This window comes from Epinephelus moara, chromosome 10 (assembly GCF_006386435.1).
Source record: "Epinephelus moara isolate mb chromosome 10, YSFRI_EMoa_1.0, whole genome shotgun sequence".
NCBI lineage: Eukaryota > Metazoa > Chordata > Actinopteri > Perciformes > Serranidae > Epinephelus > Epinephelus moara.
In genome coordinates this window covers 10104891-10176979 of record NC_065515.1, presented here as the reverse complement: position 1 = coordinate 10176979, position 72089 = coordinate 10104891, and the positions used below count along the sequence as shown (strand labels likewise).

Sequence of the window (72089 nt, the reverse complement as noted above, 5' to 3'; positions counted from 1 at the left end):
AATGGTTTATTCATTTAAAAACACACTGTGCTCGTTTAGCACACTATTTCATGTACTTTTTATCTGCTGGAGGGTCGCGTAGGGGAGCGTAGCGCGACAAAAATAGAAGAGCCGCGTAAAATAGAGAGTTGTCGCGCAACAGACGGGGGTTGACGCGCCGCTCCCGTTGCCGGTGGAGCCGCTGATTAACAGGGGGGCGAGCTGCTACGGGACTCGCGCTGCAGACGTGTCGCGCCGCTGACGTGCCCGGTGGAGCCCGGCCGTACACTGTCTCGGACTCGGGACGGGTCGTCTTCGGTCAGGAAAATGCGGCCCGAGCCGTGCTCTAGTGTGCTTACCTGTGTGTGTGCACTTTGTCTGTGTGTGTGTGTGTGTGTGTGTGCGCGCATCGGGGTGAAACTCCGCCGTGCGCAATACAGAGGACAGAGAAGAATTGTGAACGGCGGTGCGCCGCTGCTAGTTGCATATAGGGGAAACACTGCTCTTTTTGGTATGAGTTCTTCTGGGTCATGGTGTACAGTTGCTTTGCTTTCAGGACTCTCTCCGGCAGCCATTCTCGCCTCTAAACTTTTCTATGCTCTCACTCTCACCCGCTCAAGCGTGCCTGTGGTGTGCAGTGGTGAAATGGGTCCCCGCTGAAACACTTTCCCGCCGCACACGTTCCGGACATTGTTTGGGCTATTCACGGATATTGCGGTATAAGAAAAATTCATATCATAACGAAAATAAATACCGGTTTTTGGTACAAACCGGTATACCGCCCAGCCCTAGTAAAACCTGTCTGTTTAGATCAGCATGATCAAGCATGGTGTCCACTGTTACTGCTGCCGTTTTCTGTGACTTTTACATATTTTAGCTGTTACTTCAATATACACAACATGAGTCATTTTAGTTGCTCATTTTTAGTCAAAATGTACTGACTTCTATTATATAAGCTGCTGCATGTGTCCAGTTGCATTTCATCCACAAGCACAATGCCTGCATTGGCATAAAACAGGCTTCTAATAAGAATTTACCTTCCTAATTATGCTGCAGTTATGTCACAGCTTTATGGGGCTTTATGCCCTATGGTGTTTTCCAAATGTATAAACCAAGAACTCACCCTGGACTATAAACTCTATATTAAAAGTTTCCGCATAGTCACAAAGACAATTCACAACAATTGCAAATGCAGATAATTAGTCTGCGATTGCTAGAAATTAGGCCATTATGAAAACTGCAGCCACCCCCGCTGACAACTTCACTCCATGATTAACTGTTAATAATGCTGCCTTCCTGCAAAAGCACGGCTCCAACTGACTATGTTGCATCCACAGCAAGCCCAAATAACAGCACAAAGTGACAAAAGAAACCACCAAGGCTTAGAGAATTCACATACTGTATCTTCTCCTTTATCCACGCCACAACATGCCTTTTGTTATCATTTTAACTAAGTCATCCCAATTCAACAGAGGCATCAAACCAAACCAGTGTAACAGAGGTAATCATCCAGAGCTCAGATGAATTTAAAGCAACATCTCCACCTATTTATTAAGGGTCTGTCGGTTGCTCCTTTTGTACATTTGTAACATGTCCTCCATTTCTCTTTTAGGCCATATTTGCCCATTGCTTCACACACTCAAAGATTAAAATGCAACAAGAACACAACAAATGTAAAAGACAGTAGCACTTACCTCCTTTGTCGAGAGGTGCTCTTTCCCCAGCTTGCCAAAGCTCAAAGAGAAGACTGGCTGCACCTATGAAAATAAAAATCAATTAGTATATATGTTGTTTTTACAAATATAATCTTAAGTCTATGTGACAACACAGTTTAGTACAAATGTACAGTATTAAAAAGGGGCTACCCACCCCTATGACAACAAACCAAACTAGGGATGCATGAAATGCCATTACGTCAATGGTATCGGCCATGTTGGCTATAAAATGAACCAGCTCAACATATCGAATTATCAAATGAGTGGTTACATAGCGGCATATCGGATATTAGCAAAAAAATCCATTGTCATGCATCCCTAGACCAAATCCACCCAAACCTCAAACTCAGTTAACACTGGTGAGATCAAACAGCACCCCACTCAATGAAGTTATCAATCAGGCCCTCTATTTTAAGAGGGACAGAACAAAAAAGGTCAACCTTTGTACAGTTCTAGAAATAAATGTGGGTCTTATATTTAAAATGAGAAGAAGACCTAATATTTAGAGCCCATGTTCACGTTTGTTAGACAATGACCTTAGTAGTTATGACAGGAGCAAACGAGGAAGTCATGTGACGCAGTATAAAGAGCAATAGTTTGTGTAGGGACAAGGTCAGAATGGACGGATGGGTCAAACCCAGAAGGCCGCTGTTTGTGTCCTGTGTGAAAGTCCTGTTACTTATGTTAACTCACATACGAAAGTTAACTTAAACAACATACATAACTTACTACACATAAGTAACGTAAGTTAACATACATAACGTACTTACTTCCATACGTACCACACAACAAACACTTATTTTCACCCAAACCATCTTTCCACTCTTTTCCTTAAACCCAGCAAAGTAACTGCAACCATTTCACAACAGTCATATCGTTTTGGGGCATGTTGATCAAGAACATGAAAAACGAAAATGAGGTTGTCTGACATGGCATCACACTATACTATGTTCAGTTTTTCCCAGCAAGCATATATATTTTTTTAGTGATTTTGAGCCGTTTTTCAGCGGCAAAAAGCTGGTCAGAGTATTTGGATCGAGTTTGAACATAAGTTTTGAGGCAATGAAATTCTGTGTGACGCTGCTTGGTCCACTGAGATGGTATATGGCTCTGTCAACTTTAAATGCTCTGAGTAAGTAACCAGATGCTATCTTGCAAAATCCATCTTGTTCGTTAATGAAAACAAATTAAGATAATGCTGCTTCCTTTATGTGATGTATTTCCTATTAAAGAAGGATATTGGGTCAGAGTAAACTGAGAAATAGACCTTTCTGTTAAAGAGTAAGATCCTTTTTGTTTAACCAGAAAGAGTCCTGAAATCACTATCGCCAAACCCACCAGACTCCATTGAAATAAACAGTAATTTTAGAGTGTATAGAGTCAGCTAATTTTAACATCCAACTGGATGAATTAAGGGTTAATTTTAACCAAACCAGAATTGGTGACTGCTGTAACAGTAGAAAGATGAACCAAGATGGGTTCTGTCAGTTTTACTTTGTTTTTTGTCGACTCTGAATGACGTATGTCTTGGCGATGGTGATTTTGAGGCTGTTTCTAGTTAAACAAAAAGGATCTTACTTCTTCAACAAAAAGGTCTATCTCTGTTGTTGTTAGACACTCAGAATGACAATCTCAGTGCGAACATGCCCCCAGTGGCTACATTGCTTACATCTGGCTTAATACTTAATGAACGTTCCCATTAGTCAAAAACATGGGAAAATAGGGTCCAGGCTACTTTTCCATTGACATGCAATAGGGTCATTAATTTCACTCAATATACTTAAAAAAACAGTGGTTCCAACTGGTCCAGCCATGGGGTCCAAATTTCTCCTTAATCCTTGGGTCAAGGTCCACAGAGTTTAACAGTTTAATACATTCAGCGTCATACTTGTGTTGGGCCATGTTGTGGAGCTAGTTCGCTGTCTCTGTTAATGTTTAGTCGCTCAGTCTACAGTAGGAGACAGCAATCCAAAATAAAAGCTCTGTGCCGCAAATTCACTTTACTTCAAAATAAAGTGTGTTTGTTACAAACTTGACACAATCGAGTCACTTGCGATCCATTCCGAATGGACCCGCGGCCCTCTTTTGTACCTGGACCCACCAGTTGGGAACCACTTCTTCAAACATTTAAATATAGAATATAATACTGTAATGGTCATTAGAAACAGGCAATACTTGTATTTTTTTCCACTTTGTTTTGCTCTAATGTGGGTAAATTAATCCTTAACACAAAGATAATCTACAGAAGAGTTGCAACGGTTAAAATGAAATCTGCCAGTAAAGCTGACATGATGTTATTACATTTCATGCTGTGCGTAGCTCAGTAGCCTCAAGATATAAACTGCAACTGTAAGTGAGATTATTTATTTTACAGCAAAATAGCGGGGGAAAAAATCCAACGATAATATAAAAATATATAAATATATATTAAATTTATATATAAAAATATATTATATATTAAGATGTAATCACATAAAACACAAGAGTTAAATGTCGTGGATGACGACATTTATGTTTGGTGTATTAATAACAGATGGTGGATTGTAATCTTTTTATGTTCTGTTTTATTGACTGTGTTTATGCTCTGTACAGGGTGTCTTGTGAATGTTGTAGGGAGGGCCTCTGGTCATTGCATGCCAGCCTTTTTCGATGTAATGCAAGACCTTCCTGAAACTCTTGAGAGCTGACAGTGCTTGACGTGAGCTGTGTTAATTACAGTAATGGCACGCATTCTCATTAAGTCATTGTTTACGTATCCCGGGGCCTTATGGAGCCTGAGTGGTGCTCTGGTCTGCTCGAGTACCGCCGCCTCGCTGGTCTGTGTGGCTATGGCCTCGTTAACACAGACAGCTGTTCCTCCCAGCCACAGCCATGGCTAACATGACGAGTGGCGCCGGACATGCCGCTGAACACACCCACTGCGGGAGCAACTGTCAGAAATAGAAGTATCCCACAAGGCAGGAAAACGTCAATGAGTAATCAGCGAGAAAGTGCTCCTCGGGTTATGTTTTTCAGGCCCAGCCCCCAACCCCTCCATGAACCAGCCGCTCCCCTTCACAAGACTGTTCATGAGGCTGTCTCATGGCCCCGTCCTATCCCTTTAATTTGGTGAAGGTGCAGTTGGTGTATAATTCCACCAGTAACCTGTGGTGAGAAAAGCCGTGTGCATGAGATAAACAGTGTCACAGGAGTCCAGTAAGATTTCTCAGACAGGGCACGCAGCCAAAAGGCAAGGGTAGCAGTGATGCTGCAGGAGGCAAAAGAAGTAACCTCTAAATACAGCGCCCGTGTTTATTAAACTAATAAAAATTCAAGTTTGGACTTAAAGTAATGCTTCACCGCCCAAATGATCATTTGTATATAAAGGACTTACTGTGTTATGTAAACTTTGGAAAGAAAACTTTTTTTGCATGCCTCTACACTCAACAAAGGATCCAAAAAAGGCAAGTAAACAGGGACTGCATTTAACAACAGCAAAAATATATTAAAACATGTTTCCAAACTCTCAAATAACTTATGCAGTATAATCCAAGTCTCATTTATCCAGTTGTATGCTGAGAATGTCCTCAACATGTATTTTCACTAAAACCATAACATTTAAAACACTTGATGCTTAAAGTTTTTTATAGTTTTTTAACAGTAATGTTTTACCAAAAATGCATGTGTTTGGAAAGTACTGAAGATACGACTGGATAAATAAGTTGTGTTAGAGTTTGCAAACCAATGTTTTAATTCGGAACGTCAGTTTCAGTTAATTTTGCTTTCGACAGCCTGACATCCATTTAAGCGTAACTAACCAGTTCATTTTTAAGGAATAAAAAAAAAAAAAAAAACTCAACATTATCTGATATAAAAGAGGCATTTCTTCTTTTTAGTCCAGCCCTACATTTAGTGACTCAGTGAGCTTCAGCACTGCATTTCAAAGAACCATCCATTTAGAGGTGGTAAAATTGTAATGTTTTGTCTTTAATTTTATTTTCTGTGGGCTTTACTAACAGACAGCTGGCTAGCCACGTCAACACGTGGCAAAATAGCACCCACGACCCATACCTCAGTCTCCACTGGTTAGCTAGTGTTAGCCTTGTCAGCTTTGCACTGCACATCACCCAGGTCAGGTATGAGCTAACATCAGCCAGCCTGCCACTCATTTGCTTACCACTGGTGCCATCCTGGTGAATGGCGTTACCTCCGATCACCCCCCCCAGGTAGGCACAGTGAGTAAGTAGCTTTATTTTGAGCCACTAAACCTCTTTAGCATTGTTAACTATGTTAGCACCACCAGCCATACTGACACTGCTTACAGCACTAACAGAGCTAACAGAAGTTATTAATGCTTACAGGGGTTTGCAGCTCAAAACCAAGCTGCCTACTTACTGGGGGGAGACCGGGAGAGTAGGCCCAGTGTTCCCACAGCAATGCTGTTGGGTCGGGACGGCATTAATTGCTAAATGAGTGGCAACGCAAGCTAACGTTAGCTCCCACCAATGGTGTGCAGTGCACCACACTGAAGAGTATAAAAATTAGACCAACATGCATAACTGGTCAAAAATATTCTAGGCAGTTAACCAATGACATCTCTTGTTGAAATATAGCTTTGCTGTTGTTAAACGCGGACTTCTATGACTTTAATTCATCAAGAGTTTTGTCAGTTCCTCTTCTTGAATTAAAACAGGGTGAGTAACTGACATACAGAATGATCATTTAAGTGGTGGTGGTAAAATATTCCTTAAAAGCTTTCATTTTTACACCTACACTTAAACGTATGAATAAAATCACATCTTTTGACTTAAATGTTTAAATGTAGGAGAGCTCCAAAGGTCTCTCAAGGTAGCTAAGTGTAGATCCTAGATGACTACAGTACAGAAACAGAGGCAACTACACACCTGCTGAGATATGTCACAGCGTGACAGTACAAGATATCACTGTTATGAATAATATGAAGCTGAACAGGGTAGTTTTAGCATACCAGACATGAATAAAGCTGGCACTGATTGTGTCTGGCATTACTTTAAATTAATCCTTTCTGTCTGCACTTCTCTTGGTACTAAATTCCTCAGCTGGGTTAATAAATATATATGATTGTTGTTCATTTGATATAATAAATGGTAGAGGAGGTGCCAAAGGAAACTTATTATGCTCATTTTCAGGTTCATACTTGTATTCTGGGTTTCTACTAGAACATGTTTATGCTTTATGTTTTACAAACACTTTATTTTCCTCATATTGTCTCTACTGGAACACCTGTATTAACCCTTTGTCTGAAGCACTCCGTTTTACCACCTCTTTAACACCCCTCCCAAAAAAGCCCAGTCTGCTCTGACTGGTCAGCGTTTCCAAGTCTTCCAGATTACGGCATCTTTACACTAATGCTGCAGCCTGGGAATGACTGTAGTGGAGTATTGCAGTATGTCCTACCATGAAAATTCACCAATAAAAGCGTCTAAACCAAAATCTTGACAGCCGGCCTGTTCCAGCAGGAATATGATCGAAAATCGGGGGTGACATCGGCAACCAAGATTACATGTTTCCCTGACGTTAGCATGTAGCTACATGGAGCAGGGTATGTAATGTAAATACAAAGAAAACGATCACATGGGAACATCGGCTTGTCTCAAATGAGGAAAAATACTGTTGGAAACAGAGTAATCTGAACGCTCTGAAGCCAGACGTTTTTGCTAACAAAGATTACATCATTACTTAAAACTTTGGCCACATCTAATGTGAACATCCGACATACTGTAACATTTTATATATATATATATGACAGAAACTAAGGAAAAGCATCATAGATCTCTCATTGTGGATTTCGCACAAATTAAACAACTTCTCAAAATACTTAAATTGCATGTTTTGCTAATTTTGTTTTGCACAGAATGAGCAACATGGCACAAGAATGGCAAATTCTTGGTGAAAACAAACCTACTTTAGAGTTTCTCTTTTGCAATTTTAGTTCAGTTTTAGCAGCTCTTGTACTTATCTTACTTATACTGTTACTCCAGTAGACACTGGTTTTGCTTTATGCTCCTTAAATACTTGTTATCTTGTATATTTTGAATATTTTGACTGATACTAAATACTTTACTGTTTTAAAAACTGGGCCCAGTGTGTGGCCCTGACCCGGGGAACCCACTGGCTGTTCTGGTTGTTACTGGTTTGTGAATGTTAATTGTTGTTACTGTAATTGAAGCATTCTCTGGCACAAGAATTTCCTTTGGGATAAATAAAGTTCTGTTGAACTGAACTGAACTAAATTAAAAGTTAATCTTACACTTAGCTGTAAGCACAAGTCAATCGTGAAGTAAATGTGTCCTAATCTGCACACTCAGAAAATAACTTCTGACTCCTACATTGGTTCTTTACAGCACTTTTGAGTATGATTATTACAAGTTTGACAAATACAGGCCCTGGTCTTTAATTTTCAAGTCCTCTAGTGGGTGAACATTAGGGCAGCAACTAACGATTATGTCACTTCTTGACTACTCAGATAATCGTTTGGTTTATAAAATTTGAAACAATAGTCACTTTCCTTAAGGTCAACATGACATTTTCCACTGACTGATGATTTGTTTTGTCCAACCAACAAAACTAAAATTATTACATAAAATTATTAATTACGTGATAGCATAAGACAATTATTCAAATAACAAAACAGTTGCAGATTAATTTTCTTTCAGTTGCCTGATAAATTCTGCACATGGCTCTGATGATGCCGGTCTGTACGTGGCGTGGACAGCTGGTCAGTCCAAATCGTTCTGGCCCTGCAGCGTGTAAAGAGCTGCCACAAGCCGAGGTTTCTGATAGTCCTGTTTCCTCATTATGGGATCAATCAGCATCAAATCATAATCTACACCTGACAGTTTTCCCACAACCTAAAATAGCAAAGCAGTATCAAAAAGGAGTTTGTAGAAATTGATTAATGCTTTCTAAATTGTATTGCGATATTTAAATTTCCAACTTATCATGTCAGAGGAAAGATGGCAGCGATGGCTCCAAGAAACGGGGATTGAAATGTCTAATAAGGGAACACTGCCTTTCCTCTGAATGTGTGAACTATAAAAGCTTTAATTTCCCTATCATCACTAGGATCTAATACCAATCTGTATTCTTTATTCAGGCCGTCTGTGTTGCTGCCAGACAAAGCCTTTGAAAAGCCAATTCCTGGGAATTAAAGAAAAGAGATTAAAATATCATTAGGTGCGACATAATTGAATGTCAATTTTGAATAAACTTGACTTCAATTCCTGGTCATTAAAGTGAATGTGGTCCGCCTTTTTCCAATCATAGTTTTGAGCCCACAGATGAGAGAGAGGTACGAACTTCAAAATCATTAAATTGATGGGAGTATGTTTGGCCTTGGCGTGCCAGACTGCTTTGATTCTGGCTCAGAGCAGAGGGATGAGCAGCTGGAGGAGAGATCAAATTGAAACAAAGCTTCGGAAAATTGAAGGAAACATGAGCATAATAATATTTAATAATTAAATTCTCGCAAACAATGGCAACCGAATGAAGTAATCTGCAAAAGTGTGCAACATCATTTGCATAATTGACACAGTCCCCCCATCTCCCTCCTGCAAATGAATGATGAAGACAATAAAAGATGTTGCTAAAATTGGGAACAATAACAGCAAAATTTCATCAAGGCCCCCATGCTCTGATTAATCTGCGCTTGCAAATCAGTGCAGGGGAAAGAGAGGGAGAAAGAACCAGAGAAAGGGGGGGGTGAGTTTGGAGGGGGAGGCAGGTGATTAACAACAGCAGGGATTGCCGCCGTGGACAACGTGCCCTGTTTTGCTCAGCTCGAGGGGCACCATACGAACCCTTCCACACAGCTGCTGCAGGCGCTGGCTAGCTGGATCATCCCCTGAAAGCTGAATGAGTGCAATCATTTGTATTGTCATTAACCCCTAGTGCACTGTCTCCATGCCTCAGCATTTATAAACCCATAATTGCACTCCTCAATCCCAAAAATTGCATGTTGATACAGACTTCAAAAAGTTCCATGACATGAAAAACAGCAGCTGATATATTAAGTATGATATCACTTTATGTAACATTCCTAAATGTTTCTAATCTTTCTCAGCTAATTATTTGCTATCTGAGTACACTGTCATTTTTAATTATTCAGTACGAAGGAGCTGTATTAAATAAAACCATAATACAATGAGACCTATTTTATATTCAGGATTTCTAATTAACGGTTTCTCTTTATACATATTTTCTATCTCTCTGATCATTTAGATAGTAACTTTCATCATCATCTTTTGATGTTTACAAAATACAAAAAGCGGGCATCATCTAGATTTATGCTGCAAATTCGGCTCCTAATAACATTTGCATTTACTAGTCAATTAACTTGATTAAATTCGTATTACAAGTCTGATTCAACTTTGGTTGCAAGAGACAGTTATTGCTTGGTGAATTAAATAGCAGCATAGCGAAATGACGCAACAGAGAAAGCTGGGGGAGGGGGCTATGTCAGGTTTCATTATGCTGTAAACAAACCAGGACAACAGAAATGACACATTACAAGCCATACAAAACATGTAAGGCATGTCTGTCTGAAGAAAAGGGTCTTTCCTCTCGGGCAGATAAGTCTGTCGTTTCCATGTTTTCACCATTTATTTTTTCCAAATGATGACAATTTACATTCTCATCATCAGTGAGTGTCTCGTGTCCTCTGCAGACTTTCGCACATGCCCTACTGAAAACATATGTTTTCACTACACTCCTCCCAAATATCACCCCTGACTCTGTATTCCCTAAAGCAACCACTATCTTGTAAATTCAGTGCAATTAGTAGCCTTAACATACCCAGAGACACTCATTTGGTTTTAACCTCCTCTGTCCAATTAACAAAATGTAGGTTGGAAAATAAATGGCAGACGCCTAAGCAAATTAATTATGTGTCCACCAAGCTGTTAGCCCGTGTGCACAGAGCAGGGGCTGGCAATAAGAGCTGGGCACACACCGCCATATGGCCTGTGTGGGAGCGGACATCATTTGGGGGGGGATGCAGTGGTACACCCCTTAAATTCTCACAGATATTTATGTCTCGCTCACAATAGATTTATAACATGTTGTGAAATGCTGCAGAACGAGTCTAATATGTTTGTTAGATTGTTTATGATGATTAGTTCTTGATTCTGATCCATCTGTCAGCCGTTTTTACTTAATATTGTTAATTTAATTCTCCTGTGACATGGTTTTAATGCGGCTCGAAACAACTGACTTAGAGAGCGACTCCTTTGTTACAGCAAGAATTATTAAAGGAGTAGTCCCATATTCACACATACAGTTTAGTTAACTAGTCACACAGAGTACTACCAGCCTGTGGAATCAGCTGTATGTCCTCTGTGGCTAGAAAATTAATGTGATATCATCAGGGTTGTCTCAGCTTAGGCCTGAGACCTTGCATTTTTTTTAGGGTTCCCCACTCATGGACAAAATTGCAAAACTTTTTCAGCACTTTTCAAGGACCTGTAATTTGCTATTATGTTACATTACTTGAAAGGTTATCCCTGGAAGATTACTGTCACAATTTCATCCCAACTTCAACAAAATTCCGTGACTTTTCCAAAACTTTCAACAATCTTTACTATTTCCGTGACTTTTCCAGGCCTGGATAATGTGTTTGTGGAATTCCATGACTTCTCCAGGTTTTCAATAACCGTGGGAACTCTGCCTATGGCTCGCTCTGTCGGCTGATTGGTCCACAAAATTTCTTCACCCTTTGGCATTTGCCCATTTGCACATTAGCAGGAATGTAGCCCAACATGGACGCGAAAGCAGTGGTCTGTTTACTTAAATGTGAAAGTGTGATAAATAAAAAACGTCCCTAAAAATCAATGAATAATTGAGATAAATAACTGTGATCTCAATATTGGTCAAAATAATCCCGATGATCATTTTGGCCATAATCCTGTAGCCCTTATGTGAAGGTTCAGTTTGTGGTCATGCCATGTGGCTAAAAGGGGGCGTGGCAATGGGGTGGTCACAGCTATTTGATATTGGGACGTGTCAACTTTAAGCCTGCATCACAAACTGGAGTTGTGAAGTATTGAAAGGAGTGGGAAGTTAGGAGGCATGGAGGGTCTAACAAAAGACACCAAGAGAATATCTTTACTGTCATGACGTTTGGTTTGCAACTTCTATTACATGAACTATTGAGACGCATTATGGGAAAGGCAGGATACAGAATTTTTGGAGCTTTGCCCATACTAAAGAATTATAAATCAGGATGTCTTGGCCTCTGCTGCTTTGATTCTTTTTAAATCTGTCTCTTGAGAGTCCCTCAACAAGAAGGAGCAAATGCATCAAATGACTATGACTGAAAAAGGTGACGTAACAAAACAAAGACCTTCCTGTGCACAGTCGACATCAGACATTTGGAGCTGTGTAGAAAAGTTTGGTGAGAGAGCAGGAGGCAGGGCACCATGCTCAGCTATGTTCTACCACAGACTATGACCAACATGGCCACCTAGAGGCCACACAACATAACACAAACATCTGGTCTCATTTTAAGGGCAACAACAACCTAAATCCGCCTTCCTAACAGGATCGTGCCATTAGATTATTGGCACAATAATCATAATTAACATAAATTATGATGGTATTATGCAGACAGACATCTAATCCACGGGGATCTGCTAACTGCACACTACATATGTCTGATAACAGCAGCCTACACAATAATCCTGCAACTGCAGTTGTTGGGTTCCCAGCACTGGTTTTCACACTACATTACAGCTATGTAGCATTATACATTTATGTTGCTGGATATTCCTACACATGAAAAATTCACTCAACATGGCACAGAGTGTATGTGCTAATGCTCAACACTGCTATTTACAACAGAAACTGAGCAAAGGTTATATCAGTAAATACAGAGTGTGTGACTAAGACAGTAAAAAGGGAGAATGTGATAAAATTAAACATAAGCAGGTTAAGCCTCACTAAACACTGTTTAGAAATAGAAGCACCCTCACATTTGTCATTTAATAATAGGAAAACACTATTAAAATACAGAGTGAGGAGTGTTTTGCGTGGATGCAAAGGATGTGATATTAAAGATGAGCTTTAAATATTAGCTGCGAGGTGTAATAGGGGAAGCTATTTTGTTTTAAGATTTTGGACGATATTCTGAACTCAAGAAGGTCCATGCAGCGTCATGGTACTTGGACAAATGATGCCTGTGCCACGTCTTTATGTGCACTGAAATCTGGCACAATAAATACCCAACTCAAAGCTATTTCCAGCTGTTGCAGTCAACAGAAGTATTCCTGCTCTTAAGCTGGTGAAGGGAGCACTATCTGATGATGTTTTTTTAATTGTAGCCTTGGAGTTAATAGTTAACGTTCCAAGCTACTTGGCATGGAATTGTGCTGTTGGTGGGGACGAAGGTGCTCTGCTCTGTTAGAACAACAGGGGGAAACTGAGGCGGGGTGTTGGTGTTCGCCCCCTCCAACCCCATACATTAACATCCACGCACCATGACCATGTGAACCTCTGAATTTATGTGGGCCAATGATGTCATGGAAACCAGACGCCAGGTTCATGCAGGTTTATGCATAACCACAGAAATGAGTTACACCTGTGTGCTCGGACAAAAGATTCATTTCCTTTGCATATACATTTCTGCAACAGAGTCCGTACTGTTTGGCCGCACAGCCTCATGGTTACAGAGTGACAACAGCTAGCTTGTCGAGTAATCTGATCCCCTGGTCTGTGGTGCTTTAGCCAATTAGAAACAATGAGGTTACTTCTGATAACATGTTGAGGGGGTTTACTTTGATGTGAGTCTGGCGAAGTAAGACTTTAAACTGGTGAGACCTACTCTAATGTTTGCAACAGATATGCATGTGTTTCTTTAATTCTTGAGAACTGGAACAAAACTTTTTTTTTTTTTGGTTTTCGATTTTTACTCTTCAATCATGCTGGAAAATATATTTGAAAAGATCAAAGTCTTGATTATTAAACCTTGTAACAGGCCAACCTCGCAGTGATTTATTTTTTTATTTTTTTTGACTAGCAAACATAATGGATGTCAAAGATAAGATCTAACAGAGTTGCCAAAAGGTTATATATTTATATATTTCACAACAGTTGTAGCAAGGAGACATTTTACTTTTCAAGTTGCTAAGAGTTCACTTCAAGCACATCAAAATACTAATTTTTAAACCATAATTATTATTTAGTTTGGATTTAGAGCTACAGAGTTGACCTACTATGGTTGAGACACATCTGATAGCAATATTATTTATTGAATTTATCATAATACAGAAAGCTTACAAGTACTTGAGCAACATTCTGCCTTTTTGGCAACCAGAAAGTGAGACAGGAGTCCTTGTGATACAGCTAACTCCTTTTATGCCTGATTAAATTATGTTTTTGTTGAAATCTGATGGAGTCTAAAAACAAAGATGATTAAAACAGTACATTTTAATACCGATGTTATCAGTATGTACTGTTAGTTTTAGATTTGGAAGGCTTTTAACACATTTTTAATTGTTTGAAGTTGTGAATTGTTGTCTGAGACAAGGCTGTTTTCTGACACAGGGCAAGTTTAGAAGTTAAAAAATGAACGCAGATTAAAATATTTTATAAATCATATTCATTTCATGTATATGAATCATTTAAATATGTTTCACACCAGAAATGGAAGAGTTATAATTTTTTAGGTTTTTTTTTTCATAGGACATGATTTATCCCAGTTTTTAAGAATGGATGATTTCCTTTTTTTCCCAACTTCATACCATTGTTTTGTTTTTATGATTTTATATTGTTGACCTCATTGTTCTAATTGATTGAGCCATGTTTACCGATAATATTTCGAGTACTTCACTCATTTCTAAACAATGCTTTCTGAGACTTTTCACATGTTAGTAGTTTTTCAGTACCATTTAGAGACTTTTTTTTTTTATAAGTAATTAAAGAAAATATGTATATATGTGGTTATTAGAATGAGTTAGGTTAAGCTACATTTTGCTAACAGGTAAGTGCAAGTATAAAGTATTAGATTAAGTGGTAGGTTTAAGATTTGTAACATCGTGGAATTTCACGTGGAAGAGCTTGACTCATTTTGTCAGGAAGAAATTAATAGATGGATAAATTACATTAGATCACATATTTGTGGCAATTAAAACCTCACAAATTCAAATTTAAGACTGTTTAATGACCTTTAAAGCCCAATATTTATAAAACCTGAATTTAAGACATTTGAAGACCTGTAGACACCCTGTATGAGTTAACTCACCAGCCTGTTCCTTTGATACACTATGTGCTCGTGGTTTAGATATGATCTAAATATACAGTCTACATGTATGGTAGGTATTATGAGTATTGCAGGTATGAATAAGCAATGGGAATAGCTCATTTGTTGGCACATGCTGTGATCATGTTCCAAAGTCCTGTTACCTCTGCAACCCTGACAGATTACTGCACCCAACCATTACAGCACGTCACAACGGTCACAACGCAGTCTGCCTGTAAGTACAGTACTTTAGGGTCAGTTGTTTCTGTTACAAGGCGGCTCACGTTAGTGTGCATAAATTAACAAGTAGTAAAATCTCTATTGAGTTTTTGCATCATTTTAAACTTGTTGTATTTTCAGTATGTTTTTGTTCTTCCACTGTTAACGTCACCATGCCTGACTCCTCTATAGTTTCACTGTACGGAAGCAGCAGCCATGTTGGAGTAAGGCATGCTGTTCATGTAAATGCTACAACATTAAAATGTATAATCATTAAATACAAAGTGAGTTGGCTTTTGTTTTTCTTTCACATGTTGTAAAACTGGAAGACAAATCCTCCATTAAATGTGTACTGCCATGTTTTGTTATAGTCTAATGTACTTTGTCTCCCTCAAGTGGTCTGAAGGAGAAAACAACACATCACAGCTTTTCTCAGTGAGTGTGGACCTAAAAACAAAGAACTTTCAAATGTTACATACGTGAACAGACCCTTTAAAGTAGATATATTTTAAGGTAATAGCAGGCAAAGCACAGGCGTAATTACATTAATGACATTTCATTTAGGATAGTCAGTCAGTTCAAGGTCCCTGGTACTGTTCAAGCCAAATAGAGGGCAGACAGCATTAATCTTATTAATTACACCAGTTTATTTTCAGCTTTGACATGTAAGAATGTCTGCTGTGAATTAAAATAAAAAATATGCTCGTATACGGTTAAGTAAAACCATGATAGTTATTCAAACTGCAATTGTACAATTTTAGAGTGAAGAAATGAAAGGAGCACCATGCAAAACTTTAACCAGGGCCTCAGACCTTAATTAGCTTGTTGGGGCTCTAGCTTGTTCACAATCATTGTTAGGAAAGGCCAGGTGATGCACATTTCAAAGCTTTATAAATACTCCAACTCCTGAAACCTTGTCCCAACAATCAGCAACCATGGGCTTCTCTAAACAGCTGCCAAGCACTCTGAAATTTAAATAACTGATGCCCACAAAGCAGGAGAAGACTATAAGAAGATGGCAAAGTGTTTTCAGATAGCTGTTTCCTCAGTTCATAATGACATTAAGAAATGGCAGTTAACAGAAACTGTGAAGGTCAAGCTGTGGCCTGAGAGAGCTTCTTGTAGGATTGTTAGAAAGGCAAATCAAAATCACTGTTTGACTGCAAAAGACCTGGAGGAAGACCTATCAGACTCTGGAGTGGTGGTGCACTGTTTCAACTGTGCAGCCATTTTGGCAACCACAAAATTCAGCGTCAGAAGTTTGCAAAGGAACATCTGAACAAGCCTGATGCTTTCTGGAAACAAGTCCTGCTGTGGACTGATTTAGGTAAAATAGAACTTTTTGAACACAATGACCTAAGGTATGTTTAGAGATAATAGGGTGCAGAATTTCATCAAAAGAGCGCCTGCCCAACTGTTAAAATATATATATATAATATTTTTTTTTTTAAAAATCAGATTATCTTGTACTCTTTATGTATATTGCTTTGTTTTTAATGTAAAATATAGGCTATATGATATAAGGTTAGATTGACTTAAGAATAGAACTTAGCAACGACAGTTATTTAGGCTACATGCAGACTTTAACCTAAATTACCTCTACAGCAAAGATGGAAACACTATATTGAGATTATATAGCCTATCGCCCTGACAAAGATTATACTAAAAAGTAGCCTACTGACGTTGTTACTCTATTGACAGTTGGTCACAGTTTAGCCCACCTGTTGTCTTTGCTGTACCTGTAGTTACAGTCTGAAGTTACCGCGTTTTCACGGTTGGTTGAACTTTCTGAACAGTAGCACAATTTACCATTTGAAGATGGCGACTGACCCGAGACAACGCTCCTTCTATCAACTAACATTCTGCATCGACTGTATATAAGCTAACGTTGACGTTAGCTTGCTAGCTTAAACATGCTAGCTTACCTGGTGAACTTAGCTGGTTAGTGAACACGGGAACCCTCGCCAGGACCTTCGGACATTTTGTGGAAGTTAAATTATCGTTATGCAACAGCCTCTTCAGGGTTGCGAGTGTCACACACGATGTCAAAGTGTTTATAGGTCGCAGCTTGTTGCTGTCCGCCCCGAACTTTGGTGTAACTCCGTGAAGAGCGCAGGAAACAGCGTTCCGTACTGGAACCGCCAACCGCTGATTGTAGTCAAGTGCTCACTTACGTCACTAACCCATCACGCCAAAATTAAAAGAAATAAATTTAAAAAAAAATAAAACTTTTTTTTTTTTTGAATCTGAGGTTTACAACCCTCTTTCCATCTTTTCTTAATTAAATTTAACTCAGTTAAGGTTTTAAGAATATAACAAAAAATATACATATTTGATTAAACTACTGAAATGTACGGAAGACGAGAACGGCCATGTATTATTCTTTTTTTTAATAACGAATTAATAAGTCGTTATCACGAGATAACTGCACAAAAAAAAAGAATAATACATGGCCGTTCTCGTCTTCCGTAAAAATGTAGGGAAGCGCATTCACTTGACAAATAAAAAAAGCCCTGTTTTTCTGAGTAATTTTTTCTGTTTTTCTGAGTAATTTCTTTCTTTTTCTGTTTTTCGGTGTATTTTTTTCTGTTTTTTCGGAGTAATTTATTTATTTTTCTGTTTTTTGGTGTAATTTTTTTTGTTTTTCGGAGTAATTTATTTATTTTTCTGTTTTTTGGTGTAATTTTTTCTGTTTTTCTGAGTAATTTTTTCCCTGTTTTTCGTGGTAATTTTTATGTTTTTCAGGGTATTTTTTTTGTTTTTGTGGTAATTTTTTTTCTGTCTTTCATGGTAATCTCTTTTCCTGAATGAGGAGACGAGATACTTGGAAAATCTCGCGATAAGCTCCCACCTGGCACCTGCAAGTGACTCCTGCATCCATGGTGACTCCTGCTCATGGATGTATTTTGCATCCCTGCTCCTGCTCCTCCACAATTTCAACTACGGGATCAATAAGGGTAAGGCACGTAATTTGTTACACACAGGGTATGATAATCTAGCTATGTTTTCGACTGCATCCTTCTAGTGTAGGCCTATCGCACTGCATCCTTCTAGTGTAGGCCTATCGCTCAATGTAACAGGTTAGGTTAGTAACAGGTTGTAACGACGTTACAAAAAAAAATTGCCACGAAAAACGAAAAAAAATACTCAGAAAAACAGAAAAAATTACACCGAAAAACAGAAAAATAAATAAATTACTCTGAAAAAACAGAAAAAAATACTCAGAAAACAGGGCTTTTTTTATTTGTCAAGTGAATGCAATACACCATAGAAATGGACAGTTTCTTTTTTTGTTTTTTGCTAATGTCCATTCTCACTCAAATATATATGCATTGATGTTATAATCATTTAATTTTCAGCTTTTGTAGAATGGCACTCATCTTTTACTGTACTTTGTTTTCAGCTCTCCTGTTTTGTTGTGTTCTGGTTTTATACCTGACTTTTTTATTTGTTTGTGTTTTGTTTTTTGCACATTGTATTGTTGAATACAGTATTTCTTAAAAAGTCTATGGCAAAAAAAAAAAAAAAAGTAATTATTTCAATCGTTTGATACCAATACCTAATTTTGATTCTTTCAATTTTAACCTCTATATTAAATATCTCATAATAGCCATTTTATCATGACTTATAAATGTTGTACAATATTATTTACCCATATTGTCCAGCTGTATCTAATGTGCACCATTAATCCGTAGTCTGTGGAATATGCCCAGTGTTAGGAAGGTTACTATTGCAATGTTGTCAGTTAGATAAAAAGTTACCCTGTTAGTATGTCATAAGTAATGTAATCATTTATATGTGACTTATTACATTTGACTACTTTTCTAATGCACTGGGCAATAAAGCTGAAAAATATCCAGAAATCTGCTCTGCCAAAAAAAACAACAACAAAAAAAAACATTCCTGCACAGCAAAAAGATGCAAAGGAACAGAATGTTTTATTTAACATATAAACATTGTAGGAAAAAGAATCTAATCAGATGCCACCCCTTTTGTAAACACTAATATTGTCAATAATGGCTGTAATTACATTTTGTCTTAGTAACTAACTGATTACAGTTACTGTATCTTGTAATTTAATTAAATGTAAAGTTAATAGATGGAGGTTGTTTTTTGTTTTTTTACTACTGGAAAGGCAAGCTTATAAAGTTCCAGCATAACATCTTATATAAATCATATGTAGAATTTGCAGGGTGTCCACAGGTATCAGATTTAATGCTTTAGAGATCATTTTTAACCAAATTTAAGACAGATTTTTGTTTCTTAATCAAGCATTGCAAGCAAGTTTAAAGGTAAGTTGTACATATGTGGTCCCGTGCAGAAGTAGGTTACATGTACATGTAGGAATATGGTTATCGGTGTGAGTTAGGTTTATCTGCATTTTGCCAACAGGTCAGTGCAATTATAAAATAAAAAGAGAGTTTTAGGCTGAGTGAAAGGTTTAAATTAATAACACCATCAATGTGGACTGTTACACAAAGAGCTCAACTCATTTTGACAAAAATACAAAAAGATGGATAAATGAAATTGAAGCAAGTGTTTGTGGCAATTACAACCTCACAAATTCGAATTTAGGCCTTATATTTATACAATTAAAGACATTTTAAGACGTCCTTCTTCAGGACCTGCTAATACTCTGATTTAATGCTTTCTGTGATTAATCTTTTTTGAGGTAATGGCATTAATTTAAGAATTCAAACACATCATGTTGCACTTAGTGAGAGAAAAAAGGTGTTGACAGCATAATATGGAAACTGACAAGTTCAGTCAGTATATTTATTAATTGCATTTAGTTTTTGTAAAGTAATTTCTTGACACACAAGTTTCACTTGTGATCCTTTTTTTTTACCACAAAGGTTTTTCAGAGAGAAATGGAAAACAAATATGAACATGAGCAAAGCCGAAGCAGCAGACACCATCTAACTTTTTTATTTTGTAATCAGTGTGTCTGTCTAGACATCAGAATGACTCAAAGCACCATAAACTCCATAAAGCACTGATTTTACAAAACATGACACCACAACCAGTTTTCACACAGTTCAACCCAGGACTGAGTCTGGGTTTCTGTTTTATTGAAAACTAAAGATGGCATAGTAACAGCAGAAAGGTTCAGTCAACCTTGCGTTCCTATCTCACACGTTAAAATCCTTTGCAAATATTAACTTACAAAATACTGAATAATCTATACAGTATAAAAATAGGAATGAGTAAGGCGTTGTAAAGATTCACTATGGGATAAAAATGACACTTCACACTTAAAGAGATTTATAAGAACTGTTCATTTCAGCTATCTGACTTAGTGATTCTCTCCCTTGAAACAGGTCACAGGTCAAAGTATGGACAGGCATTTTGCTATTAAATGGAAGTTTATTTTCCGGTGTGCAATTTCACAGATCCCATTTCCTCAGTTTGACCAGAGTTGTTTCTCCTCCCTGACTTTTCAGACATTGCATCAAATTAAACCTTCCTCCAGTTTTTCAGGATGGTCCCGGCTGCATCCAGAGTGCTGTCTTGCTGTTAAGACAATTAAAGGTTATTAAAATATTTGTTTTTCGCCAGAAAAAAAGAGAAAAGTTCACCTTCGCCAACATTAATCTTTACGAGATCATTTTGTTGTGCTTTTGGTTTGCAACAGACCGTTTTGGATTTACCTTAATGAAGCAAAGGCGAATGTATTTCTCAAACTGCTTCGTGGACTCGTCTCCAACAAACGCTGTGACTGGAATGGCTGCCAGTTTCTGTACAAAATATTATTATGAAGAGCAGCGATTAAAAACAATGTCTGAACGTGATATGCTGTATGTTGTCGGGAGCTAAATCAAATGAACTCAATTACCTTTTCTTTAATCATCCACTTCACAAACTTGTAGTCGTACGCTTCGTCATCGCCCATGTGTGACAGGTCCTGATCTACAGTGAACACAGAGCATAGAGAAATATTCAGCAGACAGTCCCACTGCTGATCCACCACAGAGCTGGTAAAATACTGGGATTTATGAAGTTTCATATACTGTACCATAAGGCAATGTAAAAAACACTTCTGGTAGTAACTATTATAAATAGTAAAGATTTACTTCTCACCTCTTGAATGCATGTATTTATTCAACGCACATAACTGTACATATTTCTAGCGTTCACTCTTACTCTATTCCTGTTTTATTCTATTGTTACATACACCGATCAGCCAAAGCATTCAAAACACTGACAGGTGAAGTGAGTAACTTTGTTTATTTTGTTCCAATGCATTGTTCTCCTGGGAAATCTTTGGTTCTGGCATTCATGTAGATACCACCTGACATGTTCCACCCACTCAAACACTGTTGCAGACCAAGTACCCCCCCTCATGGCAACAGTACTCCCCAATGGCAGTGGCCCCCCCAGCACTACAAAAATTGTTTAGAAATGTCCTGTGGAGCGTGACAAAAGCTCAAGGTGTCGACCTGGCTTCTAAATTTCCCAGGTCCCAATCTGTTCAAGGATTCTTGTGATGTGCTGGTACCCCAGATGTACCCCTAATCCAAGGTGGGGCCTCCTTGGATGGGACTTGGCTCTGATCTGTCGAGGCATGGACACAGGATCTCTGGGAGTGTCCTGCGGTGTCTGGCACCAGTGTGTTGGCGGCAGATCCATTTAGTCCAGTGGGTTGTGAGGTGGGTTAATGGCACGTGCCACAGATGCTCATTCAGATTGGGATGTGGGGAATTTGGAGGCCAGGTTGACACTTTGAGGTCTTTGTTACATTCCTTGGGCCATTCCTGAGCCATGTTTGCAGTGTGGCATGGTGCATTATCCTGCTGGGGGGCCACAGGACGACCATATGATGTTACACCGCTATTAAAAAACCCCAATGCTCTTTCACTTCAAAATTGCTGCAAATAGATGTTTAAGTGAAATGTCCTGAACTTTTGGATTCAAAGCAAAAACCTTTCTTCATAATGGCAGTGACTTATTTTGCATAAATTGATCTACTATGCTTTAAATATATCTGGTAGCTCTCCCCTCACAATCCCTCCCTCTGTGAGCTTAATCATCTACTAAGTACATTCTGTAAAGCACATAACATCGATATGACAACAAAAATTGTTACTGAAACTAAAGAACAGAATGATCAACCAAGCTGGATTTGTCCACACTTTGTGCAAGTTACAGTGTAACTGTGCAAGGTATGTCAGTGTCAATGTTCAGTAACTCACTAAGAGATGTGACGTCCACGAGCATGAAGTAGCCTCCCTCTGGGATGACAGGAGTCATTCCAGCCTCCTGCAGGATGCCAGCCAGCCGGTCTCTCTTGCCCTCCAGTTCTTCTGCCAGTGAGGAGAAGTAGCACTCTGGCTGATCCATCATCTCAAAGTTCCGCAGCAAACCTTGAGCCACAGCCTCCTTGAGAGAAACAGACGGCTACAAGCTTCAGACTAAAAATACAATTAAATGATCCTTTGCTTTCTTTGATGGATTTTAAAGAACATATTTAAGAGCTGTGCAGACTTGCCTGTAAAGGAGTGGGGCAGGTGTACAGAGTGTTCTGCATGACGGTCTGAAGATGCTTTATCAAGTGCTCAGGTCCTATAGACCAACCAAGCTGACAGACACAAATTTCAACGACATGATGTGCAGGAACTGATTGTTAAATATTATACATTTTGTTTTGAATCCACAGATGTCTTACCTTCCATCCAGTAACACTAAAAGTTTTTCCTGCGCTGCCAATGGTGATTGTTCTATCCCACATCCCAGGCAGAGTGGCTACAGAGATGGAAAACTACGTTAAAAAACTTCACAACATTGAAACTGAGAAAAAGGTTTGAATAATATTTTGTTTCTTTATACGATAAGTTTGGTATTTTTTTAATCTGGACCCTATTTTCCTGTGTTTGTGTCTAGATGACTGATGGAAACAAAACTGAAATCTGTCCAGTGCTGAGCGAGAGGGGAGCACACCACAGCGGTGACACCAGGGCCACTGAAAGTGCTTGTTTTGCCACTGACAGGCTCAGATTGCTATGATGAGTGTCTGACAACTTATAGAAAGGAAACCTACAGAAATAGTGTTACTGTGTGCTTTACACTGGCCATGAACAGTTGGTGAGTCGACATGCATACACAAATACACAGTGACGGGGCTGACGCTTAGCATCACATGGCTAACGTTACCTTACAGTTATTAACAGGTTTATTGACGGGAGCTGTTTCCGTTAACGTCAGCTTCAGGAAGTTTGCTGATGTTATCTGTTAATTAATGTTTTTCACTGTTGGCCAATTTACATTCCAAATCTTACATTTGATTTCTTTCTGTGAGTGCTCTATAGGGTTGGGTCGGTGGCCTGTGTCTGCCTCTTCGCCAAGCGCACAGCGAGCAGGAGAGAGAGGGGGGTGGGGGTGGGGCGGGGACTGAGCTAGGGGATGCGAGTGCGTANGAGCCAGATGAAGGAGGCAACCCTTGTTTGCACTGATTGAGTGAGCTAAACCTGCAAATTTATTTGTAAGGAATAAAAGAAACAACGTGTTACTGTCACTCTGTTGTCCTAAGGTCGTTTTTTATTTTAAATGAGTCAATTGCGCCCCCAAGTGGGGAAAATCTGGTATTACCGACTTGATGCAGTTTTTCACAAAAACCTGACCGTTTTTTTTTCTCATACCGACCCAACCCTAGTGCTCCATAGTAATTTAAAGCGAGTACTCGAAATGCTATATCGAAGGCAACTGGACTTGCTTGCGTTTCTTGAAGACGTTTCGCCTCTCATCCAAGAAGCTTCTTCAGTTCTAAATGACTGGTATGAAGTTGCAGGCTATAAACTCTGTGTGGGTGGGAACCCTTGCAGAGTCATAGGGGTCATGTGAGCTCTTAGTTTAAGAGTCGTTAAGGTCACAATGTGAGTCATTGACCCACCTGGCCACCGGGTTCCACCTGACCCTAACGACTCACACGGTGGCCAATACAATTACCATGACCTGGATGACTGAGAATCTTCACCAACATGCTAAAATTATTCTTGTGTAGTCTGGTGTGTTTGCTAATAGTGATTTGGAGCCTGTTTAAAAATACCAAAGTCACCCTTATCAAGTTCCTGAGACCCTTACGGAAGGGTTGCTGCATGTCTTAGAGGTTTCCATTCCTGCAGCAGTGTGTTAAGAACAGCTTCTACTACATATGAGGTGGACGACAGTTATTGGCTCCTCTATACATTTTTGTCAAACTATTGCGCTGAGCTGAAAACGTACCAATCTTTATATGCTGGTGTCCCCTGTAGATGAGCCATTCGTAAACCTCGTCACTGAAGCACAGAGTGTCGTGCTTAATGCAGAGATCAGCGATCATCTGCAGCTCCTCTCTGGTGAAAACCTGCAGGAAGATGACAGGAAGTACTGAAAGCACAAGCGTTTACGACTCTCAGACAGAACGAGTGATGGCTGTGACGTATACGAACCTTCCCAATAGGGTTGTTGGGGGTGTTGATGATGATGGCCTTTGTCTTAGAGTTGAATTTACTGGCAAGCTCATCTGGGTCCAGAAACCAGTCTGCACTTGTGATTGTCTTCTTTCCAGATTTCTAAAACATTGCAGAAGGCAGAGGCTCCTGAAATCTACAAACGTCCTCAAGACGTGCGGTAGGTATATGTGGAACAATATACGTCAAACATCAGGAGGTTTAACTCACAAGGCGTAACGGTATCAACACAGGCTTGGCCCCTGCCATTCGCACCATAGGTACATAACAATCAAAGAAAGGTTCTATAATGATGACCTGGAGGAAGAAACATTACACAATCAACACTGGAGCATGAGTGTATATATGAATGTCTATACATATAAACACCTCTGTGAGAAAGAAAATGTTCTTACCTCATCTCCCTCTTCCACCAGTCCTTGCATGGTACTGAATAAGGAACCGTAACCTCCCACTGTGACCAGGATTTCTTTAAAGGGGTCAATCTGGCGCCCGCAGACCTTCCCATAAACCTGAGAGAGGGCCTTCACTAAAGACGGATGACCCTTTCAAATCAACAGAAGACATGAGACATGAAATATTTTCTCAATAGTTAATAGCAGTATTGTAAAATGTCATGATAGCTTAATTTTACTTGGCTTATACTGTAGCACATCTCAGCCAATTATCAACGCCCAAAACCACACCTATCAAACTCTTTCACTTCACACTTTCCTTTTACAAATGGTTGTAAAAAATGTTAATAACCAGGTTCCAAAAACCATTAGCTTCATGACATAGCGGAGCATGAGTGAGTGGATACAGGTCATTTAACAGTCTTACAAAGCCTCTGGTGTACTGGTTCATCCTGTCCACCGCTGCAGCCTCAGCTAGAGCCTCCTTGACATAAGAAGGTGGAGGGATGTCTGGGTAGCCTTGGCCCAGGTTCACAATGGATGGGTCCGCTGCCACTGAGGTAAAGGCCACCCTGGATCAACAGTGAAACAAGACTTTACTGGGCAGACGAGAGGTCACAAAATATTTTGGACTAAAACGAAAGAAGTCACCTAAACATTTCTCCCTGGTTTGATATCACTGGGCTGTCTTTGCAACAGACATGGTGTCAACTGTCGAGTGGTACTGTGTAAATCTGTCTGAGATCTGTCTGGCTTTCATGTAACACCCGTACGGTGTAAAATGGGAACCTGATCAGACGTCTCCTCTCTCGCTGTGCCACACAAAGAGATTAATGTTTTGTTCTTTCACCTACCACACATTCTTGTCCAGCCCCTCGATTCTTTTGGAGTGTGTGTGCCGCGACATCATTATATGCTGCAACAACAAACCAAGATACATTACACCTAAATTAAAATCTCAAGTGTCCATTTACATTTTTAAACCTCTTACCTGCCCATCTCAGCAGCTGTGTGGTCGCAGTGAACTAATCATCGACCACTCACACTGTTACAGTGCTTTCACACACAGCAGGACTTTGGTCAGTGGTTTTGTAACTGTTGAGGCTGCGTCGGTCAGTGCATAACCTGAATACATTATCTAGTCAATTAATCAACGAAACAATGTCCTCACTGCGTTGGTGTTGATATATTGAGTTTTTTAAGAGCTCTTATGCATCCCATCGCTCCACATAAGCACCTAGGACATTTAAACAGTGGACAATTCATGGTACGTCCTACCAATTAGTTTGTCACCAACCAAATATTACGCAGAGTAGCTAAATTCAAAGTTACTGATATGTGTGAGGAAGTATAAACTTATGAAATCCCGCCCCTTCTCCATAAGTCACTGAGTGAAATAAACAGACAGCTTCCTTATATAGCTAAACCTAGACCTTATGCCTGGTTCACACTACATGACATTTCTGCCCGTTCTGACAGTCACTATGTCAGATTAGGCGATTGTGGAGTCATAAAACCGTGCCGTGACTTGGCCGACAGACATGACACACTACACGATGGTCCACACCAAATATCTGCGGTTGTCTTTCACGTCGTGTGTGATGTCATCAGGTTATTTTTGTCCTATTTTTATTATTATTACCATTATTTCAGTCCCTGTCAGTTCATGACCCAGCCGAAATGTTGTTGTAGTAACGTAAAAAGTGCCACCAGATGTCAGGAGATACATATGAAGTACTGTACGCAAACATGCAAGTCACTGAATCCTCCACAACAAGTTCCTGCAAATGTTTCACAATAAAAGCCTATTTAGAAAATGAAGGGATTCTCTCAACCGGAGTTATAATGGGCCTTTTATGTGAAACAGATTCAGGAAGTGTTGAGTTTCAAATGACGGCGCGATGCATTAACTTTATAAAGCCAACAGGAGCGGATAAAAAGTAAAATGTAAAAATACAGAGGGATTAAAAAATAACGGCTCGTTTATAATGTAGTCTGTTTTGAATGAAGCTGGGAGCCTCTGACGTTGTGGTGAGTAAAAGCCCCGCCACTATTTTTTAATTTTCTAACTTTATGTCCGTCTCCATTATGAAGAAATATCATTGTTTGCTAGCTTGATGCTGATGGAAGTACTCACTGGGTTGATAAAGTGCCTCTGCTGTTTCACTCTGTGTGGTAACATCCCTAGAGGAAATATAAAAAACCCTGAGGTTTTGTTGTCATATAGTTTTCTACGGCAGCAGTTCGTTCTGTGTTTCTACTGATTAAAGTGACGGCTGTGACGGGAGAAGTCATGAACATCAAACATGCCAGACTTTCTGTTGGTACGTCATGAGGCGTCCCAGACGTGGCGTCGGTTGGCGCCTATTATGACACACTAAACAAGATGAAACGATGGATTATCACGTACAACACTCATTGTCGTTCACAATCCGAGCCAACACTGTACGTCGCTGCGTCGGGCTAGAATCGGACTGATATCGTGTAGTGTGAAACAGGCATTTTCTGAATATACAATTTTTTAGGGCTGGGTATCTCCACTGCTTTCCTGAATCGATTCAAGTTCAATTCACAAGGTTCTGATTTGATTCGATTTCTGATTTTGATATCGATTTGATTGGGGATATTTTAGATACAATACGCATTTTTGCTAGAGTGTGAGAGATTCACAGAGAATTAATACAGTACATTTTTTAAAAAGAAATTATTTTTAAAAAGAATAAATTCGGAAAAAGTATTAAAACTGAATATTTTATATCTACATGTTGTTTCTAGAGCAGCAAGAGCAATGTTAAAACAGCAAAGTCACAATATAAACTCACTATCTCACTGGAAACAAATTTAAAATGTCAAAACAATACATTGCATATCACCTGTGATGTCAGATGAAAGCAGAGTGAAATCTGAAGGAGCGTAACAATGTTTATGACTGATACTATTTGAGGTTGGTTTAGATTTATGTATTGCTTTGCAGAGCGTCAGAAATGGCACTTGCATGTTGATTAAAGCTCCAGTGTGTCCGGTTTAGAGGGATATGTTGGTACAAACTGAATATAATACAATAAGTATGTTTTCTTTAGCGTATAAAAACCTGAAATAAGAATTGTTGAATTTATGTTACCTTATAATAAACTGTTTATATCTAAATAGGAAGCGGGTCTTCGTTTATGGAGATCGCCATGTTTCTACAGTAGCCCAGAACGGACAAACCAAACACTATCTCCAGATGAGGACATTCGCGTTTTCGTGTCAGCTACTGTAAGAAGCCCAACTGCAATGTGCAGCGCCGGAGTTACACTGATTTGTAATGTGAAACTGCTTCATTCATTGTTTCTAGTGACTTAAATGAGCAGGGGTCTCATTTATAAAACAATGCGTAGGATCCATACTAAATTTCCCAGCTCCAAAATGTTCATAAGCATGAGTGAATCAAGTCAATCAAATCAAGCTCTATCAAGTCTATTTTTATACATCACAACCTTTGCGTGAGAAGTGAAATATAGACATACCACTTTTCTAGTCTTGGTGACCACTCAGAGCGCCTCACACTACAGCCACTATTCACCTGCTTCACACACACAATCATACACTGGTGGCAGAGGCTACCACACACTGTGCCAGATAATTCAAGCCAACTCCATTTGGAGCAATTTGGGGTTCAGTGTCTTGCCCAAGGACACTTCAACACGCAGACTGAACCAACAATCTTCTGACTGGTAGACGATCGCTCTGCCTCCTGAGCCGCAGCCGCTGCCCCAAAAACTGTGTATGTTTTGTTTCGTTTGTATTTTGTGAGGAAATATTAAAAGAGAACTATGAGGAATTTCTCTCAACTCTCAAAAATATAATAGTCTAAAAAGTCTTTGAACCTGTTCTGCAGCTCCACTAAAGCAAATATTAGTGTCTAAAATAAAACATTGCTGACATGTGTTTTAAAAGAAAGTTTTAAATCGGACTCACCTGTGAAGCAGAAAACCTCCTCCTGCAGTTTATGTTCACTGAGTGACATGCAAACCTGGAACAAGTCAGGACTCGCTGTGCTATGCTCATGCTGCACAAAAAGAGAGAGAGACGATGAAAATGAAAATCTATTTGCAGGTGTTTTTGACATTTCTAACTGAACCTCCTTTAGGACACCAGCTACAAAAACCAGCACAGATCTTTTCAACATACATGTGAAGAAAAATACCTCTAGACTTAAAATAACAATTGCCTGAAGATAAGACCCGCCATGATCTTAAGACGTTAGGAGGCTAACAAGTAAAATAAAATAAACATGACATTTTTTCTTTGTCAGTGAAACTGGTAATGACTTTTAAGGCCTATGTTTATAAAAATGGAATCCAAGACAGTTTAAGACTTCATTAGGACCTGCAGACCCCCTGGAGTAAAGACAGACAGACAGACTGATTTTTAAAAATTTAATTTTCCTCTTAAATTATATCCCTCCTCTCTCACAAAACATTTTTTGTATATCGCTGGGAAGCACATTATTTCTTGCTTTGTACATTATTTGTATTGTTTTAAATTTAGCCAAGTCCAAGAATTTCAAAGCATGTGACTTTAAAAACATAATTTTTTTTTTTTTACTAATTTGTCATATTGTCAAGAATATCGATATCGCAAAAATACCCTGAAATATCGTGATATTATTTTAAAACCATTTCGTCCACCCCTTGTAGACAGCGCAGGTGTATGTATGTAAGGTGATTAAATTAATTTTACTTATATAATAATTACAATTATAATATTATACTTTTATAATAACGTGATTTACTCAATGTAAGGTGATTAAATTAATTGTACTTATATAATAATTATCATTATAATATTATACTTTTATAATAAGGGGATTTACTCAATGTAAGGTGATTAAATTTAAGTGCAAGGTCAGTCCAGGAATAATGAATACTTTTCTACGGTTAATATAAATGCAATTTAATTAAATATATGCACAGCTACCAATGACAAAGATTGTTTTTTATTTTATTTTTTTTTGTTGAAGGTGCTTAATTTGAAACCTGGAGCGACATCACTTTTCTTGTGCTTTTTCTGTGTGTCTTCCGCATTTCTTTCAAAAACATGGGGGGAAAAGGTAATGGGCAATTTAGTAAGGAATGTTCCACAAATTGCAAAAAAAAACCCAATAGATTTAGAAAAAAAAATTAAAATATAGGGGGAAAAGAAAGAAGCTAGATATTTACAGTTATCATTATTATATATTTAAAATTATGTTACAGAATTAGAATTTTTAAGCTCTTTTTCCAGGTCATTTCCTTTTTTTAAAAAACTAATTATAATTTTTTATAATTTTTCAAAACTTTTTTTTTTTTTAAAAATGTTGTTTTTAATTTTAGTTTTTACTTTTTTTTGCAATTTTTTTTGGGTCATGTCTTCTTTCGTTGCTCATTGCCGTCTTCCCATGTTTTTCAAAAACACCAAGCCAAGTTGCAAAGGGTTAAAAGTAAAAAAAAACACAACTGTGTTAATGCTTGAAAATATAAACTATAAATATGATTAAAAGCTGACTGGGTATTTGTTCTGTTGTTCGAACAAAACTATCTAAAGAGGTCACCTTGTGCTCATGATGACCCTCTCTTTAAGGTTTATTTAACCCTGTACAACAACAGGTGGCGCCAGTGAGCTGCACATAAATCAGTCCTGACAGCTTCACACACACATGAAGAAGCTCTGAAACACAATCACATCAACCTTTCACTACTGATTTTACAAACACACAACACACTGCCAGAGACGTTTTTCAGCCCGTTAGTTGCCCTAAAGCAGGTTTTAGTTGCCCTAAGGCAGGTTTTAGTTGCCCTCACTGGAACATGCATGTTGTTAGTGAGCCATGTGCTAACGTTAGCTGAATACCGTTATATACTTGTGTTAGCATCTGAAGCTAACAGCGGCTAGCAACACTGCGTTATGGCTGCCTGAGCCGTTAGCTTTCTCTTTCATTGAATCACAGTGATGACGTTAGCTGCCATCACCATCAGTCCTTCTGTTAGAGACACGTACCATGTACTGAGAGCAGTTAAGGCACCACAGGTCAGCGAACACCACTTACTTGTCGCTAAGTTTCACAGTGTTATTACCCAACAGAGGTCCGGTGACGAGCTGCGGACAGGAGGAGGAGACCACGTCACTGCTGGAGAAAGTGATGCTGCCTTCATTGCCGTCGGAAATTGGCAAAGTCCACATGTAGGCTGCGGGCAATGGACCCTGAACTGCTGGAGCAATCATGCCTGAAGTTTCAGGGAAATAGAGCAGGGCTGAAATGTGTCTCTCAAATTAGTCTTAAGTCAACAAGCAGGGGCGTAGCGCCAAATACTGGGCCCTAAGCATGAGCTGTCTCTCTGGGCCACCCTTCCTATCTTGAGCCATGTCTCACTTACGCACCTATTGTTTTTTTTGTTGTTGTTGTTGTTGTTTTTTTAACAAAGTTAGTTTGCTTTCTGTCTTTTCTTTTTTGGAACAGAGATCTCCCTTTCTTGGGGAAAGACACAACAGTTGGTCCTCTGCACTTTTGGTATAGTACCTTTGGAACCAAAACTAAGGGTACATTCACACCAGGACAGTCCGGGGGACTCGGTTCGATTGGGTAGGGAATGCCGAAAAATTTCACACCTTCATTTCGTTCGGTTCACTTTCACACTGCACTTTTTAAAGCGGACCAAATCGACTGGACAACGTCACGCAGTTACAGCAGCTGCTCGTTATCGACTGGACAACGTCACGCAGTTACAGCAGCTGCTCGTTTGGGGGCGCTATTGCCCGAAACGACCACTGACCAGGAAGAAAAAAAGCATGAGGAAGAAGAAAACCTGGCTCATCGATTGGCCAGAACCGAAAACGGAAATCCATCCCCTTCAGCCGACTTGGTCACCACAAAAACATCAAGCACCAAAATGCACTGCCCTCTTTGGTTCACTTCCTCTCTTTGGTTCGCTGGATAGTCTTTTTACATTTCCCACAGTAAGCGAACCGCACCAGGGTTCACTTGCAAGTGAACCAAGACCCCCAGTTCATTTGGTCCGCACCAGGGTTCGAATGAGCGTTCACACCACTCCAAACGAACCGAACTATCCGTGGAAGCGGACCAGGGTTCATTTAGAGTGGACCAAATAGCACCAGTGTGAATGTGTCCTAACCCTTCAGACATGGTGCTGAGACCCTAGGTCCATTTTGTGTTTTCCACCACAAAGAGTACTGGGTGGATACAGGCCCTTACTTGGCTTTAACTACATCTAGAGACAAACGTAGTGCAAGGGTGAACTGAACCACTTTGTGCCTTCAAGGGTCATTCCAGTCTTTCTGAGGGGCACACATTGGGGCTCTGGGGAATCTATCCCACTTTTTCCCCCACTTAAATGCCCCTGGTAACAAGGGACACTTAAGCTACAAAAATAAGACCCAATAACATATTTTAAATACTACAATTCATCATAGACTACATAGAAATACATACTGCAGCTGATTGTACTGAAAAATGATAAGTTTAACACCTCATATCCATACATGAAATAACAATATCAAACATAACAAATAAAACATTAAAAAAAAAAAGAAACAATACAGACATCAACCTGTACGAGGGAGATGAAAACATGTTTGTTTGTTTTTTTACAGAGAGAACATACTGGAGAAACATCAGCTTTAAATTTATGTAATAATTTATTACAAGGGCAGTGTAATGTATTTTCTACATAGTAACCCCGAAGGCAGCATCGTCCTGGGCTGTCCATCTGTGAAGTGATGAACACTTCAGGAACCCTCCACAAAGCTCTGTGATTTTACAAATCATAAATCATCTTTTTGATTACTTGTTTAGTGGGGGCATTTTTAGCCTTTAATGGATAGGACAGACAAGTGTGAAAGGGGGAGAGAGAGAGGGAGTGACATGCAGTGAAGGGCCACAGGCTGGAGTTGAACCCGGGCTGCTACGGCAACAGCCTTGTACATGGGGCGCCTGCTCTACCACTAAGCCACCGACGCCCCAAACAGCTCATTCTTAAGTAAGAAAAACACAATGGTTCTTATTGTCAGGTGATTATATCCTAAAGAAAACATACTTATTATATAATATTACATTTCTGCCAATATGTCCCCCTAAATCAAACACACTGGACCTTTAAAAGACCATATGATTAAAATATAAAATACAATGCATGGCTTAAGTTTAAACCAGGGATACTCAACTTGCGTTGCCCGGGGTTAGGACACTGAATATTCAGGGCTTAATGTAGACCTCTATCATCACTGTGAGTTACAAAAAGCTTGGTGGGCCACCTGGCACCCTATAACAGGTCATATTCGACCCACAGGCTTTCAGTCTTATACCATACACCCATCAACCAAAACATTAAAACCACTGGCGGGTGAAGTGAATAAGATTGATCGTCTTGTTACAGTGCAATGTTCTGCTGGGAAACCTTTGGTCCTGGCATTCATGTTGATGCTACTTGACGCGCTCCAGTAAACCCCCTCATGGCAACAGCACTTGTCGATGGCAGTGCCTCCAGCAGGACAACTCACTGTGCCACACCACAAAAGCTGCTCAGGAATGACCCCAGGAATGGGACAAAGAGCTCAAGGTGTTGACTTTGCCTCCAAATACCCCAGATCCCAATCTGATCTGACATTTGAGGGACATGCTGGTACACTAGAGGAACCGCGATCCACCATGGGTGCTCCTTGGACTGGACTTGGCTCTGACCTGGAGGGTGTCAATTGGTGTCTGGCACCAGGGCGTTGGCGTCAGATCTTTTGAGTCCTGTATGATGTGAGGTGGGGTACCAGCACGTCCCACAGATATTTGATTGGATTGGGATCTGGCGAATTTGGAGGCCTGGTCGACACCTTGAATAGAATATTGTCCCCTAGGGGAAATTTGTCGCGGACTCGAGTGCATACACCAGCTGCCTTGCAGACAATAAATATACACAAAACAGCAAAGACACAGGAAATGGCAAACACACACACTCATAAGACACAAACCAGACAAAATGTGAAAAACAGACAGGACACCAAGTTATTGCACAATCCCCAATATTTCCCAGCCTTCAGGAGCAATTTAACAGTTTGATGGAATTAGGAATGAATGAGTGTTTGAAACAGTTTGCATTTGGGAAGTCTGTACCTTCTGCCACAAGGCAAGAGCTCATACTCAGGATGAAGGGTGAGCTCTTTGTCGTGTTCCTAAGGCTATTCCTGAGCAGTTTTTGTGGTGTGGCATGGTGCACTGTCCTGCTGGGGGGCCGCTGCCACTGGGGGGGTTCTGGTCTGCAATGGTGTTCGGGTGGGTGGAGCATGTCAGGTGGCAACCACATGAATACCAGTACCAAAGGTTTCCCCACAGATCATTGCACTGGAACAAGATGATCAAAGTTAAGCACTTCACCTGTCAGTGGTTTGAATGTTTTGGTCGATCAGTGTTTATTTATTTGTAGTTTTAGTTATTTTCTTTGATTTGCATTTAAATTGTTAAATATGAATTGACTGATTAAAGATCAAATGTACTTTTTGATCAATTTAGTCACATGAGACAGAATTATCTAAAAGAGATTACATGTGTGCGATAATGTGCATTTAACATATAAACTTACTGAGCACATTTTGCTGATGATACCTGTGAATTTATACACAGGTAGGATTTTTAGGACTTTTACTGCTTGTAGGTTACATTGTTTTAAGAGCCCAGAATGTGAGTACTTCCTCCAGCACTGAATGGCCTAAATAAAACTGAGATAAAATACTTTTATTCAAAGACAAGTGAGAACAGATATCTAATAAGCATGCAGGCGGATGGTGGTGTTATTGTGAGTATTATTAGCAGAGGAGAGCTGCAGCTTTGGCCCCTGTCCCCTCTCAGCTGTCTCATAAACAGCATCGATCACAAACCCTAAAGTCTCAGCTCGGTCTCCTCTCCAGTCCACGCCCCTCCGCCTGACACTACATGCCTGCATGGTCCGAACGGCCGAGGATCCAGGAAGGTTGGCGGACCGCGCACATCATGATCCGGGACCTGATCGCATGAAAGCCGAACATCCTCATCTCCAGCTCTCACCTAAAGGAAGGTAAACCACCACCACAGCCACCAACACTGTGATAATGTAGGTTTGATACACAGCATACTGGTGCGACGTCTACATCGCGTCATCTGCGGTCGGCGGCGCGTCTCGCCAACTAGTTTCCACTGAGATCACCGTTACTTTACCTGCTGTAGACAAACAGTCACTGTGACCAGGCGCTAGTTTGTGTACATGAGCCTCAAAGCCGCGTTCAAGCCGCCTTAAATCTATTCTAACGGGAAGCTCCTAACCGGATGACTTAATGATGCTTTGTGCTGATCTCAGGTTGAACCACAGCTCCTCTCTCTGTATTTGCACTTTTCCACAAGCTTCCGTTTCAACATAAAGTCTATAAAAGTGTGTCTCATTAATATCACACAAGATATGCTTTCTGCAATGCGGGTAGTTTTTTTTCTTCCTCATGTCCTTAACGAGACAGGAGTTTTTGTGTGCCTGGGGCTGGGTGTGTTCCAAACATGTCTGTTTTTGGATATCTGGGATTCGGACAAATTTCCTGTCAGGAAGGGACAAGGATATGGCCTGGTCAGCCCAACTCAATGGCTGACTCATCCAGGGGGAAGACAGGATTTTTCCTAATGCAAACTACAGACTTCACACACAGAACCCAGGAGCTATTTTTATTTCATGATTCCACCCTATTATTAAAAAATTTAAAGGGCTGGACACTTCTCACTTACCACTGTTGGTATCTTGCCATGTGAGTATATTTGATTTTATAAGCATAACTTTTATTCATACTCAAACCTTAAAGGGACACATTTCCACATGATTCACTTTACGCAAGAACAATACTGATGATGTCGTCCTGCGTCATGCACTCTTGGCTTTTTCAACAGAAAGCCTGCATCATACACTGGAGGTGAAAGGTCTGAACATGGGTGTACAAAGAGAAGAGAGAACTGCATACAGTGTGTTGGTGAAGATTCTCAGTCATCCAGGTCATGGTAATCTTAAGCCCCGTTTCCACTGAGCAATACAGTTCAGTTCGGTACACTTTTTTCAGTTTCCACTGTGAAAAGTTGTGGATGGTACCAATGGAACCGTTCCGTACCGTCCCCATTTTTGGTCCCCCCTCTGTTGGGGTACCTAGTACACAGATCTGGTACTAAAAGATGGAGCTGTTAACACTGCAGTCCGTTGATTGGTCAGTAGAGGACAGTCACTCTGCTCAGGGCTGAGTTGTGGCTGGTTTTGAGGCTCATGTAACCACTGTTTATACTGTGGAGAGTTTTATTAGACTGTTACTATAAAAATAAAGGGTGTTTTGCTGCCTCTCACAGCAGCTGGAGTCAGAGAAAAGAATAATTTAATTCACTGGGCCGACTGCTGGTGACTTTTAAGGTGGAACGTTTACTTGTAATGTTACTCAATTGACTTTTAAGGTGGAACGTTTACTTGTAATGTTACTCAATGTATGAACTGATGACATGAACCAATCAACACACCTTAAATTTCCATATGACAACTCTGACCATCACTTTAGTTTTAATATGATATACACTTTTACTAATGAGTGGATCTTCAAGTGTTCATATATATATTTTAATTTCAACCAGGACGGCACATATTCTTATCCTCACTCTGAGAAAAAAAAGTGTAGCAGAGCGTCGTTCCTGTGGGCTACAGCAACACTAAACCCCTGAGCTTGCCTGAGAAGGACTAAATGCACAAACCCACTATTTTTGAATATCACATGGAGAGAGACTCTCACTGCAGCCTGTTCTATTTTGTCCTGAAAATGTCACCGTGCAGCCTCGTTCAGTGGATGATAAACGAGGTGCAGACTTCCATCTGTGTCACCGCTGACGGGGAAATACAGCGAGTGCTGGACGGTACCATGTCTGAAGGGTTATTTTTGGTTCCAAAGGTACCATACCGAAAGTGGTTGGTGGAAACCGGACTTAAGTGCTATATCGTAGGCAATTGGGGTCTCGTTTATAAACCTTGAGCACGTACAAAACATGGCCTGAAAGAGGCGTACGCCACTTCCCCCAGCTGTGATCTATAAAAACAGACTTGATGGGAGAAACTTTGACCCATGCTTACGAACATTTTGGAGACTGTATACTGGCGACGCAGATGGTGAAGTGGAAGTCTGATTGAATACATTTTTCCTTACGTTCATTTTTGTTATGGATCCTATGCACTGTTTTATAAATGAGACCCCACTGAAGAAGCCTCTTGGATGAGAAGTGAAAGGTCTTCAAGAAACTCAAGCAAGTCCAGTTGCCTACGATATAGCACTAAAGATTGCGTTCAGTGTTGGAGGCGGGGCTTCAAAGCCAAGTGCTCCTCATGGGGCCGGGGTTTGAAAGACTTGGGCATGTAGGAGGGAAAGAGGGTCTAACAAAAGACGCTATAGAACTACATTATGGGAAACGTAGGATCCAGTGTTTTTGGGACTTTAGAAGTCAGAATTTCTCTGCCTCTGCTGCTTCATTTTTGACCATTCTTTTGATTATGTGAGTCTTGTGAGCTCACCATCTTTAGGAAGGTGCAATGTTTAATTGCCAGAGTATGTCTTTAATACAGTAAATTAGTTTGTGGTGCGCCCAGCATTGAAAAATGACATCTAAAAAAGCAATAACCATGATCAGTATCAACTGCCCTGCAGCTGGATAACCCAATAGAACACCAGTGGTGGAAGGAGTAATCAGATCTTTTATCAAAGTGAAAAGCTGTAATACCATGTACCATGTAATGTCCTGCTCTTAACAGTCCTTTAAGTCCAATCAAAATATACTCTGAGTATCAACAGTAAAACTATGTATATATATATAAATTTGTAGGCTGGGTTTATCGCCATTGTTAGGTTGCAGTTTGTGCTGCTCTCATCCCTTCCTGTCACTCCCTGAACAAAAATATACAAGTTTTTAACTAAAGTAGGTCATCAGTATGCAAGATAAGCAGTCTGTCATTCAGCAATACAATCTGTGTGAGGACTCCAGAGCATTGACAGAAAATCAATCCACAGTTCAAAAGCCCCCAATAAAAGTTTATCTTTTGTTTTGTGTGTAAAATCGTAATCTTCAAAGTAATAATTTTTTAATTCAAATAATTTTAATGGACTGAGAAGCCCAATTTTACAATGTTGTGGAGTAGAAGTATAAAATAGTGAGCATAAAGCTCTCACAAAATTAATAAATAAAACATACATTATTATGTAGCAGATACCTAAAAACTTCAACAACTAGGAGGGGCGTGGACTCAACAACACGAAAGTTAACGTGTGGGAAGGTGTAGGCAAAGAAAACACTTTGTTATAGTTAAGAAAAGATCATGTTTTAGATAGATAGATAGATAGATAGATAGATAGATAGATAGATAGATAGATAACCCTAACCCTAACATATTTATGGTTTGCATAAATGTACAATGCCAACATTTATTTCTGGCTGAAATACAGAATGCTCAAGTGCAGCAAATTTGTACTTAAGTACAGTACTTTGTAAAAGTACTTCCTTAACGTACAGTTATGTAATTAACGTAAAGTTATGGAGGTTAGGTTTAGGAAAAGAAACATGGTGAGGACGTTGCTTAAAATGACTCAAAGTTTACATGCTACCTAACACACAATTCCAGTGCAAAGTCCCAGGCGAAAGTTTGTTTTTTGATGTTTCGTTCTGAACGTACCATTACGTAATTTAAGCTAAGTTAAGGAGGTTAGGTTTATGGAAAGAAATCTGGTGGGAATGTACCTTAAAATGACTCAACGTTCACAAGCATCCGAACATGCAACTGCAGGGGAAAGTCCCTGGCACAATTTCGTTTTTTGACATTTCGTCCTTAACGTACCATTACGTAATTAACGTTAAGTTATGGAGGTTAGATTTAGGAAAAGAAATATGGTTGGGACCTACCTCTCAGGACTGCTGCCTTGTTTACTGCCATCAGCGTGTTGGTCAAGTGAGGGCAGCCTTTCAAAACACGTGGGATATGTACGAATTTTGGTGCATTGTTTTTCGTAGGAAAAGACCCGAAAAATTAACACTTTTCATAGGGATTATTTATTTCTTTAAAAAGTTGCTTCAGTAAAAACTGTTCACAGTGATGTCTGAGGGTGCATTCACACCAGGATAGTCCGGGGGAATCGGTTCGACTGGGTGGAGAATGCCGAAAAATTTCACACCTTCATTTGGTTCGGTTCACTTTCACACTGCACAGCGGACCGAACCGCCTGAACAACGTCACACAGTTACAAATGCTGCTCATTTGGGGGCGGTATTGCCCGAAACAACCACTGAGCAGGAAGAAAAAAAGCATGAGGAAGAAGAAAACGCTGCTCATCGATTGGCCAGGACCGAAAACGGAAATCCATTGTGGGTAGCCGCAAGCAACTGCGATATATAGTCCTCTGACCATATATCAATAAGCTCCTGCACCTCCTCACTACTCCACGTCTGCCCACGAGACATTTTCCAACTTTTTCGTTTTTGTTGGCTTTGTTTTTTTCTACCCAAAATGCACTGCGCTCTACGTCCTCTCTTTGGTTCACTTCCTCTCTTTGGTTCCCTGGATAGTCCACTTGCATTTCCCACTGTAAGCGAACCACACCAGGGTTCACTTGCAAGTGAACCGAGACCCCCAGCTTTCAAGCGGACCAGGGTTTGCTCATTTGGTCAGCACCAGAGTTTGAATGAGCATTCACACCACTCCAAACGAACCGAACTATCTGTGGAAGCGGACCAGGGATCGTTTAAAGCGGACCAAACAGTACCAGTGTGAACGCGTCCTGAGTTTCATTGTTCCAGGATACAGATGTTTCTGCTTTTTCAAAATTAAACAAACATGTACCAGTGTTAGCAACAAAATTCCAGCGCGATGGATTTCTCAAACCTTGGCATGGATAGATACAACTGGAGCTAAGTGAGAAAAATGTGTCTTGTAATTTGGCTGAACTGACCCTTTAAAGTCAACCATCCGTAGACAGTCTGGTGTAAACACCCCTGAGTGGCTCCTACCCGTCCTGCCAGCTGTCACGACACTGAGATGGAAGAATCAGTAAAGACATTTTGTGTGGAAAACTTAATTGAACTATCAAAAATATGATCTCTCTAAAAGCCCCCAGGCTTTTAGCAACCTATTCAATGATTCCTTACCGCTAAACTCATTAATAATGAACTTAAGTGTGAGTGTGGATGTATTCAGCTATTGACAGCACCTGTCTCTTTGGCACTGTGGAGTTGCAGATGATAAAACACTGTACATTATGGTCTGGCACCTTGTAGATTATTCATTATACCTGCTCAAAATTCTATACACACACAAAACATGTTTGTATTTGGATGGTGTTTTAAATTCTTAGCATTTTTATTGCTGTTCCAGCCGATCCAATGGCTGTGATAGACTCATGCTAAATGTCTTCCACACTGAGATGTTTTACTACAAAAATCATTGGTACTCCTGCAGAATTTTCATCAACAAGGCCTTTTAAGTTTGAATGACACTGCAGCCAACTCGCTGCCAGACTGATATTGGAAATAGGACACTTGCAGCTGGAGTAAGCTCTTTACAGAAGGTGACCACGGAGAGTGTGAGCAGAAAGCTGCATCAGGGATACACCACTCGTCTTCATGCTACAGCTGTTACCAAAGACAGGTTTTAAAGTCTTTGAAGAGATTAATAGTTTGAGGATTGTGCTGTGTGTAAACAACGGAAGGGATGAGATCTGGTTTAATTCAGTTTTGTCAGTCGTGGTGTGGGAAGCCACTTCACAAACAAGCTGGCCTCTGAGACTGTGAAGTCAATGTCCAAACACAAGCTCTACAAAATGAGTCATTAGTTATTCTTATGGGGGCACTGACTTTTAAATAATTACATTTGTAATGTGCATTTGTGTAATGTTGGAGCTCCACTTCAGAGGGACTCAACAGTTTGAGGAAACATTTGTATTTGCTGGTCTCCGTTTTCTACTGAGCTAATGCCAAAGAGGACAACGTGGGAAAATTGAAGGTTCATAGCCGCTCTGGAGACTGGCAAAGGAGGACTCGTTGGGTTTAGAGGTCCAGGATTAACGACACTTAAGGCGAGGACATACTGTCTGCAGCGGATGTCTGTGGACAGATGCGTAGACATGCATGCAGTTCCATCAGTACTATAATTACAGTTTGGCGTCAGCCCCTACAAACAGGAGGGCTGGGAGGTGAGCTAACCATCCTGCTGCTGCCAACATTGGATGAAATTTTGGTAAGCGATGCCGCTGGTACTGGAGTGAATATCCAACTAAACACTGACTTTACCACTGTAAATGGAGTATGCGCAGGCGGCTCGCTTGCTAGGCGTACAAAAAATGGGCTACATGGGCAAAAAATCTGCAGCTTCGCGAGTGTTCGTATGGCCAAAGTGATGTCACATCATCAGACACGCCCCTTCCCATGCAACTGGCTTTCACCGTCCGAGTACTGGACACAGCGTTGGAGGCGACGCCCTGTTCATTGCGATCAAAGTTGCTCAGTGGCACATGAAACCAAAAACATTCACTTGCAGCATATGAAATTACCCAGATGATCAACACAGCTTTTCCAACATGTGGCCCAAAGAGCAGGCACCTTAGAGACTTGAGACGGCTACTTCTGGTTTAGCACTTTGCTAACTAGAAGGGTGATAATGATTTAATTTTGAGACTCATCTAGACTCTCCAAATGTTACTGGACCAAATAGATAAAATTCAAATAGTGAAAGGAGTCATTTTGCTGGGGTTGTGATGCTCACAAAAATGTATCCTTTGATTTACAGACATCTCTTTCCCAGTGTAAGACTACTGGAAAAAGTCTGTCTGGGCCCTATGGCATCACGTGACGTGTCCGTTTAAATGCACTATTTGGCCACTACGAAAATTGGCTTCAAAGCCTGACACACTTCCTGGTCCTGGTTTGTGCACAGCCAACATTTTCTAACTATGTGGAAATGGCTGAGAGGAGAAAATAACAACCAGTATAAAAATGCCATTTTTTGATACAGTTACACCTCCAAAACACTAGACGGCGGTAGGGTTTCTGTGAAGTGCTGTAAAGTTTATCAAACACACATTAAACATGGCTTAATAGAGACAGTTTCACACTACACACCCACATGGCTATTACCCATCTTACTAATGAATTACACAGAGCCAATGATAACAAAGAATACACCATTGGAATTTTCTTAGATTTGTCAAAAGCATTTGACACCGTAGATCATCTTATTTTGTTACAAAAATTGAAATATTTGGGACTGGATGAGCAGGCATTGTTGTGGTTTACCAGTTACTTAGAGCACCGAAAACAATTTGTTGCTTTTAAAGGAGTGAACTCTCCCCCTCTTACTATAAAGTGTGGTGTTCCCCAGGGATCAATCTTCGGGCCATTGTTATTTCTTATTTATATCAATGATTTGTCCAATGTATCAGATCAGCTATCCAAAATTTTATTTGCTGATGATACTAGTTTGTTTTATTCCCATAGAAATCCTAATGTAATTATGAAAGTTGTCAATGAAGAGTTAGACAAAATCTCCAAATGGTTCAAAATCAATAAATTGTCACTAAACATTAAGAAAACAAATTTTATTCTGTTTAGTTACAATCACAAGAAGCTCACCAAGAATATAGCAGTGTTGATTGATAATGTTTCAATAGCTAATGTTGAATCAACTAATTTTCTTGGTGTACTAATTGATAAAAACCTATCCTGGAAGCCTCACTTTTCATTTATTTCATCTAAAATTGCAAAAAATATTGGAATAATTGGAAAAATTTGTTATCTTTTAAACACAAAAGTTTCCCTCAACCTTTATTATTCTATGATTTATCCCTTTATCAGTTACTGCAACATTGCCTGGGCCAGTACTCACCAGACAAAACTGCAACCAATTTGTAGGTTTCAAAAACAAGCTATGAGAATTATTGCCTTTTCAGCTCCAAGAAGTCATTCATTACCTTTGTTTCATAAATTTGGCATCCTCAATATTTATCAGATTAATAAGCTCCAAATTACTCAATTTGTATATGGTTCTTTAAATAAAACACTTCCTACTTTCTTTCACAATTTCTTTTCCCCAAACAATCAATTTCACAATTTTTTAACCCGAAAAGCATCCCAGCTCCGACCTCCTCAATCGCGAACTATTTCATCCCAATTTAAGATCTCTCACAGAGATTCCATGTTATGGAATTCTCTTCCTCCCCACTTTGTTAAACTTTCTTATGAATCATTTAAAAAATCTGTGAAACATTTCTTGCTATATCAATAACAACGACCTGATCTCTGTATCTGTGTGTGTGTGTGTGTGTGTGTGTGTGAGGGTGTGGGTGTGAGTGTGATATCATGCCTTTATGCACATGACAATGTTTAATTTAATGTTTATCTAGTGAAGTCCTCTTGTCAAGTCCCTTGAGGGTTTTTTGGACCTCCTTGCATGTTCCCCATTGTTCTTTTGTTTATTTATTTTTTTCCTAAAAAGATGTTCTTAAATCACCGACTGTAAATTGTTTTAATGGTAATTGTATTACTGATTGTCAATTTTTTTATGGTAATTGTAATGTTGACTTTTTTTTAAATACGTGCTAAATAAACAAATAAACAAACACAAGTACACAAATCAGCTTCACTATAACTCACAGCATTCACAGACAAAGCGCTTGTCTTTATCTGGACACATTTTCCCCACAAATACAACATGCTAATGTTTCTAGCACAAGCCCATGGTATTTTACATTGTATAAATTAGCCTAGTGGCTAGCAGACTTTTCCCCTACTCATATGAAGCCAGGGACAACAGCAACATTTAATAAAGGTAACGTTAAAAAATTCAGCTCTGTTACAACTCACAAGGTTCACCGACAAAACAACTGTCTTATACTAAACACGTTTTCCAAACAAATATAACATGCGAACGTTATTAGCACAAACCTATTTTACATTGTATAAATTCGCCTAGCGACTAGCAGAGATTTCCTCTACTCATATGAAGCCAGGATAAATCATAGAGAAGAGTTAAAATGCTATTTTGTGGAGGCTTTATTGTCTTCACAATTTATTGTTTCTTATCTGTGACATTAAAGTAAATAAAAGCTTTGTTTCCACTGAGGGAAATGGTTTCAGCTTACAGAAATAGACAGGAGGTCTGTGTTGCCGTGACGTGTAGTTACATTTCTGGGAAGGTGCACATCAGGCTGTAGCGTAAGGTATGTTGATGCAGAGACTACACCGTAGGTACGGTGCACTAGATGAAAACTTGTTATTACAGTTAATCTTGAGGGGGTCATTAGTAAAGGCTGAACTCTGCTGTGAGTCGTTATAAACCAGAATATCCTTTATACTGTGAATTAAATTATGTCATTGTTTTGCCCCTCTGTTGCCAAACCATGTGTCCCATTGTACTAACTAAAAGCTATGTGGATATTTTTCCTCTCTTTTGTTAAAGGTATCATGATTCCTGTGATGGAATTCCGGCAGTTCTCTGAACAGCAGCCAGCGTTTAGAGTCCTGAAGCCGTGGTGGGATGTGTTCACCGACTACTTGTCTGTAATCATGCTCATGATCGGCGTCTTTGGATGCACTCTTCAGGTCAGTGACGTACGGGCTCCACCTTCATGTGTTGCATAAGTTTATGTAATGGCTTGTGCTGCCTGTGCTTCCACTTTTCAAATGACAGTGAGGGAGAGTTGTAGCTAATGCACACTAATGTAACATGAGTTTGAACTGCAGCATGTTTATGAGATAAAAGGAGTTGTCCTACTGTTTCTTTTATTAAATCTAGAGTAATTTAATTTACTAGCACAAGCACAGGCTCTCTGATAGAACATTACTGCTCTGCCTCCTGCACTGGCACCAGCTCAAAAGCACTATTTCCCTGCTTTTACAACCTGGACTGAGCAGCAAAGGAAGCATTCAGCCCGACAGGAGTTTACCAGTGGAAACATTTACCCACCCAGCCCCCTTTTAGTAAACATAAGATTCCAAACTCTTGTGGCCTGGTGCTTAAAATCTCTCTCTGTGTGGAAAAGGGGTCGTTATTTTGGCTCCTGCAGCACTCAGTAGTGTAAATCCCAGAAATTATACCAAAACATTTTCAGAAAAACTGTTAACAGGATATTTGTCAGAGTCGAAGTAGCTATTGTTCCCAGATCTCACTGTAACAGTGTTTGGACATGATCTAACAGTTAGTAAATGAGTGGATAATTGTTTACCTAGTCAAGTTTACTTCATAAGTCAGGATATTATCAACATGCCATTTTGTGTAATGACTTCATTGCCTCACACAGTAATATGTGCATTTATATTTAGAGGGAGAAACACACACAGAGGGAGAATGAGACTGTAATGTTCTGCAGAGCAGCTCCTCAGAGACCCGAGCAGACCTGACTTTGCACTTCAGTCTGATGTGCTGCATCACAGCTGCATTGCATTTACATACTGTAATAGTTTCAGATTATCTGACTCCAAACAAGGAGTGTTTCCCCTTCAGCCCGGCCACCATTGAATTTAAGCGCCCATTTCCTGTTATTAGCATTGCAGAGTGAAGCACCAGTTTATCGTCATTCACCAAAGGCAGGCAGTTTACAGATGTTCACTGACACCAGCTTTTGTCCAGTGTTTTGTCCAGTATGTTTACATGTACTCAGTAACCCAGGTTACTGAAAGACATCAGGTCACACAGGTCATCATAAAATGCACCGTATTAACCTGGTCACTGTAAATCCTTGTAAACGTGCAGCAAGTTCACTTTATACACCATGAGCACTTCTATAAAGCTCTTTGTTGGCAGTGTGTCAACGCATTACTGCAGACGGGAAAGAGCCTCTGCCAAACCACATCCCCAGGAATACAGCCAAGTCTTGCCTTCCCAGTGGCCACTTGCGGTATTGCAGCATTTGTCCACCATTGAAAAAGAGGGGTCTGTAAAATTGTTGACCGGACACCTAGAACTGCAAGTAAGTTTATATCAGGCTGCTGTATGAACAAGTGTTTGTTTTTCTGACAGGTTTGGCTTCAATTAGTTACTTAATGCTATAAAATGGGGATTTTATAACATGATTGACAACTGTGTGAGCCAGTTGGGTTCACATTCAGTGGCACTGCAAATGATTGGTTGGACGGGTGTATGGGCGGGAAACTTGATACCGCGGATATCGCTAATGTGCAGACTCTGACTCTGAATGATGTCACCAGAACCGAACAAGATGGCAGTAGCAGTATGCAAGATATTTTAGCCTCACTCTTCTACAGTGGGGATAAGTGGAGACGTGTTGTCCATCTTCATATACAGTCTATGCTTGAACCAGTGATTCATTCTGCCATTTTTTGACGCTCCTGGGTCTCATGCACAATAGATTCAGCAGCACAGGTTGTGCCCCTCAGTGTGTCTCCATACTTGAGCGCATATGGCGGTTGATGGTGATGTAGCGTGCAGATGATGATCACTGATAATTTTGCATTCAGATGCCCAATAAATTGGCTTTCTCCAGGTAATATTCATCTGGGTAATTCAGGTCTCTTCACAGCCCCTTTCCCACTGGACAAAAAACCCAATAACTCCTACTAACATCTGATTTTTGTCTTTGGTGTGAAAGGTTACAATTGGCATTCCCAGTTGTTACACGTCTTAATCGGCTTTGGCTCCAATCTGCAGTGATGGACCCATGATAACCAGATGGGCGCGCTAATTTTAGCCCCTTTTCCGGCACAACCGTCGGTGACTTCTGCAACTCTTTGTCATCTCAGCCACAAGATCAATCCACCTCTGTCCAAGCAGCACTCAAACATTGTTCCAAATGAGTCGCCATCTTGTTTGAAAGAGAGACTAAGGAAGTAACAGTTATAAAAAAGAAGTAACCACTAATGTTTTCACTGGCCTCCATGCTGCTTTCTACTCTTTACTAGCCCCATTTTCTGGCACATTCATGACACACCAGGAAAAAAACAAAATGGAGGCATACTTGCAATGGGAGGGATTTACGTTTAAAGAAACTCTCATATGTGCACTAATGTTGGTGGAGAAGGGGAATAAGTGGGCCTTCAGACTAAAAGCAGTCCTGCCATAAAGTAATGCATGAGGCTGCGTTGGTGAGGACAATTACGAAATAATGTCTTTTAGTTACTCTAATCTTTGTTTTTTTTTCTACATTTCGTTTCAGGTAATGCAAGATAAAATCATATGCCTTCCTCAGAGAGTGCCGGCGCCTTCGGAGAACACAAGTGAAGTGGAAGTGAAATCACTGTTACATCTGCAGCCCAACATATCAGCCATACCAAAAGAAATGACAGGCCTGAAAACAGATCTGGATCTTCAACAGTACAGTTTCATCAATCAGATGTGTTATGAGAAGGCTCTGCACTGGTATGCCAAGTACTTTCCTTATTTGGTTCTTATACACACTCTTGTTTTCATGGTGTGCAGCAACTTCTGGTTCAAATTCCCCGGCTCGAGCTCTAAAATAGAGCATTTTATCTCCATGCTCGGCAAGTGCTTCGACTCTCCGTGGACCACACGAGCTTTGTCGGAGGTGTCCGGAGAAAATCCCGAGGAAAAGGACCATAAAAAGAGCGCCACCTCAAGGTCCAACATCATTGTGTCTCCTGGAGAAGGAAGCCTGGAGAAGACCCAGTCCCTCCGGTCGATCCCGGAAAAGATTGTAGTTGAAAAGCCATCAGCAAGTGTTCTTGATAAAAAAGAGGGTGAACAAGCTAAAGCTCTTTTTGAAAAGGTGAAGAAGTTCCGTTTGCACGTTGAGGAAGGAGACATCCTGTATCTTATGTACGTTCGTCAGACAGTGTTCAAGGTGTTTAAATTCCTCCTGATCATTGCCTATAATAGCTCTCTCGTCAATAAAGTGCGGAACAGAGTGCGTTGCGAAGTTGAGATCCAGGACATGACAGGCTACAAAGATTTCGAATGTAATCACACAATGGCTCACCTGTTTTCTAAGCTGTCTTACTGTTACCTGTGTTTAGTAGCTGTCTATGGGTTAACAAGCCTTTACACCTCTTACTGGCTGTTTTACCGCTCACTGAAAGAATACTCCTTTGAGTATGTGCGACAGGAAACAGGCATCAACGACATCCCGGACGTCAAAAACGACTTTGCTTTCATGCTACACATGATCGATCAGTACGACCCGCTGTACTCTAAACGATTTGCAGTTTTTCTCTCTGAGGTCAGTGAGAACAAACTGAAACAGCTGAACCTCAATCATGAGTGGACCCCGGAGAAATTGCGCCAGAGACTGCAGACTAACGGCAACAACAGACTTGAACTTCAGCTGTTCATGCTCCCTGGGTTACCCGACACTGTCTTTGAGTTGACGGAGCTGCAGTCACTCAAGCTGGAGATCATCAACAATGTCACCATCTCTGCTTCAATCTCTCAGCTGGAAGACCTTCAGGAGCTGTCTCTTTACCAATGCTCTCTAAAGTTGCACACAACAGCTACCTCCTTCCTCAAAGAGAACCTGAAAGTGCTTCGTGTGAAATTCGATGATAACAGGGAACTTCCAAACTGGATGTATGGCCTGCGCAGCTTAGAGGAGCTCTATCTCACCGGGTCTCTGAGCCCTGATGCCTCCAAAAATATAGTTCTTGAGTCACTGCGGGAGTTGAAGTGCCTGAAAACTCTCTCCCTTAAGAGTAATTTGACCAAGATACCCCAGTCTATCGTGGATGTTTCCAGCCACCTGCAGCGCCTGTACTTACACAATGATGGCACTAAGCTAGTAATGCTCAACAACCTGAAAAAGATGACCAACCTGATCGAGTTGGAACTTGTGCGTTGTGATCTGGAACGCATCCCACATGCAATCTTCAGCCTAACGAATCTGCAAGAGCTTGACCTGAAAGAGAACAACCTTCGCTCAATAGAGGAGATCATCAGCTTCCAGCATCTTCGAAAACTCACTTGCCTCAAACTTTGGTACAATGGCATCATGTACATCCCGGAGCATATCAAGAAGCTCGGCAGCCTAGAGCGCCTCTACTTCAGCCACAACAAGATCGAGATTTTGCCTTCGCACCTGTTCTTGTGCAACAAGCTGCGCTACCTGGACCTGTCCAACAATGACATCAGATTCATCCCTCCAGAAATCGGAGTCCTTCAGAGTCTCCAGTATTTCTCTGTCACCTGCAACAAAATCGAAAATCTACCAGATGAGCTTTTCTTTTGCAAAAAGCTCAAAACACTAAAGCTCGGCAAAAACTCGCTGTCCATACTCTCACCAAAAATTTCCTACCTAGCTCTTCTGACATACTTGGACCTCAAATGCAACCACTTTGAGTTCCTGCCCCAAGAGCTTGCTTGCTGTCGTGCTTTGAAGCGCAGTGGCCTTATGGTGGAAGAGACACTGTTTGAAACTCTGCCTTCTGATGTCAGGGACCAAATGAAGGCTGAGTGAGACGCCTTATTGTAGCCACAGTGCCTGCTGTCTGTTCTGTCTACCACTGCAGAGCATTTTTTTTTTGTATGAACTCATTACCATATTTAAGTATTACACTACTGTTAAGAAAGTTATTCTTCCAGTTTCTTTGACGAGGGGAAAAATTACTTATTCATTTATTGTCACATAGAGTGTGGCTGCAACAGGAGTGCTTGTTTTGTTGTTTATTGACATGTTACAACCCTGTCGCCTGAAAAAATGTAGGCATACGTTTCGGCAAACTATGGATACGTTACATTTGTATGCAATTATATATGCTAGCAGATAGGTTGAAACTTGTGGTTGTGTTTGGCATAAATGGTTAAGAAAAGCTCACGTTTTGGCTTGAACTACCCGCTTTTGATGGCACTATCCTGGCAGGAAACGTAGCAATGTCTCAGTAAAAAACAGCCTCTTTTTGTGGCACTATCTTCGGTGTAAAAACAGTGACAGCTCACTAAAAAACAACCACATTTGGTGGCTAAAAAGCTGCTCAGAACTTAGCAGTGAAGAGCTAAGTGTTCATTTTGGTGTTTATTGGTCCTGAACAGTGGTCTGCAGCCTGGCAGGTGTCTCTCCCAGGCGTCAGGCCATCTACGGTGCCCTCCCCCTCCAGATGACAAAATCAACTCATATACTCCGTCGGTTTAGAACGTTTGTATGGTATGTAGGAAACATACAAATGTTACGTATTTTTGGTTTGCAGAAATGTGCAGTGCCAACATTTTCCTCTGGCAACTGGGCTGCATATTATCCATTCGCAAGACCTACTTAAAGGAATAGTTTAGCATTTTTGGACATACGCGGTCTTGCTTTCTTGCTTGGAGTTAAATGTGAATATTAACATCAATCTCATATCTGTAAGTTAAACATGAAACTATAGCCAGCAGGCAGTTAACTTAGCTTAGCACAAAGACTGGAAGAGGGAAACAGCTGGAAACAGCCATGATCTTTCAGAAGGTGAACCTACCACCAACTTTGAAACTAATTAATTCACACGTTATAGCGTATTTTGTTAATATTACACAAAAACTGAAATGTTAAAATGGCAAGTTGTGGGTTATTCGGGAGCTGCATGCTGGACTATTTTTGTCCTGGTTTTGTCCTGGAGTTCCTTTCTTAATTTCTGGACTTTAATGCTGATTAAGGCTGCAAAGTTGGATTTATTAAAAAAATACTTAAAACACATTCAATTTGGCTCAATAGTGACAATATTAAACACAACTACAGAATCTGGCTCCATTATAACCTGCAAGGTTTACAGATAAAACACTTGTCTTTTGCTAGACACGTTTTCCCTCCATATACAACATGCTAACAATCTTAGCAAAGGCCTATGACATTTTACATTGCATAAATTAGCCTAGCTGCTAGTGGAGTTTTCCTCTACTCATATGAAGCCAGGAGGTAACGTTATAAATTTCAGCTGCATTGTAACTCACAAGATTCACCAACAACTGTCTTTTACTCGACACGTTTTCCCTACAAATACAACATGCTAATGTTATTAGCACAAGCCTGAGGCATTTTACATTGCATAAATTAGCCTAGCCACTAATGGAGTTTTCCTCCACTCATATGAAGCTAGGAACAACGGAAACATTTAACAAAGGTACATTACAAAAATCAGTTGCAGTGAAACTCACAAGATACACCAACAAAACAACGGTCTTTTACTTGACATGTTTCCCCTACAAATACAACATGCTAATGATATTAGCACAAACCTGAGGCATTTTACATTGAATAAGTTAGCCTAGCTGCTAGTGGAGCTTTCCACTACTTATATGAAGCCAGGATAAAACTCACACACGACTTACAATGCTTCACAATTTATTGTTTTTTTTCATCTGTGAAAAAAAGGTAAATTTAGGGCCTGTGTCCACATAGCATTTTTCATTAGCACAAAAGAGGTGGCTTCATAAAAAAGCGCTCCAAGGGCTTTTATAAAATGATGCGCTGCACGTGGGTTTTGTTGCTATGACGACAATATCTTGCCATTAATGTTAGCTATAGGTAGCTAATGCAATGCTATGTTAACACAGGGTCAATGACACAGTTAAGGCCAAAACACACCGGCGGCATCATATGACGGCAGCGTCATTGACGCGAGTCAAGTGCCACCCCCAACACACACAAAAAGCATCGCGCTGCGGGGCGTCAACCGGATTTCTACTGCACACTCCAGTCCGCGAGAGCTGGGAAGTACAAAATAGCGCTTTTTCAAGGGCGGCGACGCTGGAAAAATAGGACAATAGCGTAAAGTGCCGCGGCACGTCGACGCGCGTCGAGCCGCCGCCGGTGTGGGTTTGTAAATAGAAAATAATGGGGGCGGCTGTTTTGACGCGCGTCATACGGCGCCGGTGTGTTTTGGCCTTTAGCTGACAACGTTAAGGTGACAAAAGCACAACAATCCACTGTGACAGTAGCCTTGTGAAAAGAGCAGCAGTGATGTCACCAGCACCTTTCTGAAAAGTTTAGAGATTTTAAATAGAAGTGCTCGCAGCGGCTGCAGAAAATGCCAGTGCGCTTTGAAAAATGATGGCCGATATGCTCCCTCCTCATTGGGAACAATTGAAAAAAGTTGAAGAAGAAATATTATGTGGACATAGGCCCTTAAGTTTTAATGGTTTTCAGCCTACTAAAATAAACAGGAGGATGTGTAGTTAAATTTCTGGGGAGGTGTACATTAGGCTATGGTGCAGAGTATGTGTCTACACAGAACCTATGAGTATGAATCCCAATTTAGAGGTGCTGGTAAGCTGATTTGTTTAATTTATGGACAGAATCGGAGTAGCTACTTTCCTCTGCTTCCAGTCTGTAGCCTCATATTTAGTGTACAGACTAGAGAGCGATATCCACCTTCTCATCTAACGCTCAACAAGAAAGCAAACAAGCATTGCTAAAATCATAAAATCATTTCATCACTGAATGTAAATCTAAACTGAAGACCTCACTTAAATTTAGGCCAGTAGCCTTACATATGCTGTACTGTATATATGTTATGTTGCCTTTATAAAGTATTTTTATTTTCTTCAGGAGACTGTTAGTTCACATGGAGTGCAGCAGGAGACATGCAAAAAAAACAAAGGATATATCTTACATACGAACATGTAATACCTTGGCTAAATAATTCTGTATTATAGAAATAAGTGCATTAAACTTATAGACTTTGTCATACTGGTGTTTTTCTTTGGCTCTTGAAATGTGCACAAGATGTTTGCAGCTCATAGAAATGTATTTATAAACAGTTTTTTTTATGTTGTTGACTAATAAAAATTTATATATGTATGTAATTCTCATTTCTTAGGTTGAAATTTATTGAAGTTCTAAGAGCACAAAATCCACTATTTAAAAATGAATTTGATTCGATCAGTGATGCAGTGTGGTGAAAAAAATACAATTAAATCTGTTATTGTACTTGATATTTTTAAAAGGGAACTGCACATTGTATGTTCTCAGTTGTGTTGTGGGATTAGATATTACTTGCTGGCTGGTGAGGATTAATAAGGCAAAGGAGATTAGTCTATTATTACACGCACATGAGGCACCGATGAAAAAATAAAGTTGTCTAGAACAAAAATTTGGAACAAATGTTACTGAAACAAAGGAAGGACATTGTTCAAAAATCACCTAGTTTGTATATAACTTTTGGCTTATCTGATTGTAATAACAAAAATACTTAAAACATAGATGGATGGTCTAAATAATACTTTGGCTCATACCTTTCTCTGGAAGTCAGTAAGCTTACATTGGGACATTCAAACAAAATATGATACTCATCTCCCACACCATTATCACCACAGAGATTAGATACTCTGGTGTCACTCCAACCCTTCAATCTTCCAGTAGCTTTAGGAATTCTGGTGTTGTTTATGTCTGCACTTTTGGTTTTCATGCAAAAGATGCTTCTCCAGTTTAAACATTTGTTTTATTTCGCCACATAGTGACATACTTCTGAGCTCATTTTGCCACTTTTGTATAAACTGATCTTTTAGCCTCGGTTCAAAAGTGAGTTGATGTTGTTACACTTTTGTGTGAGTCAGAGGTGAGACAAGCCACAGTCATCATGACACATACACACTTGTGTTATGCAGGCTGAGCAACTGAGCCTCCCCCAGTAGCCAGTAATTCTCTTTTTCACTGCAATACAGAGTAAATATCTTCCTAACTTCTCATAGACAATATTATTGCAGGTTGTCATTTAAACTTTTAGGGTATCTTTTAGGAATTAAAGATACTTGTAGATAAGATAGTTGTTGTTTTTTCAATATATCAATTCTTTCAAACCCCCACACTTTACATGTATACAACATAACTGGTGTAACCAGATTGTCAAAAAGATAAAGTGTGGGGCGTCGGTGGCTTAGTGGTAGAGCGGCGCCCCATGTACAAGGCTGCTGCTGCAGCGGCCCGGGCTCGACTCCAGCCTGTGGCCCTTTGCTGCATGTCACTCCCTCTCTCCCCCCCTTTCACACTTGTCTGTCCTATCAAATAAAGGCTAAAAATGCCCCAAAAATATCTTAAAAAAAAAAAAAAGGAGAACATGCACGAACAGCTTGCTTACGCAGCTCCTCAGTGGTGGTCTTAAATGAACCATTATAATTCATAATGAAAGTTATTGGTGCAGAACAAATAAGAGGAGCTCATTTTTCCTCCAAAATTTAAGAGTGTGTGGCTGCAGTAGGCTCAGTCCAAGATTAACAAAACAGTCTTAATCTTTATTCACCAAAGACATGCATATAAAGAAGGAAATTAAAAAGGAATCTATAAGGGAAGTTGGGCTCTGCTTAATATGTGATTATTATTATTATTATTATTTATTTATTTATTTATTTATTTTTTTACATTATTAGCTATATGACTAACTTTTAACTGTTACCCCTTCGGTAATAACAACCCTGTCTTATTTCCATGGTGTCAAATATGGCAGCTTGGTCTAACACCGACACACACCCTTTAACTAACTAAAAAAGAAAAAAAAGTGGAAGCATCTTTTGATGCCTCTCTTACCTCTCTCAGAGGTGCAAAATGGTTTAGTCCACACCTGGACAAAATGCCATTAAAGCTGTGTGAGTGACGGCGTATGCTGCCGGAGCACCAACGTACGTAGTGTCATGTCTTTCCCTTAAAAAGGGAAATGGTGGTTCCAGATTGAAAGAAAGAGAGAAAAAACAGGGAAAGAAACTGATTTTGTAAAAAAAAAATTCAAAAGGCGCATTAGAGAGACATGGATCAAGAGCTGAAGTGCAGGGAGCGCACAAAGAATTTGGTGCTATGCCCCTGAACTCGCCAGCAGCAATGACGTAGCATAAAGAGCGAGAAAGTCTGAGTAGGGTGGGAGGAAGAGGTCGTGGACAGGTCAAACAACACAGGACTTTCACCCAGGAGACTTTGTGTCCTTTGTTTCCTGTGTGAAATGTTAATTTTTTAAAAAGTATTCTACGTAGTTAATATCACGTGATATACTTGTTACATGACATGTCAAATACATCAAGTGACATTGTGAATTATCTCAGTAACGCTGCAAATTTTATTTTAACCTGAACTTTGATGAGTCAATTTCAGTCAATCGAGCAATTTTATTAATAAAGTCAAATATTACAAATCACAATTTGCTTCACAGGGCTTTACAGCATTCGACATCCCTCTGCCCTTTGGACCCTCGCAGCGGATAAGGAAAAACTCCCCAAAAAAACCTTTAACAGGGAAAAAAAACGGTAGAAACCTCATGAAGAGCAACTGAGGAGGGATCCCTTTTCCAGGACGGACAGACGTGCAATAGATGTCGTACAGAACAGATCAGCATAATAAATGTGCAGTAATCCATATGACAAAATTATACATAAAGAGAGAGACAGAGGAACGTAAACAAGTTTTTTTTTTTTTTGAGGAAACAAAGCTGTGATGTAACTTTAAATTACACCCGTTGCACTTTTACGACGGTCCCTAACATCAGTGGGTCATCTCGTCTCCCACTGTCAATCCCTGCAAGCTTTCATATGTTGTCCATCCTCTCAGCTTCTGATGTGGGGGAAAAACAGAGTGAGATTTCTCCTGCACGTTACAACAGATCTGTCACCACCTGATGGTCATGGGGAAACGCACTGAGGAACAACGAGTGTGTGACTGACATCACGCCGGGTCCACTTCCAGCAGCTGGTGCTGCCGTGCCGGCTGCGTCGCCAGTCAGAGGCAGAGGACCCGACCATCTGAGGCGGAGTGGGGGTAGTCAGCTAAGCTGCTTACAGCCCGGCCAGCAGGCCCACGGTTGAGCTGATGCGAAGAAAGGACGGCTTCATCACGGCACACAAACATGGCATGTAAACAGAGGCGTTGTTCAGTACTGCTGGCATCGACATAAGTGGATCAGACCTCCTGAAGGTGCGTATCTTTGCCGGCCCTCCTTTAGGTTATTCAGGGTCTACAAATGTACCCACAGTGCGCTATGGCCCGACACTGTTAGCAGGTTATATAGCGGGGTATAACCGAGCAGAGCTGGCTGTTACAATGAACCAGCAGTGGATTTAGTGTGCTGCTATGATGTGAACGCGTCGTGGTTTTCTGTAAGGGAACCCAGATACGAGTGCTGCGTTTAAAGGCTTCACGGACATCAGGTCCACCTCTTGTTTTGTGTCCATGGATGCGTCTTGCTGCTGGAGCCGGTCTCAGCCTGCTCTGCTCTGCAGCCCTGATGGAAATAGTGACCTTCATGCTCTCAACACACACAATAGACTGCAGACACAGCGGTGACACAGATTATGTTTTCGTGTTATTTGATGCGTTTCTATTATAACCCACAGGAAAACACTCAGATACAGAGATATAAATAGGCTATACATTATTTACAGCATGCAGCATCACGCCAAGGCAAGAGGGTATATTTGTGGTATGGAGTGCTGACAAAGCACCAGACTGTGAACTCTGTGCAAGGAGGCTAATTTGGAGTGAAGTAGTTTGTATGCACAGAGAAGCACACTAAAGAAAACCAATGGAGATGGTGAGTTATGGAGAGCTCAGACTGTATGAGCAGAATTTGTGTTGCACATGACACGCACTGTCTCTACAGACAACATGTGTGCTGTGTCCCAGTTCAAGGGCAGCGCACTCTCTAAATCCATAACACTCTGACAGGGCAGCTCTCTCTGAGCCTTGTCTGAATGTGACTGGGAAATGTGGCACAACCAGTGTGTCATTCCAGTCCTCACTGTCCCATAATGTACCGTGCTCTGCTTAGATCAGCTTGTCCTCGACAATCAGTAAAGCCAGGATATATAATGTCTGCCAGGTGTGATTTACAAGTGACCAGAAAATATAGAATACAGTGGAATATAATTAGAAACACATTAGAGTTTAAAGTGATCCAACACAACAACACCACAGCTACATACATTTGTCATAAGACAGTTGTATTTGATTGCATTGGATTACAGGATCCTGTGCAATTCTCACATTACCAGGACCGATAGACAAGCGATGTCACTCCCCTTCTGGTGTACCAAATGGACCCTGTTTCAGGAAAAAAATATGTACTGTAGTCAACTGTGAGAGACAAAGAATTTTTTGATCCATCATATTTTCACAGAAGGGGTCGACGCTTAGGTTTAGGCAACAAAACTACTTGGTTATGGGTAGGAGAAGATTGCAGATGTTGCTAAAAAACAACTGGCTTTAAGTGCCGCAAAGTCAGTGGTGGGTTGCTAAAAAACACCTAGAACCGGTGTTGTTGATTGTTGGTCTCGAACACCGCTCTCCTATTTTATTTAACCTCTATTTAACCAGAAAAACCTCTTGAGACTCGCCAGATCCTGGTACCCATGTACAGGTCTAAAACAAGCAATATAAAACTTGATTGTGTACAAAAATCCTGCAACAGTGCTTTGAAACGTCCGACAGGAACCAATGAGAGCAACTTTAAGTCCTCCTGCAGAAGATTCCACACATAAGGAGCTGCATACATGCCACACTCTTTACATGCCCTTGATACAGACAATAAGAACATGTTTTGAGAACGGAGAGCAGCCATTTTCAATGTTTTGCTTCATGTACACATAAATATGCTGGAAATATACCAAGAATAGCTTTGTAAACAAGAGAATGCTGGTGTTTGTTGAAGCCATCCACCCACCTTGAGTGGACTTTCATGTTCTGAACTACGTCGGTTGCTTGGAGTGTCTAATAATAATGCAGACGGGTTAACTTTGGAGTTGGTGGAAAAACCAGTGCGTCTCATACAGATGCTAAATGGTGCCCTGACAGCGGGTAAACTGCCCACTAAGCATATTTTGACACTGAATTAAACATATGATGCTTGTCAATTTAAAAGATACCTTTGCAAGTCAAGGAAGTCGCAGTTTGTTGGTGGTTTGTTGTCGTACCATTTAGTTTTGTGTGAAACTGCTTAGTGAACTAGCCTATATCTCTCGTCTTGCCCAACAGGCCCTTTAAACTACCAATGCCAGCGAGCCAGCTAGCTTAGTAACTTATGTATGCTCCATGCACAAATGTAAAGTTATCTTAAGTGATGTTTTATCCAGTGATTCCTGGTCTGTATATCAGCTGGTAATCAAAAGAACGAGCAAGACCCGTTTCTCATGTGAGTACATCCTGGTACGAAACAGGTGTTGTAGAAAGCTATGATGTCACTTTTGCAACTTGTGTTGTCTTTGGAATTCCGTATTTTTTACAGTCTTATGCTTCAGTAGTTTTTCAACAAACTGCTTTTCTGTTGACTTGTATAATCATCAGTTAATCTGACAAACATCCTATATCTAAATCATGGCACAATTGAAATGGGATCTATAATTTATTTATCTCTTTCCGTTAACCGCTGTACGTATTTTTTCCGAAATATAGTATCATGGTGTTCCAATGGAAGGGGAGGGACTTTGCCTCTCTGAACAAGCCACTACTGTTTCATTATGTTTTCCACTTGTCACCCATCCAAGGGAAAATTCTGGTGGTAAACATGGACATTTTAGATTTACGTACTGTAGGCAAGGACTGCCACAATACAACAGTACTTGTGGTTCTGCAGTACCTCTACAACTATTACTATTAATTACTGTTAGGCAGTGAAGCAAAGTAAAAGCTTGTTCTGCAAAATTAACTTTTACATCCCGCTGGTCGCAGCTAAAAAAATTGTTGAAAATAGAATTGGTTAGACAAAGATAACAGTCCTATTTAGGGTGAATAATAGGATGAAAGGAGCATTCTTGTGGAATTTCAACCTTCTTTAAAGCATATAATTTATTGCAGAAAAGCAGTTTACAGCAGCCAAGACAGAGTGTGAAAGCAAGGTGGCCATAACAGTAAGAAACCTTACTTTTCTGGGTCCATTTTTACATGTCATAGCAAAATGTAAAATGGACACAAAGTCTTAACAACGCATACATGGTGATGGGCATGAAATGTGTTAAATTACATGCTGGTAACATGAAAAAAAAAGGTCAGTGCAAAGTCAGTGAGGGTCCTTTGTTGCTGTGGACTCAAAAATTAAGTATAAGAGCAAGAAAGTTTTTGGGGTGGTGCATAGGTCAAACAAACATGGACTTTCAACCAGGAGACCGATGTTCTTGTCCCATGTAAAACCAAATGTCAGCTTAGTTACGGGACTTCACGCACTTAACATAACACAAAAAAGTATGTATATGTCACTTACGTCCCGTACATAGTTATATTAACCAAAACTGCAATCTTTTCCTGAACTTAACCAAGTTTTTTTTTTGTCCTCTAAGTCTAACTTAGTGTTTTTCTTTCAATAAACTGAACCAAATGGTGACCGTTTCACAACAAAACTGTGGCTGTTTGTAGTAGACTTTACATTGGCATTGTTTTCATGTTGCCAGCATGTAGTTCTTACAAATAGTGTGCCCACCACCATGTAATGTGTTGTTAAGAAGTTTCACACATTTCTGTAAAACTGTGTTTATCATGCACACTAGGGGAGGTTACGTTGATGTAATTCGAAAAGTCAGTGGAAGTACAAAAATAAACTGAGATGATACTGGGATAATAATCTTATATGATGTAATTTTTCTGTAATGTAAGAAATCAAGCATGATGTTGTTTCATTATCTCTGTTGCAGGAATGTTCACCCTCACAGAAGTAGCCTCGCTGAATGACATCCAGCCAACCTATCGAATACTGAAACCATGGTGGGATGTCTTCATGGATTATCTTGGTATTGTCATGTTGATGTTGGCCATATTTTCTGGGACGATGCAGTTGACTAAGGACCAAGTGGTTTGTCTTCCCATTCTGGAACAAACTCCAGAGGGGACTGGGGGCTTCTTAAGGCCCCAACCACCAGAGACAGCTGATAGCTTATGGAACAAAGAAAGTGCCATTGGAGAGCAAGCTGCTCCTTTAATGGCAAGAAGGCCTCCTGATAGCATTGCCCCTACAATTCCCTTCACACAGTCGAGTACTTTTGGGCAGCCTCAGCCTACAGGTGTCAGGACAAAGCTGGATTTTCAGCAGTATGTTTTCGTCAACCAGATGTGCTACCATGTTGCTCTGCCTTGGTATTCAAAGTATTTCCCATACCTCGCTCTCATCCACACTATTGTATTAATGGTTAGTAGCAACTTCTGGTTCAAGTACCCAAAGACAAGCTCCAAAATAGAACATTTTGTTTCCATACTGGGAAAATGTTTCGAATCGCCTTGGACAACCAAAGCGCTGTCAGAGACTGCCTGCGAGGACTCGGAGGAGAACAAGCAGAGACTGGCGGGTGCCTCCTCCCTCCTGAAGCATCTGTCCACAAGCAGCGAGGAGGGGAGTCCAAACCAGTCCGCCCCAATGCTGACTAAATCTGGGGTCACATTTTCAGCTGAAAAGCTGGTTAGTGAAGTTCCCGCCATGACCATACTGGACAAAAAAGATGGCGAGCAAGCAAAAGCCCTGTTCGAAAAAGTTCGGAAATTTCGTGCCCATGTGGAAGACAGTGACTTGATTTACAGGCTGTATGCCATTCAGACAGTTATCAAAACAGTCAAATTCATTTTGATCCTGTGCTACACCATGACATTTGTCGCCTCTATAGATTTTGACCACGTGTGTGAGCCTGAAATAAAGCACTTGACTGGATACACCAAGTTCCATTGTACACACAACATGGCGTTCATGTTAAAGAAACTCCTTGTTAGTTATATTGCTCTCATATGTGCTTACGGTGTAATTTGCATATACACACTGTTCTGGCTTTTTCGGCGACCACTAAAAGAGTATTCCTTTGAGAAAGTCAGAGAGGAGAGCAGCTTCAGTGACATTCCAGATGTTAAGAATGACTTTGCGTTCCTCCTTCACATGGTCGATCAGTACGACCAGCTTTACTCAAAGCGTTTTGGTGTTTTTCTCTCTGAGGTGAGTGAGAACAAACTACGGGAGATTAGCCTGAACCATGAGTGGACCTTTGAGAAGTTGCGGCAGCATGTGACGCGCAATCCTCAAGACAAGTTGGAACTCCATCTTTTTATGCTTTCTGGAGTGCCGGATGCTGTGTTTGATCTCACCGATTTGGAAATCCTCAAACTAGAATTAATCCCAGAGGCCAGGATAACAGCTAAGATCTCACAGATGATAAACCTCCAGGAGTTGCACTTCTATCACTGTCCAGCCAAAGTTGAACAGACTGCTTTCATTTTTCTTCGCGATCACCTCCGGTGCCTTCATGTCAAATTCACAGATGTCGCTGAGATTCCTAGCTGGGTATACTTGTTGAAAAATTTAAGTGAACTATACCTGATTGGTAACCTGAACTCAGAAAACAACAAAATGATTGGACTCGAGTCTCTGCGAGATCTCAGGCACCTAAAAATTCTGCATCTCAAAAGCAACCTCACAAAGATCCCAACGAACATAACGGATCTTTCTCCGCATCTGATCAAGCTGGTGATTCATAATGATGGTACAAAGCTCTTAGTGCTGAACAGTTTGAAGAAAATACTGAATCTCGCTGAACTGGAGCTTCTTAACTGTGAGCTGGAGCGAATCCCCCATGCTATCTTCAGTTTGACCAACCTTCAGGAACTGGATCTAAAATCCAACAACATCCGTACCATCGAGGAGATCATCAGCTTTCAGCACCTCAAGAGACTGACGTGCCTCAAACTTTGGCACAATAAGATCATCACCATTCCACTGTCAATAAGCCATGTTAAAAACCTTGAGTCGCTCTATCTCTCACACAACAAGCTCGAATCACTACCCTCATCATTATTCACCCTTCTCAAGTTGAGGTACCTCGATGTTAGCCACAACTCCATAGTGGTAATACCTCTGGAGGTTGGCTTTCTGCAGAACCTCCAACATTTTGCCATAAATGGCAACAAAGTCGAAGTAGTTCCCAAGCAACTGTTCAAGTGCAACAAACTGAGGACCTTATGTCTCGGCCACAACTGTATCTCCTCCATCCCAGAGAAGATTGGCCAACTCTCGCAGCTGACACATCTGGAACTGAAGGGAAACTGTCTGGATCGTCTCCCGGCTCAGCTCGGTCAGTGCAGCCTCCTGCGCAGGAGCTGCCTGATTGTGGAGGATCATCTCTTTGACTCGCTCCCCATGGAGGTCAAAGAGGGCATCAATCAGGAATCTAGTGTTTCTTTTCCCAATGGGTGTAAGTGTCTAAGTGATGGACGGTAGTCACACCCTATGTGGCATCAAACGTCTGCCATTTCACCTTAGGTGTGTAGAAGTCTTTTTTTTATCATGGCACTAGAAACAATAGTTCAGGGTACGGTATTGGTACACTTCATGATGTTTTAGCAACTTATATAATGAGCATACCACAGCACATGCAAGGTTGGTACCACTGAAGAAATTTTAGATGAGCTTTAGAAATGATCATTGCTTCTGTCTATATATATATTATTTTTTCATTTTGTTCTCAGTTAAAGGGGAATTCCAGTATTTTTCAACCTGGACCCTATTGCCATCACCATGCTTTTGTGTCTGAGTGACTAATTGGAATAGCAATTGTTGAGATTGGTCCAGAATTGTCCAGTGTGTGACAACATAATGGAAAGGATCCATACAGAGGTCGACCTCTTTGTTAAAGAGTAGCATCCTTTTAATAACAGAAACAGCCCCAATATCGTAATCGTCAAACCCATCAGACTTTACTTAAATAAACTTTATCATCATAAAACACGCTTCATTTAAAGCCACAGAAGCAAAATAAAACTCACAAAAGCTGACTTATCTTTCCACTGTTCAGATAATCACCACCTCTGGTTTGGTTGAAATAAATCTTTTAGCCTAGCAGGAGAAATAGCTTCCTGTGAACCAATATGACATTTTTCTTATAATGTGGTTTTTTGGGACCCTAATGGTGTCTAGTTAAGATTTTTTCTTGTTGCCATGGTCAACTCATGGCCCATGGGGTTTGTTTGGCGGCCATCTTGAATCGATGTCCAAGCTAATTACGAAAAATGTAGATTTTCATCATTATATTGTTATGAGCCTAAAATGTGTCATTTACCTTTTTTAACCAAAAAAGAGAGGTTGTAGCATGTTAATGACCTTTCCATTTGATTCCTGGTGTTCAAATTACATGGAAAAATGGGTTCATTTGTCTTTGTATCTTGTCTGGTTCATACTCCTGCTAGACTACTTAATTCACCCAGTTAAATTACTGTTTATTTAAATTGAGTCTGGTGGGTTTGGCGATGGCCATGTCAGGAAAGTTTCTGGTCAAACAAAAAGGATTTTACTCTTTAGCAAAAAGGTCTGTCTCTGTAGGGATCCTTTCCATAAGTTGTCGTTACATTGAATAACAATCCGATCCTGTCAGTGGCAAAAACAAACACTTTTAGTGGACGTAACTCGATAGTGTTCAAATGCCCCGAGTGGTTACATTGCAGCGTGGTTTTGCTGCTGCTGGCTGCAACAGTCTTGTTTAATACTGAACAAATTAAAAAAAAAAAAAAAATTCCCATCAGTCACTCGGTCACAAAAACATGGGAAAATAGAGTCCAGGTTGGAAAGTACCAAAGTTACCCTTTAATGTAGGTACAAGTTAAATCACTCTGCTTATATTTTTTTACCTTTTGTATGCAGAAATATCCACAGTGGTTCTATGGAAATTTGTATCATTATGAAACAATCCCACATTTTATCCTTGCGTTTTTATATTCACACATTAACTAGATACACTTGATGGACGTCAACTTAAAGAAACAGTTCACTCAAGTTCCTGTAATGGTATTGAGCCATGCAGGTAGTTTTAACATTTCTGCCTCCACCAAATAAAGTGGATGCGAGTAGAACTTGGTCTGTGGCACTCGCTGCAGTAAAACATAATGTCTGACAAAAATTGACATTTCTTTCCAGTAGCAGTGCACCCATTACCCTGGATAAGACCTTGCAGTTTTTATTAACCTACATTTTATCACAGAAATATTCTTAGTGAAACCTGTTTACAGCAAGTGTGTTAAATATCTAGAGTGACTGGGTCACTGCTCCTGAAAGGAGATGTAGCTGCTGAAATTTTTAAGGCTGTAAACACCATACACGGAATTTCAATTCCATCCGTTTTATTGGAATGGAGGCAGAAATCTCAGTATTGATATTTCAAAACTTGAACAAGTCAAACCAAAATCTGAATGGAAAAAGTCATACTAAGGGAGCGAATATGTTTTTCTGTTTCTCCACAAACCACCATGATTTACAAGCAGTATTACTGTTTGCGCCAGTGTTGCAAATCAACTGGATCACTTTCTGTTTTCCTCAGAGCTGAGCAACTACCATGTTGTCTACAGTTACTCCAGTTGTTCCACCATCAGGCATTTCTGCTAACGGGGATAGTAACTGCAAAGACCTTACATCGCAGTCCAGTCCTACAGAAATACGTGAATGACCTCTTAACACCACATTATTACGTTGTGTTGAAATGACATGACTGCACCATGGAAACAAGGCCAAAGGAAAAGTCAGTTAGGATCTTGTCGTGGTGGGCACACAAGTATCCTGATTAAATGACATCAGGTGCGAGATTTATTGCATGATCCTATAGATTGTTAAAAGAGCAAGAAAGTCCACATAGGAAGGAGGTCGGGTTGGTGCAGGGGCTTAGCCATTATTTCAGAGGTGAGGGGGACAGATGGTTCTGGAGTAAGGAAGGAACCAAACCCAAATAACCAAAAACACCTGATGACTAGGAAAAGAGGTCATCTTTTAATGTCAGCTAACCGTTATCAGAAACCACGCAACTCAACTTACATGGTTTGATATAAAGAAGGAGTGCAGGGTTTTCATCGTCTTGCTAGCTTGTTTGCTGCACATTTTTATTCAAACGTATAGTACTTCCAACTCGGTGCTTAGAGAGGCAACAGAGGGAGCATCCCAGACGTCCCTCTCCCCAGCAACGCTTTCCAGCTCCTCCTGGGGGACCCCAAGGCGTTCCCAGGCCAGATGAGATAAATAATCCCTCCAGTGTGTTCTAGGTCTGCCCCGGGGCCTCCTACCAATGGGACGTGCCCAGAACACCTCTAACAGGAGGCCCCCAGGAGGCATCCTGATCAGATGCCCGAACCACCTCAACTGACCCCTTTGACGCAAAGGAGCAGACTTCTCCGAGCTCCCTCCGGATGTGCGAGCTCCTCACCCTATCTCTAAGGCTGAGCCCAGCCACTCCACGGAAGAAACTCAATTCGACCACACCAATTTTTCAGTCATTACCCAGAGGTCATGACCAAAGGTGAGGGTTGGGACGTAGATGGACCAGTAAATTGAAAGCTTTGCCTTCCGGCTCAGCTACGTCTTCACCACTACGGTCTGGCAACAAACCGCCAATCCATATCACGCTCCATTCCATGCATGCAACGTGTTGTAGTTATTTGAACTGAAAACACCATATTTTTCTGAACCTTAGCAAGAAGTTTTGGTGCCTAAACCCAACTGTGCTGCCACCATGTGATGTGATGTTCAGAGGTCATCTCATGTATTTCAGTTCTCATACTCTTCAGTAAATGGGAATAGTCACTGATAGCTAGCGAGGAAAGTGGTAGCACTGTCCTCCTCCTGTTGTGTTGCACATTGGTTGACACACTTCCTTAGTGCTTTAATGGAGCCTTCAGTTTCACAGGAGATCGTTCCCAGTGGCAGACAAAATTGCAGAGTGAAAACGAGGCTTATATGGAACCAATCTAACCACTGATAGTGTTATTAGTCTGTAGCCATTACATTTACTTTATCACAATTTAAAGCAGAAACCTGCCTCTTTACACTTTAAAATTATTACTGCTTCAATGGCTTCCAAGGTCAAGACCAACTCTTTTACTCTACCACTACAGTATAGACCACAAACAATGACATATGCTGCACAAACAAATTAAATAACTCTATAGGTATAACCAAGTATTAACCTTATGCATTCCAGTTTTCATATACTTGTAATATTTTTTCACGTCACACACCAAAATGGTAAAAGTTCCCATCCAATCCTTTCTCTACTTTTTGAAACGTCTTGAATCATGACATTATTTTTGATACAGTTGTTTGGTTTTGTTTTTTAGAAGGAGTAGACAGTAGATTGTTTCTAGCCAACCCACAATGACCTTCTTCATTAGTTGTACTTTTGCTCACATGTTTAGTTATGTTTCCTTCTTGTAGACGGTGTATTTATCATGCATTTTGTGCGTTCTTTCTATGTATTTATTATGCCATTGTCTTTTATGGGTTCTTTTCTCTGCACAGCACTTTGTAAACCTGGTTTTAAAATGTGCTACATGAATAAAAGGATGACTTATTACACTGTTATTATTATTTGAAGATAGAAATGAAGCTCTTTTTTTGCACCAAAAAAGGAATTATTCTTTATAATTGTACAGTTTAATCTTGATACAGACAGGGATGCATGATGTTGGACTTTTTGCTGATAACATTACACCAATATATTTGGCGGATAACCGATACCAATATCGATATATCCACTTTTTGCCCCACCTAATTTTAATGATCAAGTCTCTTCTGTAGTGGAATTAACATCATATTATACATGCATACTCTTATCGTGATGGCCCACAAGCAGATGGAGATGTGAAGTAGAAAATCTAACGTATGTGTAACATTTATTTATTGTGCAAAATAAGGAAAAGCACATTGGCCGATTCTGACTGCTCATTTTAAAGCAGATATCGGGCAAAACCAATGACATGCCGATATTATCGTGCATCCCTGACTGAAATAGCTTTTTAGTTTATTCAGTGTTAACCCTTCGAAACCTGAGCAAATTGACTTGATTTCTTTCAAAAACCTGGGAAGGCAACAACAGAAGAAATGACCCCAAAACTCTGCAAGAAATTAGAAGGACAAAATTCAAAACATGAAAATTAGTTTAAAAAAAAGAAGAAAATTCAAAACATGAAATTTAGATTAAAAAAAGAAAAATTTAAAACATGAAAATTTGTTTAAAAAAAGAGAAAATTCTAAACATGAAAATTAGTTAAAAAAGAAAATTCAAAACATGAAATTTAGTAAAAAAAAAAAAAAAAAAAAAAGGTAAATTCAAAACATCAAAATTAGTTAAAAAATTAAAAACATGAAAATGTGTTAAAAAGAGAAAATTCTAAACATGGAAAAAGAAAATTAAAAACATGAAATTTAGTAAAAAAAAAAAAAATTATCAAAACATAATTAGGAAAAAAGAAAAAAATTCTAAACATGAAAAATGAAAATTCAAAACATGAAATTTAGTATAAAAAAATTAAAATTCAAAACATAAAAATTGTAAAAAAAAAAAAAATTTAAAAAAAATTGTGGGACTTTTTTTTTTTTTACCATGTTGCTTATTGCCTTTTTTCCCATGTTTTTGAAAGAAGACGCACCAGCTTTCTCAGGGTTCAAAGGTTTAAGTGTTTGCAAAAGGCGTCAGAAAGGAGCACAAGAAAAGTGATGTCACTTCACGTTTCAAAGGGTTAAACAACAGCGTACATACAATATTTTCCCCTCACTTAGCATTTTAAGTAATAGCTTAAAAGCACTGTGTGATCAGGCACAATCTGCCCAGCATGTCAAACTCTGTCATCAGGACCACATCACAGGTTGAAATCAGGATCAGCAATGAAGTTTCTGAACATTGTGACCAATACTGGACACACTACATCCATAGGAGTGGGGTTTTATTTCTGTTGGAGGACAGTTAAAGATAATAGCTCGATGAATTCCTCCAATTTCACTTCAAAATTTTAAATGGCAAATAACTGAATTACTGAAAACTATATATTTGCAACAGATTACATTTTTAAACTTAGTGATACGTGCCATGTCTATCGTTGTTTCAACAGATGACCCCTTACTAAGCGACATATTTTACAGATATTTCATATTCAATGTGTAACAATAGCAGTACTGAACAACTGATAAACTGTGCAAGAAACACAAATAATAAATGCAATAACTGCAGGGATTTTGAGTAAAACAAGCAATTTGGATGAATTTTGAGTAAATTACTTCCTTATGATATTTCATCAAAGATCAGTTTTCCTTGGGGCGCCCAGTAGCTCACCTGGTAGAGCAGGGGCCTCATGTACAAAGGCTATGTCCTTGCTGCAGTGGCCGTGGGTTTGATTCCAACCTGTGGCTCTTTGCTCCATGTCATCCCTCCTCTTTCTCCCTGTCACATATAACCTGTCCGGACTAATAAAGGCACAAAAAAGCCGATTAATACGATTTTTTGGTCTGTATTCTGATTTTTAACTTTAAAACGAACTATTTAATTTAGTTTTCTTCATATGAATGACATGCTGAGATATAGACCTGCTGTTTCTTACACCCCTCGGAAACAAGAAGGCCTCACGACCTCTGTGAAGCTTTGGTGACCCTTAGTGGGGGTTGGGCCCCAGGTTGAGAAACAGTGGTTCCCAACTGGTCCAGTGAGAGGGTCCAGATTTCTCCCTGGTCATTGGTTCAAGGTCCACAAAGTTTAATATATTCAGTGTCATACTTGGGTCTGGCCATATTGTTGAGTTAGTTTGCATCTCTGTTCAGTAGCTGTCTGTTATTCACTCCCTCTACAACAGGAAACAGCACTCCAAAATAAAAGTTTGTGCCATAAATTCACTGTACTTCAAAAATAAAGTGTGTTTTTTACAAACCTGACACGTTCGTGACTCACTTGCAGTCTATTCAGAATGAACCCGTGACCCACTTTTGGACTGCGACCCACCAGTTGGGAACCACTGCTCTAAAATGATCTATAATATTTTTCAGAGGTTCCTCTATCACTGTGAAAAGGCTGTGGATGTGACAGTCAGGGCCTTCACATGAAACGCAACACATTTCTTGGGCAGTGTCGTCCTCTAGTGCAGGTAGGTAGTTACTACACTTTATAACAGTCATTTTAGCTGCTGATTTGAAGCATGTTGAACAGCACTGAGTTGTGTACGTTCTTTGCATTGCAGATTAAATGAGTTAGATTAGATTAAATCAGTTTGTCCAGGTCAGTTAGTCATTAATCAACCTTAATCCCCTGTAACTGTTAAACTGTAAGGGAGCTTAATTAGATGAATTTGTGGGCGTTTTCATACGACCTGCACGGTTAAAAAAGACTTGCAGCATGATGCTCATCAGTATATGTATGTGCTGAGAGGCAGGGAAACTACCTGAGGGAGGTCTACAGGTTCACTCTGTTACACACAGACATCCATAACTATGAATTAAGAGACTCCAGTTCACCTGATAAGCTGCAGTTAATCATTTTCTTAAAAATTATGTCAGTTGACTTGAAAATATCCTCATATACTGTAGCTAGAGATTTGTACTGATAAATAAATCAGATAATATTGTATTATATCATTACACACAGTGTAATCTGTCAACTTAATATAGTAAAACTGAACGGCGACATCATGCAAGAGGCTTCAAATGTTACTCCAGCAGTCCAAAGACATGTGAGTGTGGTGAACTGGGACCTTATATTTCCTGTAGATTTGTACACAACACGGTGGATGGATATATGTGATCTGAGGGCAGTGAAATTCAGAGTGTCGTGAAAACTGTCTTTTCACTTTCAGTCTGTGATATTCACTACTTGTGATCCTGCACGACAGGTTAAGTATGAAAGCGAACGAATGCCCTAAAATATATATCTTTATATGTATAAAGTTCTTAGTCAGTTAGAATTAAACACTTTATTTAAACTCTCTATTTAGCATAAGCAGTACATATTCAATAACCAACTATAATTTAGGTGTTTTAAATTATGTTTTTGTGAAGAACTACAGCTTCTCTTATAAAGCATCCCTAACTGCTGTGTGCAGTGGTTAGCGTTGTCACCTCACAACAAGCAGGTTTTGCGTTCGAACCCGGGGTGGAGGAGCTATTCTGTGCAGAGTTTGCATGTTCTCCCCGTGTCAGTGTGGGTTTTCTCAGGGTACTCCGGCTTCCTCCCACAGTCCAAAGACATGCAGGTTAAAGGCTCTCTAAGTCTAAGCTGCTGACCACTCTTTGAGACCAACAAACAACAATACCGGTTATAATTTAGCAAGCCATCGCTGCATTTTCAGCAGCTTTTGAGACATGGGCAACAAGCATAGTGCCTTGAAACGTGGGTTGTTTTTAGACATCACTACTGTGTCTCCAGGTGGGGAATGAGTCCCGAAAACCAGGTATTTTCAGCCAAAACATATTTTCCGAACCATAACCAAATGTTTTATGCGCCTAAACCTAACCACACATTAACCACAGTGTTGTTGAAATGTAAAGTTTCTGTGTACACGCTACATAATGGAGATATTGGTAATTTTTTAAAAGTCATTTTTATTAGATTTTCAAGAGAAATGCACAAAATAAAACATAAATAACATCAAGGCATTAAAATAAAAGGAAAACTATATAAATATCGAAAAGGTGTAAGCTGAAACTAATTATATCTACCATTTTGTTTTTATTCTTTACATATTCTCATTTACCACTAAGTTTAAGATATTCAAAAGACAAAAAAACAAACAAAAACAGAATTAACAACACAAAACAGAAAAAATAACACGTTTTGTTTCTGTTAACGAACAGATGTTAAGTGTCGGGGGCTTGGTTTTAAACCTGCCTGCAAATGATTTGTGCCTTAATGCCTTAAAACACGATGTAAGATACGTTTGTGCATGCAATCATATGGCTACATTATAGAATGTAATCCAGCATTCATTAGCTGTTTAAACAGCAATTACACCCTCACCAGCCACTTTATTAGGTACAGCTGTTCAACTGCTCTGTAACACAAGCTGAGCATCAGAATGAGGAAGAAAGGTGATTTAAGTGACTTTGAATGTGGCATGGTTGTTGGTGCCAGATGGGTTGGTCTGTCAGAAACTGCTGATCTACGTGGATTTTCACACACACACACACACAACCATCTCTAGGGTTTACAGAGGATGGTCCGACAAAGAGAAAATATCCAGTGAGCGGCAGTTCTGCGGGTGAAAATGCCTTGTTGATGCCAGAGGTCAGAGGAGAATGGCCAGACTGGTTCAAAATGACAGAAAGGCAACAGTAACTCAAATAACCACTGGTTACAACCAAGGTTGGCAGAAGACCATCTCTGAAGCAACAACACNATGGTGTGGGGGATATTTTCTTGGCACACTTTGGGCCCCTTAGTACCAACTGAGCATGGTTTAAACACCACAGCCTACCTGAGTATTGCTGCTGACCGTGTCCTAGAGGGTGACATGGGAGTGAATTTTCAGTCCTGTCCCATCCCACTCCCGTGTTGTGTTGTGTTCCGGTAAAAAAAAAAAAAAAAAATACAGTACATGGATCACACAGGGCCTACCATAGTTGAATATAAACCCAAATATGACATCTAATGTTGTGTTTTGATGTTTATTGCCTAATTATTTTTACATTGACTCCACCTTGAATCTGTTCAGAATAATAAACACATTTGATTTCTGATGTGGTCAGACAACACGTCATAAGAACCAGTTCTGAGAGAGAAAAATGTAGTTAAAGTATTGCAGTAAAAGCAGTGTTTGGTTCCTCTGACTGATATTATTATATATGACATCATTAGATTATTAATACTGAAGCATCAGTGTTAGAGCAGCATGTTACTGTTGTAGCTGACAACAGTAACGATTAATTGCATCGGAAATTATTGCGATAAGCGATAATATTGCATAATATTGTGCTTTTAAGACAATTTTTATTATTGTTGTAATTTTGTTGTTTTTAGACCATTTTTTAAACTTATATAATGATAATAAAGACATATTGATGCAAGTACACCCTTTTAAAGAGAAATAAACATTTATTTAACAAGAATATTTAGGAATGCAAAAAAGAAATAACACGTAAAAATATCGAAATAAATAAATAAATACAAAAAAATAGACTGTCATTCTCTCACTCTCAGGTGTGCAGTTAAAAGAATACTCCGACGATTTGGGAGTTATGCCCTTTCTCTATCATTTTCACAGTGAGACAACATGATCGATATCTTTTTTGTGTCTGTACGTCCAGTGGCTGGGTCTCAGCTGTTAGCATTGCGGCTTGGCTTAGCGAATACAATTGAAGTCTATAGAGGGACAGTAGTCTACGGTAAAAGTGAACAAATAGGCCTATCCTGACCCGAAAAGATGCAGAAAAATTGGTCCACGCTTTTGT

General features: G+C 40.0%; 3 protein-coding genes across 6 annotated transcripts; 2 read left to right on the top strand and 1 right to left on the bottom strand.

Annotated features, from left to right (window-relative positions):
• Positions 1 to 20189: 20189 nt before the first annotated feature.
• On the bottom strand, positions 20190 to 31200 carry LOC126397172 (kynurenine--oxoglutarate transaminase 3). Of its 3 annotated transcripts, none has more exons than XM_050055735.1 (14): positions 31074 to 31200; positions 28964 to 29054; positions 25858 to 25919; positions 25431 to 25575; positions 25004 to 25153; positions 24819 to 24905; positions 24588 to 24710; positions 24382 to 24502; positions 22829 to 22905; positions 22652 to 22741; positions 22356 to 22542; positions 20999 to 21072; positions 20814 to 20900; positions 20190 to 20676 (listed from the first exon to the last, which is right to left on the bottom strand). In XM_050055735.1, the coding sequence occupies exons 2-14, from the start codon at positions 29051 to 29053 to the stop codon at positions 20620 to 20622; spliced, it is 1350 nt and encodes a 449-aa protein (XP_049911692.1). In that variant the 5' UTR covers position 29054; positions 31074 to 31200; the 3' UTR covers positions 20190 to 20619. The 3 variants fall into 3 exon arrangements, with proteins under 3 accessions (XP_049911692.1, XP_049911693.1, XP_049911694.1); XM_050055736.1 differs by having other exon boundaries at positions 31025 to 31162; XM_050055737.1 differs by lacking the exons at positions 28964 to 29054; positions 31074 to 31200 and adding an exon at positions 25995 to 26076.
• Positions 31201 to 34953: 3753 nt separating this feature from the next.
• Positions 34954 to 52659, top strand: lrrc8c (leucine rich repeat containing 8 VRAC subunit C). Its single transcript, XM_050055734.1, has 3 exons — positions 34954 to 35082; positions 44500 to 44642; positions 47213 to 52659. The coding sequence occupies exons 2-3, from the start codon at positions 44505 to 44507 to the stop codon at positions 49460 to 49462; spliced, it is 2388 nt and encodes a 795-aa protein (XP_049911691.1). The 5' UTR covers positions 34954 to 35082; positions 44500 to 44504; the 3' UTR covers positions 49463 to 52659.
• On the top strand, positions 47264 to 66802 carry lrrc8db (leucine rich repeat containing 8 VRAC subunit Db). 2 transcript variants are annotated; one of them, XM_050055732.1, is made up of 2 exons: positions 47264 to 47415; positions 59572 to 66802. In XM_050055732.1, exons 1-2 carry the CDS (start codon positions 47397 to 47399, stop codon positions 62127 to 62129), a joined length of 2577 nt encoding a protein of 858 aa, XP_049911689.1. In that variant the 5' UTR covers positions 47264 to 47396; the 3' UTR covers positions 62130 to 66802. The 2 variants fall into 2 exon arrangements, with proteins under 2 accessions (XP_049911689.1, XP_049911690.1); XM_050055733.1 differs by lacking the exon at positions 47264 to 47415 and adding an exon at positions 55090 to 55867 and having other exon boundaries at positions 59572 to 66801.
• Positions 66803 to 72089: the final 5287 nt, after the last annotated feature.

Coding starts and splice junctions, on each gene's coding strand:
- lrrc8c (XM_050055734.1), top strand. CDS start 44,505: ATGATTCCTGTGATGGAATTCCGGCAGTTCTCTGAACAGCAGCCAGCG. Junction 44,643..47,212: donor TCTTTGGATGCACTCTTCAG/GTCAGTGACGTA, acceptor ATTTCGTTTCAG/GTAATGCAAGATAAAATCAT.
- LOC126397172 (XM_050055735.1), bottom strand. CDS start 29,053: ATGAGCATAGCACAGCGAGTCCTGACTTGTTCCAGGTTTGCATGTCAC. Junction 25,920..28,963: donor GGAGGTTTTCTGCTTCACAG/GTGAGTCCGATT, acceptor TTGTTGTTGCAG/CATATAATGATGTCGCGGCA. Junction 24,906..25,003: donor TGGTGGAAGAGGGAGATGAG/GTAAGAACATTT, acceptor TTCTTCCTCCAG/GTCATCATTATAGAACCTTT.